This window comes from Akebia trifoliata, chromosome 1, assembly GCF_017979445.1.
Source record: "Akebia trifoliata isolate Shusen 1 chromosome 1, ASM1797944v1, whole genome shotgun sequence".
NCBI lineage: Eukaryota > Viridiplantae > Streptophyta > Magnoliopsida > Ranunculales > Lardizabalaceae > Akebia > Akebia trifoliata.
The window spans coordinates 288,359-355,302 of NC_141375.1; the positions used below are offsets into that span (position 1 = coordinate 288,359).

Here is a 66,944-nt window from a genome sequence, read left to right on the forward strand (position 1 = left end):
TTTGGCATAGGTGAGTGATTTCCTCGGTGGGACATTAACCCTCCAAATTTTATTTCAAAAGTCAAGAACAAAATAGGCTTAAGAAACACAAAAAAATACCATTTACATTTTTCTATGAAACTTTTACCAAATGAGCCGAATTGAATTCTCACCTAATAATGACCAAATCCGAACTTTTTCACTATGATTAGCATGATGAGGTACCATCAATGTTGGTGGACGGTAGAGGATTAGGTGTAAAATAAGGGTGTAGAAGCAGAGAATATCTAATAGATCGACTTGTAACATCAATATTGGTTGGCTGAATATATAGTTGAACTACTTCAAGGAGCCATTGAATTAAGAAGACATTTTTAGGTCCTGAAAGGGATTTCCGATTTTGGTTCTTGTTCTTGTTATATTTGTATATGACGATGGGAGTTTTGTCAATTTAAACCACCAATTAGAATTGTTTAACCATTTGCATACTTTCTAAGCCTAAGTATATCCATTTGCATATATTCCAAGAGAATCTCATGAATTATTTTTTCGGTTTGATTTTTGAGAATCGGAACTAATGATACCCTTGTGTATTGGTGGTTCCGAATCTAGTCCCAATTATTTTAAACCAGAATAAAAAATAAAATAAAATAATGGTTACGGTTCTGATTACCTTAGGAATTGGACCAAAACCTACCCATTGACACCCAACGTGAGACTCAACAATGGTCATGCTTCTTTTCGAGAATGAGATGAAATGGATGGTACATACTACGTTTAGAGTCATGATAATTCGACGCCCCCTCTAACATACGCCCCCATCACAAAACGTAGATCATTTGCCTCAAAATACATAAGAAAAAGATTTATGATTCCATGTATCCAAAGGAAAGTGAACTATGGCTCCATGATGGGGGCGTATCATTATTTGTACATTTATAGTGCCTACTTGTTAAGAAATTTCTATGCCACGCTGACAAACCAATGCCATGACCAGTAGTAAAAAAAAACAGTAAATGTGACTAGTTGGTGGAGAGAGATTTTTTGAAATGACAAGAGTTCCATTTGAAGTAAATTTTTTTTTTTTTTCAGTACAAGTAGCGGCATTTTATTGGTTCATCAGCTTAGCACACAAATTTCTTAATAGAAATTTCGTACTCCTACAATAATGGTTCACTTAACATCAATAATTAATTATTACTATAAAAATTCTAACATATATATATTGTGCCAAACATTTTTTTAATGTATGGGTTAGAAGTTTCAAGAATGAGCTAATATTTTGTGAAGATGATTTCTATGATGAGGAGATTATCCTCACCAAAAATCTGCCCATTCCAAAATTTCTAACCCCATCAAAAGTAATTTATAAAAATCGGACGATCAACGATTCTTCAACTTGTAAACTAGGGTTAGAAGTTTCGGAATGAGCTGAATTTTGGTGAGAAAAATCTCTTTTCCATAGAGATCATCCTCGCAAAAAATCAACTCATTCTGAAACTTCAAACCCCTATTTGAAAAATGGGTTTGGGTCTTTTTAGGACCTCCGAGATAGATGTATATATATGAATAAAGATTGTGCGCATACAGAGATCCCATCATCATGATGTTCTATTGTGGACGGGATAGTTCAGTTTCCACCATGGTTTTAAATCTCCCGGTTGGACCTTTTAAGATGACTTGGATTTTGCCCTCAAAAAGATCTGAAAAACTGCAGGGTCAAATATCGATCATCAATAGAAAAGATGATTTGCCTCTTTTTTTAAAAAAATTGTCTATGTTAAAATGACTATAACTATACACGTAGACAAGAATCTAGAAAGAAAATTTGGGTGCTCACATTTTAAACAAGTGTTGGGGAGAAAATTGGGTGATCATGAATTAAACGGCCGAGTATTTGGATTTTACTCTTTTCTTTGTACAGCTAACATCATGCCATTCATCCATCAACTCATCACAATATTTTGTTAAGAGCAAATTTGGACTAGTCACCTATATTGGAAATCACATTTAAATTTCGAACTAGAGAAACTTTTCAACTATGGACGAGATCTAAAGTACTCCAAATTATTGTGATTTTACACATTCTTAAAGAATGTCCAATTAATTATCTTTAGTCTATATATTATCATAGAACAAAGCTGAATTGACCTCACTTTCCTGACGTAGATAAGCATGGAAACATTAAATGCTTTTATTGAGATACGAGTGCAAAACATCTATCAGTCCTACGTGCTTACACATCAGGAAAGTGTGATCTGAGTGAGGAACAAGCCTAATATCACTCCAACACGACTCATCATTATATTAAATTTGACTTGTGAAAACTTCTTTGGCAGGTACTATGCTCCGAGATTGGATGGATGATACCATGAATCACAAGACCTTGATCAAGGAAAAATCCCTGAAAATAAGAATAGTACAATTAGAAATAGTGGAGCCAACCTAATAGCTCTCGCATTTACTTTATGAACCGTGATAATTTGACTTACCCACGTGGTATAGTCAATTGACACCCCTAACGTGACAAGCTCAAGAATCGTAGATATGCTCTCCTCGAAATATAAATCTATAGTTTCCCATAAAAAGATGCAATTTTATATCTTGAGGGGAGTAGATCTACGGTTTTTGAGCTTATCATGTCAGGGGTGTTGATTCAATATGCCGCATGGGTAAGTCAGATTGTCATGACTCTTACTTTATTACTATTTTTCTCTCTTTTCAGCTTTGGAGTAGTTCAATTCATTGTTTATTTGTAGTCGGCCATTTAAGAATACCGGTGGGATGTTAGGATTCCAAAGAAAAAGGTATTCTTAGGAAGAACAAAGTGTGTTAATGTGATGAAGTCGGTAGGTACAGATCACTAGTAAAATCTGCCTTTATTCACAAATCCTAATGTTAATGTTGATGGAGAACCTTAACCAAAGTTGATATGATGGCTCAAAGTGGATAAGATGATTCATGGCATTCATTTGGGCACCACTCCCTATAATTAATAATACCATGCCTCTATTCAAGCATATTTGTCACATTTTTTTTTTTTTTTTTGACCATGGATGTTTTCATGGTCACATGCATCAACTGTAAATCAAGCAAATCTAACGATAGTAGTGAACAACTTCTATATTTAACATTGATATTTAAATTGTTAGATATTAAAAATATGGGTCCCGTTCAGCACCAAACATTTTGGCTAACATTTTAGCCAATCATTTTTGTCCTACATGGGTTAGAAGTTTTGGAATGGGCTGATTTTTGGTGATGATGATCTCCTCACCGTAGAGATCATCCTCACCAAAAATCAGCCCATTCCAAAACTTCTAGCCCCATGTTTACAAGTTGAAAAATTGTGGACCTTCTATTTTTTGTAAACCATTTTTGATGGGGTTAGAGGTTTTGGAATGGGCTGATTTTTGGTGATGATGATGTCTTCACCGTAGAGATCATCCTCACCAAAAATCAGCCCATTCCAAAACTTCTAACCCATATTTTGCCAAAATGTTTGGTGCTGAACATTTCCCTAAAAATATATATTTGATAAAATGTGAGGTGGTGATCAATTGTGAAGATAGCCATCTTAATTAATTCTTACATATCGCTTTGATAACGACTAAAGACCTAAAATAGAGGTCTATCAAACATAAACATCGGGTGAATGTGTACATGATGATAATGAAACTTGAAATTGGTTATCCAGAAATATGTGAAATCGCTGATTGACTTTTCTCTCTCACAAAAATTAACAACTTACTTGAATAAAAGGAGAACTGAAAATGAGGATCATGCATCCTCCCTTTCAAATACAAGCTGTCCCAAAGTTGATCAATTTGAAATTCTTGAGACTTAATCAGATAAAATTAGGTCGAAAAAGAAACTAACAGTATTTGTGCACCTAGCTTTTAATAGGCATAACTTAGTAAGCAATTATCCATTCTTAGCATAATATACCTCTGAGAAGCTAATTATATAATTCATAAAAGTATAATTGATAAGATTCCTTTGATCCCAAGATTCATTGTGAATTGGTGGAATCTTGTCATTTTGAATGATGTATGCATCATAATTAGCTTCATGAAGGTATGAATAGAACCATAGATTCTTTCTTTGAGTTACGAGTGAAAACATCTATGGTGGAGTGTACACCTCCACATTAGCTCCGTGTCGAACGCAATGTCGTAGGAAGTTACTCCAGCATTACTCTTATAAACATGTGCCTATACCATGGTATGCACCAGGGTTATCCAATTGGTTAAAGTGGTACCGAACTGTGAATTCCATCCTACCTAAATCAATTCTTTGTACAATTCGCTCTGGCTATGTGAAACCTACCGAACCAAACGAATTAAGTTATTGTACTTAATTTCTTCATACCACCTCCACATGTTGATATATTGAGATATGCTCTAAAAATTTTAAATTGATAGAATACCCCTTTGACCTTCTTCTTTATTGATAAACTCAAGAAAAATTACCTAATACTTTCTTCTTTTTTATGTTATTCACCGTTTCAACATTCAAGCGCCCTCATCTTTTTTCTACCCATACGAACCGGGTTTGTTCTCAAATGACGAACCGGGTTTGTTCTTAAATGACAAACCACAAACCCAAATTCAAACTGAGCAATCTCAAGAATCAGGTAACATAAGTACGCACCATAGCACAACCGCTCAACACTTGCTCAAGGCATTTAGGTGGTCTGAAGAGTTTTGGAGCTACCCGAAATCAATTTTACAATTTTTTTTTCTTCTAAAATGAACATGTATGGAATGTTTAGAATATTTGGGAATAGTACTAGGGTATGTCCAACTAGTGGTATCTTGAACATTTTTCACAAAAGATTAATATTTTCAAAAAAAAGTTATTTTTTCCTAAACCAATGTTTTCTATTTCTATGTATTAATTATTTAATAAACTATATCCGTATTTAAGAAAACCCTATAGCGACATTTCGAGTACCTGACCATTGGTGTAATGTCTTAATTTTGCACGATGAAACAAAATCTAAGAATAAATAAAAATTTGATTATAGATCCCAATGATTTTATAGATCTGAATATTGTTCTGATTTATTTCCTAAATATTGTTCTGTATTTTTTAAAAAATCTACTTGTGTTGCTCTTAACCAATGTTTCAAAGTTTATTCTGTTACAAGGGGACACGAATATTCAATCAATGAGGGAAGGACAATCTTCATTGATTGAATATTCTTGTCCCTGATCCAATATACATCACTTTTCAAATCAATTTCAAGCCGAAACCCGAATTCATCATATAAAGCTTTGGACTTCTTTGATATTTCTTGAAGGAACACAACTATCAGGTTAGTAATTTTTTCTCCCATAAAAGAATCAATGGCATTAGACTTGATGGTCATTGTTTTGATTTATAGTTTTCAGCTTTGTATATGGATATCATTACGATTTGACATACCTCTAGCAACATAATTTACATAAGAGCATCCATTATTTTTGTGTGCATGAGCATTGGTATTGCATTTGCTTTCAGGTCTGCTTGTGGGCACAATGCTCATGTAGCAATGCTTGTTGGTGCTGCCAAGATATTGAAGAGTCGTGAAAACATCAAAAGGTTTCATTTTGATCAATTACTTGACTCATTTATCTTTTGTAGATTTTAATATGAAATGCCTTTTTAATCATTAGTTTGTTAATTCCCAATAAAAACACATAATTTCATTACGAGAAAGATCAATTGAGATTGTTTAGGCATGCACAACAAAGAGTTATGATGGAACCAATGAGAAGAAAGTGTGACGGTTATATTTGATTTCAGGTAAGATGAAAAATTTTAGAACATAAATCTTAAGAAAATATATAAAAATAGATACAATTAAATGGCGAAAACAAGGTTCTTTAAATAGTTGTGATAACTTTGCATTTTTTTTTCTTTCTATTTTGGGCATCTTATTATGCAGTGCTCAGTTTTCGTATCCATATTGACTATTGCAGCAATGATTTGTGCGATCAAGAGTAGTCCTATTACTGATTTCATCGGTCAAAAAGGAGTAAGAAGAGCACAACACTAACAATATCTAACATACTTAGTGTAACACCATAAAATTTATTACGTATATCGAAGAATTAAGTCAATTATATTGACCTATTTTCCTATAAAAATAAAATAAATAATTTATTAAAAATAAATTATGATATTATCGATCTAAAATAATAATTTCTAGAAATAGAATTTTTTAAATGAAATGTACAATTCGAAGAACCTTATAACGATTATTATCGAATAATTAGAACATTTAATCGAAGTAGATAAACCTCAAAATTTTATAGAAAATTCTTTTAGTCAAACGGACATTACCGTTGAATTCAAAAGCATCAAAAAACATAATTTAGACTACCAGCATGCTTAAATTCGATTTTAATATGATAAGTTATAAAAATATCAATTTTATTAAGAAAATTTAAGGTATAAGAGATATTTTGGTCAATAAAGAAAAATCGATGAAGAATTTTAAAAATCCAAGATACACAGTTCAAATTAGTCTAATGTATTAGACATTACAGAGAAAAGAAAAATATATAGAAAAAAAATTAATATTATTTAATTATTTTTATATTATTAAAATGTTAAAATAAATTATTTTATTAAAATTGAATTGAATTATAATTATTTTAAAAAAATCATAATTTGAAAATTTTGAAATGTAAAAAGGGTAAAATGTAATTAAAATAAATATAAATATTATTATATTATATTATATTATATAGTAAAATATTATAAGTTAAAAGGTGTTAGAATGTATGATAAAATAATTGAGTTAGTTTATATATTATAATATAAAATTTTATATAATTATAAAGTAAATAATAAGTCGATGTTCATTATCCTTGTGACATTGAAATCGAGACAGAAGTGAGTGAGTTTAAAAGTGGGTTCACATACGCTACGTTCAATCGAGATTTAAATGCATTTAGGATGTGAATTAAAATCCAACATTAAAGAAGAAAATATCCACAACTTTGAGATCTACTTAGTCGCTGGATTATTTTATTGAATCGTAGAAGGAATTAGTTAGAAAAATCATTTTTATGTCGTAGGGAGGTGAAAAACCCAGTTGCGAAGGTAGAAAACTTATAATTTTAAATTTGTGATATAGTTTGTAATGAAATCTATTTTATTTCAATTTTGATAGTTAGTTTCAAATTTATTATGATTTAAATTCAAATTCCATTCATTGAATTGTACAATAATTTATTTTATATACTTTCTCTGATATTTAAATATCGTGAAATAAAAATAAATGAATTTGGGTGAGTGTAATTAAAAAATCAATTTGTTTAACAAATTAATTTCTATAGTAATTTTCGTAAAGTGTTCGTTTTAAAAACTGTTAAAATACCCTATTTTGAAAATGTATTTTTATTGGGTCATTATTTATATATAAAAAAATATTTAAGTTTAAATTTGAAATTGATAATGAAAGTCTCGATTGTTTATAATCGATAATGAGATTCTCGTCTGTATGTGTTTGTGTTAAGGAATTTTTAAGTTTAGAGTGTTTTTAAACACTGTATAATAAAGCATGAGATGCAATTAGGACGACAACTGTGGGACGATATACTTATATGTTTACTATTTTCTGATTTTCTGATTTTGATATACTACTGCATGTTTGTAATTCTAGAATACCTGGGAATATCATCACACTTGTAAATTTATTTCAAATGGATTGAAAAATATAATTATTATTTTTATTATCCATTAAAGGGGTAATGAATACCCATAAGATTAATTAATAGCTCTTTCTAGAAGCAACTAATTAATTTAGAATAATATGAATTTAATATTCTCTCTGATAGTATGGGATACTACTTGAGAATATTTTTATATCTATTATTCGAGAAATTTTCATCTTATCTTTAATAGAAACTAACAAATTATACTGTAAATATGATTTGTAAATGACTAGATTGATTGAGGATAGATGCATGCTAAAAAGGTACGAAGAAGCTGATTTGTCAAATAATCATTTATAGTCTATAGTAGTCAAACAATTGATCTTCGTTAGGAATCAATGACCAACCTGAGCTAGAAAACACAGTTAACTAATTTTGATAAATTGCTAAACCGACTATAAAATCAAGAAATAACGGTGAATTCCACATTGATTAAGTACTGGAGCATTGATATTTATATCAATACTTTTATTGTTCGTGTACCTCGTCATTCTTATCACATACACTAAAATGATTGATATTCTTATGACATGTTTATGTTTTTTTTTTGTTTTATTATGAGATTGAGATATTTCATTATTGTTTTATTAAAGATTAGCATGTTTCGAATGTTATTTGTTTTGTTTATTTATTTAAAAACTTGCATTATTTATAATAGATTAGTTTATTTATCCATTCATATTAAGATTATTAATTTGAAATGTGAGTTTACTATTGAGTAACTTCCCTATTACTCAACTTATCAACAAAACATTAAAAATGTCCTAGCTATCGAGATACCTATTCTTGATGAAGAACATTATATAGAGGGATCGCAAGATCAGATCAGGATGATAAGCATTATTTATGCAATATGAGAGTTGAGATTTGAGTTTAGCGAAATTATTTTGTGTATTATTGGACTTTCTTGTATATTTTGGCATCATGTGTGTTGTGTATTTTGTATTTATATGTTCAGAGAGTAAGAATTAATGTTGATTGATATGAGATTAGTAGCTGATCTATGTAAACTTTTGGGTTGTAATTATAGTATGTGTTTTAAGTTATCTATATTCATTATGACATGGTGGTTGGAAGGTAGTGGATATATGGATTTTGAATATACATGTATATTTTTACAAGTGAAAATTTCTTATAAGTCCAATTTTTAGAGGAAATTCTTTTGAAATTATTTGAAAAAAATCTATATCGTATTTAAACTTTGAAGACCTTCATTTGAATTTTTTTAACTATTTTCGCTCCACCCTCGAGATTTGAAAAAATCTAGATCCTAAATCAGGGGTGTGACACTTAGTGTTATTTAGATCACAAAATTTTAATTTTGTTTCATGAAATGAAAACAGACCATGAGAACTATAGTAATTTTGACTTACCCCTCTTCACTTTTGCAAATGTTAAAGATGTCTATGGGATGCCAACTCACAAAGAAAGAAGAGAGATTTACTGGGCAAACCCAGGCAGACCCATCTATTGCAATCCCCTACTTTATGAGTGGTTTTTTGCTTACAGTGCTCACACTTGTCGGAGAGTGCCACATCAAGCTTTTAAGGGTATTTTTGTAATTAAGAAGGGTAGTATTGTAAATTAGGGATGCCACTCAACACACGTGGATTCATGTGATTGGTGGATCCTGATTTTATGTGAGCAAACAATTTTTCCTACTTTATCAAGTTTGTTACATGAAGAAACCTTACTTTGTGAATAAGGCTAGCATGACTAACTTATATAAATTTCAAATCTTTATAAGGGTCGTTGAGTCCACATGGATTGTCAAATTGTCAATTCAAACCCACAACCTTCTACATTTCATGGAAAAACTCATATTCAATATAAAAAAATTTCAAAAAAAAAAAAATTTATTTTTTAGCTTGATAGAAGGAGTTGAAAATGGATTGCTACCAAACTCCTAATTTGAAATTGAAATTCAATGGTAAATTATTATTATTATTAATTTTTTTTTCAATTTTCTTTCAAAGTCCTTAGAATTTGTCCTTTATAACTGTACAGCATCAGATCATATTTTGGATGCCACAAATTGATGTGGTTATGATCCACTCCAAAGTATGTTAAGTAAAAAGTTTATCCCATCAATTTGAATTTTACGACGTGGATCTCACCTATAAGGTTTGGATGGTAACAAACTTGATAAAGTAAGGTTTGGTGGGTAAGAAATATCATAAAATAAAAAAGTTCCCTTGGAGTCAAAATTCCAAAGGAGTCTAGTAGGTTTCCAGGTAAATCTCTCAAGAAAGAAACCATCATTGTATCTCAAGTTACTAAAATGACTTTCTATATGCAATTAACATGAACATTTTATTGGAAGTTACCAAAATAATCTTGTGTATGATGTTAACTTGAATTCCTTTCACTCAAGACTTGAGTATTAAAATAGTGCTTCTATTGGCACACCAACTTTTACTTATTACACCCCAAATTTTTTAAATTATTTCATACCACAACTAAATATTAAAACACACTCTTCAAACGTTACAAAGTTTTGGCTCTAATTATAATGTCCACATTATAAAATAATATAACACCTAATGTAACATTTTCAGTAGTTGTTTACAATTATGATTAGGTTCACATAACCTCCTAAATCCAAAAAATTAGAAATGTAGCAAACAAAAAGAAAAAAAAAAATTAAAATTAAAATAATGAGAGTTTCTATTGACACCCTGACTTTTACTTATTCTAAGTAAAATTGGGTGCCAAAAACAGTTCTCTAATAAAATACCTCTTCATATGTAGCCAACATTCATAACATGCTAGTTTTCGCATCAATGGAAGGAACTCAAATTTTGTTTAAAACTAAATGTTGATTTAATAAATATTTTTTATCTAACTAAATATAATCTAGTGACTAAACATTTTCTAATCCACTTTATTTAAAAAAATATATATAATAATTTGAATATGATATAAGTTAAAAATAATTATAAATTGAGTTAAATGATTTATATAATTCAAAATAGATCGGCAAGTCAACTCAGTATCAATGGAGGACAAGACGAGACAAATTTTGAGATTTTTAAAATCATGTTATAAGTGGATTACTAGATGCTCAATCACAAAATCTTTTTTATTTTATAGGAAGAAATATTAAAATCGGTGGACTCAGCTAAAAATTCTAAAAATTTGTCATAGATTTTCAAATTATCAATAAAATCATTGAATCTCATACATATTAACCGTCAAAAAGGATTATATTGAACTCTTACTATTTTTTTGGTGTTTATAAAAGGGGTCTTTGTTTAGACAAATTAATCAAATTATGGTCATGTTGGTGTCTGAACATCCTACAATTTTTGTTTGAAAATGAAAATCATCGTTTGCAATGATAACCCAACATTGGGATAGCATGAAGCAAAGATTATCGGTCAATCATTGTTATCACTTAGTCCCCACTGAACAAAAAAAAACTGAGTCCACCCTTGATTCCTACAAATTTTCACATTTGGATGTGTAACATGAGGTCCAATCTTGAGGTCACTCCAGCACGTGCGACTTATATTATTATATTGAATAATGCTGAAGTGACCTCAAGATTGGACTTTACATTGTGCATCTTAACGTGAAAGTGTATGAGAACCATAAATTTTCTCGGGATATGAGTGAAAAAGCATCTATGGTTTTTTTCCACTTTCAAGTCAAGATGTGGGATAATCTTAACGTCAGTTCAGCACGACTCTATTTATTTAATTTTACTTGTCGAAATTTCTTCTGATTTGATGGTACCATGAATTTCAACCTAAAAACTCTCACATTTACTTTATAACTATTTTTCTCTTTCCAGCTTTGGAGTAGCACAAATCGTTGGCTGGTTGCCAACTTTATCATCTCCCCAACTGGCGGACCATGTTATGTTGATGGAGATACTTGATCAAAGTCAATATGATTAGGGCGGAGTCAGGATTTTCTTGTAGTCAGAGCAAACTATGGTTAGTTGTATAATTGAAAAACTTGAAGATGAATGGTTTTAGAGAGAAATTCAGAGGTTTTTGATTAAAAATTGAAAAAAATGATATTTAGGTCATTTCCAAGTAGTATATGAGAAGGTGCAGTTGAGAGGCAATGTGGTGAGGGAGTGGGAACAAATGGGGCATGTAATTAATTGAAAAAATAGGGTGTCTCAAAGTTCTGTGGGGGGCAATTGCCCCCACCACCTCTTTACTAACTCCACCCCTAGATATGATGATTCATTGCATTCATTTGGGGCCCACTCCCTATAATTAATAACGCCACGCCTCCATTCAAGCATATATCACAATTTTTATTGACCATCAATGCAAATATACTGATAGCAGTGAACGACTTTTATATTTAACATTGATATTTAAATCATTAGATATTAAAAGAGGGATTCTATTGCCACACAAACTTCTACTAATATTACCCCAATTCAAATGTAAATCACCAAAGATTTAGCACACATCTTGGAGTGGCATTAACAACAGAAGTTTGTGTGGCAATAGAAACTAGCTCTCTATTAAAAATAGATAAGAATGTAAAAATGGTAGGTGGTGAATTGTGAAGATGGACATCTTAAATTTTACATGTCATTGATAACGACTAAGGACCAAAACTTAACCTGTGGTGAAACTGTTTATGACGACAACGAAACTTGAAATTGGCTATCTGGGATTATGTGAAATCTTATATTGACTTTTCTATGAGAAAAAAAATCTCACTAAAATTAACTATTATCCTCTCATTCAAATGCAAGTTGTCCCAAAGCTGATCGCTATGAAATTCTTTAGACTTGATCAGATAAAATTAAGTCAAAAAAGCAAATAACAATATCTGTGCACCTAACTTTCAATGTGCGAAACTTTGTACGTAATTATCATGATTCCTATCATAATATACCTTCGGAAAGCTAATTACATGTATACAACATTCCAATTGAGAAAATTCCTTTGACTCCCAAAAGCATTGGAATATTGATCAATTAGAATGTTGAATGCATCATAATAAGCCTCCCAAAGATGTGCATAGAACAATAGATGTGTTTCCTTGAGATACGAGTGAAAAACATCTGTGGTACTGGAGTGCACACCTCCATGTCAACTCAATGTCAAACGCAATATCATAAGAAGTCACTCAGCATTATTCTTATACTACAATACTTATTTAAAATAGTAATGGCACAACATGAGTATGGATGGAATGTTTAGGACATTTAGGGATGTACATTCGGGTAAACCTGAACTGGTATGGGATCGAATTTTCGGGTTCGGTCTGGGTATGGCTAAAGCCAAGACCCGAAAATCTCGGATTCGGATTCCATCCAAGTTCAAGTATCAAAGGTCAAAATTAACCTAGACCAAACCAAAATTTTTGTGTATTTTTAAGTTTCAGGTTTGGGTAGAACACCATTTAAAGGTTTGTATCGAATTATTTTTAAATAAAATGGGACTAATGGGATGCGAACCTTGGATGTGGCATTGTCACCACGTCTTACCAACTCATCAAGTGCTACTTTGTGCTAAAACTTGTAAAAATAAACGTAATATAATCAATCTGTTCTCGGTTCGGGTTTCGATCCTTAGAACGGGATTGGACCTGTTTTGGAGGGGCAAACCTAGACTTGAACCGATATTTATCAGTTTCAGTTCGGTCTTAACCTGAACAAATTTGATTTAGGTTTGGTCCGTTTTATCAATCCAATTTTTTATCTGGATTTTAGGTTCTGGGTAAAATGTACATCTTTAGGGATATTTGAAACATTATCATGTGTTAAACGGTGTTTTTGTATTTTACTAATTTCTTTACCAAATCTTCCATGATTAAGATTTTTGAAGATTAGAACAATGGAGACAAGTTATTTATTCAAAGTTTTATTTATTTTTTTCTTCTTGTACTGACAATCTTTATTAGAAAATCACATTCATACATCGGACATATTTTGATAGTACAAATTCCCAAATATTTACCATACAACATTTTCGTATGGGTGTGGTAATTTTTAATTTTTATTAATTTGTAAGATAAGATAAGGTAAAAAGTTTGGAATTAAATAAGATGATTTCATGCATAGTGTGATAACTTCCCTTCGCTGTCCAACAGCTAACCTAACCTAACCAAACGTACGTTAAGGCTCGGATATCTATATAAGACATATAAGACACTAAAAGATGCAAAGAGAGATAAAGTAAGAGTGAGAGTAAGTGAGATAGAGAGAGAATATGGCTTCAAAGCCGGGCATCCTCACGGAATGGCCATGGAAGAATCTGGGAAATTTCAAGGTTTTCTCCTTTTCACTTCTTCCTTCTCTGTGTTACACTTATACATAGCTTATGCTTCTATTCCTTTATTTTGTTTCTTTTTTTCCAAGAGATTGTTTTGGCTGATTTAGACGTACCCAGACCTCTCCACCTTTGGCTGGTGAGTAGTGCTAAAGTGACCTCAAGATTGCAACTAATATCTCACCTTTCTGATGTGGAAGTGCGTCGGAATTCATCGAAATACGTGTGAAAAAAAAAGGATTTCCAAAGTGTAATATTAGAGGTATAATCTCGAGATCACTTTAGAATTATAGATCGTTTTCCTTGGGATAAACAGGAAAAAGACCGTTTTCTCCTTTTCTCCCACTTGATGACGTCGGCCATGGTTTCAAAAATCTCGTTTGAGAGTCGAGTCCAAGATGATTCGTACCCACCCAGTATCATTCAATGACGTACGGATTATCAATGTCTTAAACTCTACAGCATCTTGTTTGAAAAACGAGATGACTCTTTATCGGATGATATTTTTAATGTCAGATGAGTAAATAAAAACTCATCCGAGTCAATCAGGATAATGTATTTTTTCATTAAAAATTAATTTTTTATAATTTAAATAATTACTATCAAAATAAACATACTACCTTGGGATTAAGCATCTTCTTCTCTACCTTATTTTATACTGCATCTACTTCATGCTCTTGACGAGCTAGTTCTAGGATAAATTATTTTTAATTTATTCAACTTCATTTTCAATCCATCATTTTCAACCTCTTATAGATAATAATTAATTTTTCTACACAAAAATCCTTCATCTTCTATTTTTTCAAAATTCTTATCTAGTTCTTGACATTTGAAATTTGAAAGTAGAGAATCTTTATCTTGAATAAGTTAAAAAAAATCCTAAAAGTGGAAGAGATCTGCTCTTGGGGGGGGGGAAATAAGAGTTTTTAGATAGACTAATGATAAGGGTATCAAGGTCATTTTGGGTGTGGCAATTATAGAAGAACTGAGATCAAGGAGCATATGACCAAGTTTGAAAACAAAAAGGGTCTCTTAAATATTCACCAAAACTCGGAGAACTTTAAAATTAACCCTTTGGCAAGTTTATTATTAGCTTTTTTTCAAAACAAAATATTAAAAGTAATGTGAGAATTTATTTATTTATCTATTTCTAAAGAAATGTACAATTAGATAGAAGTTCTAACTATACATAAGAGCTTAAAAGGTATTATAGATAAGACTTTCGATCTTCTTCTTTTTTTTTTCTAATAACAAAACATATATAATAAGAAGTTGAAAATATTAAGGGCTAGAGAGTAGTATATAATATAATAAATGCATAATGAAAATATGATCTCACTTATAATTTAGGGTCTAGCTAGATGGAGATTATATATTATGTTATCTGAAACTTGATTTAATATTACTGATAAGTTGTTTGTGGTTAAAGTACTTGGTTTTGGCACCTTGGGTGATGCTCAGCTTCTATAATTTGTTCACAACAAGTAACGAAGAAGAACGAAGGAGGGACGTGAGCAACTTTCCCATCATCTCATTTTTGTTGTGGAGGATCATTCACAACCAGATTTGGATAAGTTTAGCTCGTTATAAAACTGCTAAAGGAAACAGCAGGATACTTGACAAGAGCATTGAATTTGAACAAGTTGACAGAGAAAGCAACTGGTTAGTATTTATAATTTTACTAACTAGGAAAATTACCCAAATTAAATACGGGGTTTTCTCGCTAAATGCTGCCCAATTTTGGAGACTCCTGAAGATCTCACATTCCTAATGGTTCACGTGTGTTGAGGGACATCCCATATTTATTAAAATACCGACATTGGAATGCCTTCAATACACATGGATTGATGAGAATGTGAAGTCTTGTGAGATCTCCAAAGTTACAGTCAATTTTTGGATATTAATTTATAGTAAAAATGCCCCCTTATATACTACACTCTCCATTATGTCTTCCCATGATTTTCCCTTGTTTGAAACTCAAAGATTTAAAAATCTATGGTTCTTGCAGGGTACACGTCAGTTTAGTTTTTGAGTTACCTGTTAGGTTGAGTTACAAAATCGTTACACTTTGTAAAAGTCAATAATGGAAGGGTAGCAAATTAAAGAAGAGAACTGATTTTGTAACTCAGCGTGACAGGGTGACTCAAAAACTCACTGATATGACATGGGCAAAGAACTGTAGGTTAGATTCTGTCCCTTGGGATAAACAACCAACCTGCCATCTACAATTGTGTATTCCAAGGGTACAGTTGTCTATCCCGAGTCAAAGAATCAACAGTTTTTTGTGCATGACACGTTGGTGAGTTTTTTAGTCATGCTGTCAGGTAGAGTTACAAAATCATTAGTCATTAAAGAATAATGATTTTCTAACCAAGAAGCCCTCACTTGGTCAATACTCGGCTGACATGGCACAAAAACAGAATCATAGATCTTTTTTCTTGGGATACACAATTGCAAATCTTTTATGGGGATGTGCAGTTGTGTTTCCCAAAGAAAATGATCTATGATTCTATGTCCGTGCCACATCAGCTGAGTATTGACGGAGTGAAGCCTTTATAGTTAGAAAATCAGCACTCCTAACTAAATATTCTAATCTTTTAGAAGTACCTGTAATATATACGAGTGGGAATGGATAAATGGCTGCTGCAGGGATGATCAGATCATATTGACTGGGTTGATTATGTACCTGATTGCAATGCATAAAGTTGGAGCTAAACACTTACCCTTATGGAGGAACGATGGTGTAGTTTTGACCATTCTCCTTCATATGGGTCCAGTGGAGTTTCTCTACTATTGGCTTCACAGAGCATTGCACCACCACTTCCTTTATTCTCGCTATCATTCCCACCATCACTCTTCTATTGTTACTGAGCCCATAACATGTAAGAAAATTAAGAACCTCTCTCTCTCTCTCTCTCTCTTTGAGCTATATATAATAATAATATATGTTTGTTAATCTAGCTAACATACTCTTTTTTGTGTGTGTGCATGGGCAGCTGTTATTCATCCATTTGCAGAAATTGTAGCCTATTACGCACTCTTTGCTATCCCACTGTTAACAATGTTGTTTACAGAAACAGCATCAACAGTAGCCATTGCTGGGTACATAACATACATTGATCTTATGAACAACATGGGGCATTGCAACTTCGAATTTGTCCCAAAGAGACTCTTCCACCTCTTTCCCTTCCTCAAGTACCTCATGTACACTCCATCGTAAGTCATCTAGCTAACAATTTTAATTCTAAAATTATTCTCTTTGATTAGTGTACATATATACTCCATGGGTATAAGTACCTAGCTAGCAAATTTAATTGTAAAATTACATTATTTTTCTCTTTGATAAGTATGCATACTCCATGGGTATCCAATAATGAGGACCAAGGTGTAGACAAGGAAACACAAATTGCTCCAAAAACTGGTGAGATGGAAGGAGAAACACCAATTCCTAGGGATAAAGTACCAATTTCCGTATCAGCTGTTGTGTCCATTTCCTTAAACATTTGAGTATTGAATTTTTCAGAAGATAAGGCACACAGAAGATAAAGCACATACATTGGATTTTAGGGAATAAGATCAAGTCAGCCCTTGGAAATAGGGTTGACAATGAATTGGTTTTGATATCAGATCATTATCAAACTATTACCCATTCAAAATCTTTGCCCCATGATCCAAATCCAATCCTATCCAATGAATGAATCTTTGAATTAAATTCGATCCAATTAAAATTTCATTCAACCCAAAACCATTTCAATCTGATCCAATCCGACACCAGGAACTTTGTTATGTTATTTTGAAGAAATTGGGTTTTGGTAAAGAAATACCTAGGGTTTGGAAGGAATACCTAGGATGAGAGAGAGACAGAGAAAGATAGGGGTGGTAATACCATCTCTTTCTTCCCCAAGCACCATAAACACCATCTGTTTCATCTCTTTGGGCAGGTAGAAATATCTAGGATTTGGAGAGAGAGAGAGGTGGCGTCATTGAGAAAATTGAAAACGATGAGTCTTAAAGCATCAGGTTCATATAGGTCATGGGTTCAAATCTTTCCACCCTTATATATGGGTGAGGGGGAGTGTTGAGTGTATCTCATGCGATAATTTAAACTCACCAAAAACAGATTGGAAACTTGATCAAGTTATTTGTATGATATCTCAATTCTTTTAGGAAAATATTGAATAAACATATCTTGAAATATTGTTTCTAAATAATTATATATTAGTATTTTGATATTTATTCATTGACTCATTGAGTCAACAAAGTCCATCACTTAATAATATTCAATATACATCGTCGTCAATGGGGCCATGTTTTGGCCTAGCTGAGCATAGTCCATGGAGTAGTGGCGTTACTCGGCCAGTTGGAGATTAAATACATTGGACTGCGTGCAAAAAGTTGTTTGTTTAGGAGTCAGTGTGTTTTAAACTCCAATCAAAACGAGACACCTCGACTTATCTTGATTCATTTAGATATTGAGCCAAGCGGCACTAAGCCCTGTACGTGTGAATTGTAATATGTTATATATAACTGTCCGCTCTAAAATTCCTACATGCAACTGCTTGAGTTGAGGGTCTACTGGACTCTGGAGGGTTGCCCCAAGGAATTCATATATGGAATCCATGTATTGATGCAGGTTTCATTCTCTTCATCACACCCAATTTCGGACCAACTATTGCCTTTTCATGCCAATCTACGATTATATCTATGGCACCATTGACAAGTCTTCAGATGCACTGTATGAAACCTCACTCAAACGACAGAAGGAGACACCACACGTGGTTCATTTAACTCATCCAACTACATTGGACTCCATCTACCATCTACGTCTTGGCTTTGCTTCCTTAGCCTCAGGACCCTACACTTCTAAATGGTACCTGTGGATGCTGTGGCCAATGACTTGGTTATTCATGTTGCTCACTTGGGTCTCTAATCACACTTTTGTTGTGGAGAGGAACACGTTCAATCAACTCAAAATGCAAACATGGGCAGTACCAAGATTTCGCTTCCATGTAAGAAAATCCATTTTATAATCTAATTTAATTTGGTTGATTATCTCAATCATATATATGTGGTGTACGTATATTATTTTAGACTATAATGATCATTTATTAATTATTTTTTAGAACTGTATGTATGTATGTATGTGTTGTAGTATCTTCTACCATGGCAAAAGGAAGCAATCAACAAGTTGATTGAGGAAGCCATACTTGAGGCTGAGAAAGCAGGTGTTAAGGTGCTAAGTTTATGTCTTTTAAACCAGGCAAGTTCAGTTTATGCTTCCTCTTCTCCTAATAAATACATTAGAAATATTCAACCTTATTTGTTTTTGTTATTATTATATACACATTATTATCTTAAAATGTGCCACCCACTCCGGCGATGGTATAGTTTCAAGAATTTATAAAACTTTGGTTTCATTTTTGAGCCATTGATGGATTCAGGAAGAGGAGCTTAATGGAAGTGGTGAGGTTTACATAAAAAAACACCCAAAACTCAAGATTAGGGTGGTTGATGGGAGTAGCTTAGCTGTTGCTGTTGTGCTTAATAGCATCCCCAAAGGAACAAAGCAAGTACTTCTTAGAGGAAACCTTACCAAGGTGGCTTATTCCATTGCCTCAGCTTTATGCCAAAATGATGTCCAGGTACCTAATTAAATTCATTTACTATTCATTGAGAGGAAACTGTTCATTGTCTTGTAAGATGTCCTGCATTCTTGTTTGGGCTTGTGCTTTAATTAAAAGGCAAAATCAAAGGTGTCCATCCATGCCAGGGTTTAGGATGCCCCTGAAACGAATTTTTTTGGGTATATTTATGTCGTTTAGGGTTTTCTGTACTTTGGGAAAAGGGTACATGTTTTTCTTAGTTCTCATTTTGCTAGACATCTTTAGGACTGAACTTTTAAGAATGTGGTGTGATTAGATTTTGATCAGATATCCATGGACGTAGTCACACGAGTCCAACTTTGAATCGGGTAGCCCCCTTCAAAATTTGAAGGAACCCTCTTCCCATTATGGCATGTAGCTTTTCATATTCAATTCACATCCCTACATTTTCATCAATATTTGGGATACCTCCTTGAAGACACCACGTGTAATCCAAGGAAGATGGTTCCTTCAAAATTTTGAAGCTTTCCGTAGGCACACTGCCAAATTAACCACGTAAATCCCTAACAAAAAAAAAATGAAATGGGAACAGGTAGTTACAGTACGCAAGGACGAATGTGAGAAGCTAAGGTCAAGGCTTAGCTCCAACTCAAAAAGTAATTTGATCCTTTCAGCAAGTTATGCTCACCAGGTACGTAACTTTACTATTCTGATTTGATTATCTAGATTGAGAAAAATTTATAAATTGGACTTGGACCCTAGTTGGCTTCATAGCTAGGACTTATGGAATGGTGCAATGAGTTTTGTAGGTATGGTTGGTGGGAGATGGATTGAGCAGTGATGAACACAAAAGGGCACCAAAAGGAACACTCTTCATCCCCTTTTCCCAATTTTCTCTCACTAAAACACGCAAAGATTGTGTCTACCATCACACTCCAGCAATGATCACTCCAAGGGCTCTCGAGAACGTCCACTCTTGTGAGGTTAGTAAGAAGATTATATAATATAAATTAGAGACAGACCCTTAGATTTGGTGGTGTCAAATCAAGCCATTGAATTGTTTAAATTGATCATAACCCTCATAGAAAATTTTAAATATTAAGACAACTAGTAATAAATTTATGATATTTGGTTTTTATGGTAAAATTATAAAAATGTGCCACAGAACTGGTTACCAAGGAGGGTGATGAGTGCATGGCGGGTGGCAGGAGTGGTGCACGCCTTGGAAGAATGGGATGATACACACGAGTGCGGTGACACAATGTTTGACATTCAGAAAGTATGGCTCGCAAGTCTTAAACATGGGTTCCTTCCTTTGGTCGTGCCCACTTGATTAGAGCCTATGCATGTTTCACAATACTTTATATGTAAGAGTATTAATTAATTATGTTGTATCGTATTATGTATTATGGTGTACAATGATACACTTGATCATTATCTTATGTATTATGTTACCGAATGAATGTAACCTATGTGTATTTAATAAGATGGTCACCCCAGATCTAAACATCCGGGGATTTCATTATCTCAAACACATCAATAATATTTCAGTTATAATTGAGTGTCTGATAAATTTTCTATCTTATAAGTACAAGTTTTGAATCACCACACAATTGGTGAGAGGTGACTTGTTGTATACATGAAAGACACTTTTCTGTAGATTACAACGAATAAGAGAATCCTATTATGCTAGAGAGCTGCTATATGGCACTCCAACTTTTACTTATTATGCACCAATTTCTTTATCACACCCCAATTAAAGATTAAAACACACCATTCAAACATTGCAAAAGCTTGCCTCAAATAAATATCTCAACATTACAAAACATTATAACACTCGTTCAAACAATTTTCATAGTTCATTTTTTTTTTTTTCTGATAAGTAAGAAAATTTTATTAAAGAGGAAAAGGTTCAAGGGGGCAGACCCTTAATATACAGTGTGGAATTGGGAAAGATCATGCCTTTCACCCCTTAGATGCTTTTTAACAAACAAGGGGAGAGAATCGACATTGTAGAAAAACAGAGATGATCTGCTCCTAACAGCCATGTTAACCAAGGCATCAACAACTGAGTTACCCTCTCTGAAGGAGTGTTGAAATCTCCAACAGCCTCTTCAAGTGTAACTTCTGATGTAGCTAAGGTAATGATCCAATCTCCAAGGAAGGTTTGCACCATTCAGCCCATTAACCAATAGTGCTGAATCAAGCTCCACAATCACATTTCTCCCTGATAAGTTGAAAGACTCTTAAGGCTTTTGATAAGGCGAGGCACTCAGCCATGTTGTTAGTTGAAGACCCCCAGAACCAGCGGGCTGCAGGCCAACTCAAAAGATATATTTGTAGGTTTAGTGGGCACAATTGAGTGTGTTTCCAACTTTTCATATGGAGAACATGAAACTGTTTGTATTAGCCAATCAAGAAATTTTCACCAACAATGATGGGTTGCACTTCTTAGCTTATCCTGTTTTTAATTCACGTGTCCCGCTGCCTTGTCACAGAATATGGTAACATTTTTACCCTTAACCCACCAAATCTTATTTAGTTCAACATTCAAAACTCAAGAACAAGATGGACTTTTAAGGAAAGTCAAAGATGATGGGTTTTGATAAGAAGCACAAAGACATCATTTACATGTTCCACAAACAATTTCCTATGTTTTTTATGAAACTTTTCTAAATGAGCCGAATTGAATCCTCACCTAATAATTACCAAATCCTAACTTTGTCACTATGGTTAGCATAATGAGGTACCTGTTGTTTATATGTCTTGTATTCTGTTGCGCTACACAGAGTAGTGGGGGTGCAGCGCCCTGAATTTTTTGAAGGGCATGAAAAGAGCAATCGTGTAATAGTTTCTTTAGGGTTTTCTTTTTGGGGGTTTCTTATTTAGAGGAGATTTACATGTTTTAGTAACTCCCAGTTTTATAAGTAGAGATCTCTAGGGCTATAAAACGTATTAGAAAGTAGTGATTGTTCTTGTTCTGTTCCATTGGCATAGGCACATAGTTGAACCACGTAAATCATTGTGTGCAATTTTTTCTCTTTGCTATTTTGATTCTTTCACAATACCATCAATTTTGGTAGACGAAAGGCAAGGATTGAATGTAAAAGAAGGGCATAGAAACAGTGAGTATTTAATTGATTGACTCGTAGCATCAAAAAGTAAATCCTCAATAGACCTAGTGTGCGAGGGGTGAACGCTGTTGTCGACTGGCAGCAACAATCTGGATATTTGGTATAGACTACAGATTTGGAGAATGTTTTCTATAGTAAATTATATTATTTGGCTATGTGGTTGTCTCTCTTACGCTTTTACATTAATCAGTATGCTTCTAGGGATATACCATCCATTATGCTTTGGGATCTGGATAAAGTGCAGCTTGTCAGTTCCATCTCCTCATCATCAGACAGCAGCATATCAGCATTGGTGCGTTTCTCTCTTTCTTTTTTCTTTTTCTATACATAGACATGTTGCTTCCTGGAACTTGGATGCTCATGTTTGGGAAGCCTTTCTCCATGTAAACTAGTTCTTTTATATTTTGTGTATTTGCTGGTTTATTCTCATTCTGTTATGAAATAGGAGTGAAAGAACCATCCATGGGTTGTATAAACACCTTATATTTAATTTTTTTTAAATCTTCCATTTAAATAAACAAACATCAATATCCAGGCTGCCAAAATGATTGGTTTATGTGTTATACAACAGCTGCCCATGTCTTACATTAATGGGTATCTCAATCACCAAATATCAAATTATGTTTCTTGCCTTCCGACAGTTCATGACTAACGTTCAATTCCTTCCATTTCTAGCCTATTTCTAGCCCCTTAATTTGTTTGTTTATGGTGTTGTGGATGCAACTATCTGCTTAAGATTCCTTGCCCATCATTTTTCTTCCTGAAGTTGTATAACCTATGTATCAAAGTCATTCATTAAGGTGCAATGACATGGTCTAAGCACCATGCCATTTGTGGGCCACTCTATTCGTGAGAACCTTCGATATTATTATTCTAATCAAGCACCACTTTTCTTCTAAACATCCTTGCTTATGTTCTATGATCCATCAATTCCTCCTAAGATGGGACCCTATTGTGAATAAGCCATTATAAACTGTAAGCAAGGATTAAAATGTCGCCGTGGTGAGTTTGACTTGGTTGAGCGGTCTTATTCTCACCGAAGTGTTACCTCATTGTTTTGACTCTTATCTTGTTTACAATTTAGACTGTTATCAGAGCTTACAATTGTGGTTTGGGTGAGTTTGACAATGTTTTGTATCATGGGTTTTTTGGCAATCAAAATGTTTGTAAACGTAACTGTCCAACTTAGTTCATGTAAATGTGACTGACTTGTTTTATGTTTTGGTATTATTTGAGGTGCACTTGAGGTCAGCTCTTTAGTCTTTAACCTATTGGCTTGGTTGACACTTGAATTTGTAACCCCATATAGTCTTTATCCTATTGTGTATCCCTAGCAAAGTTATATTATAAAACTCCACTTTGTAAAACTAAAGAAGTTTAGTTGTTTGGACCCACAATTTAATTATATTTATCTATATATTGGCTTGAAGTAGTAAGTTTGTGGGGGACCCTTGTCATTAGCAAAAGAAATCTCTGTCAAATATTAATAAATGAGTAGATATGCAAGTGTGCCAATGTGGTAGATGTATGGGGTGTGTTAAATATTATATTTAAACCTAATGAATAAAGTTAAACACACCACTGTTCACTTTGATTAGCTTTGTTGGTCTTCTTTTAAGGGGTACTCTAAGAAGGATGTACTTGGAGATGGATTTTCTATTTCAAAGGCAATACACTTTGATGGGTTTTAATGCAGAAAAATTTTCTATCTACAAGTTGTTGTAGATTCAGTCTGAAGTAGCAACTACCTTGTCTTTTTATTCATGAAATTTGAGTAGTCCTTTAGTTTCTTGAGGTTTTGCTTCATATTTTAATGTGATTTTGGTAATAATGGAGATTTCTAACATGCAAACTAATTTTATGGTGGAAAACATCTATCATTGAATGGTCTTGTTAGTTATACTTACCAATCTTGATAAGTGGCATTGGCTTCACAGTTACTGTAATTTCATGGTGTTTTAGGTTTTCTTCTGATATTGTTGTCGTGCTTTCTTTTCTTAAGGTTTCCAATTCCAAACATTTCCCAATGAGTAGATTTGGTTATGGGTGTAAGGGACAAGCAATTCTATTGCTAACCAATGGTGAAGTACTTGGGAATGGCAGTCTTGGTGGCAGCGGATATCCAAATGAGGGACAATTGTGGTTTGTTTGTAGTATTACGCGACATTTTGTAATTTCGATAATGAAGTCACTACCTCATAATGTGCTAAAAACGACTGCCCTTACGGTCGCAAAAAGAGTCGTTTTAAAAGGAGTGGTTTTTTAAAAACAACATACCAAAATAGTCGGAAAAAACGACTGTCTTTGATAATCGGAAAAACAACAGCTACTACGATAAAATAGGGATATAGCGACAGTCGCTATAGGGTATGTTTTTTTTTTTTTTTTTTTTTTTGTTAATTATTTTACACCTGCCCCCCACACATGTTGCTAAATATTGGAGATACCCCTATATTTTGACATTGATGACGTAGACCCCAACTAACAACATGGAAAGACCCAAATGCCCCTCGTCTTCAAATTTCATAAATCTAACTATTTTCATAACCACGTGCTATAAATTATCTATTTTTAGAAGGTAAAATCAAACAATTATACAGATCCCTCTTCATTTGCGAAATTGTTGATTCCATGTACTCTTTGTACTTTGAGATTGAATCGACTAGAGAAAGGAGCTCATGCGCACACATCTGGGTTTTTTCATCCATTTGCTTGATCACATCTTACAACTTTGCATCAGAGATCTGCACAGAAACTTTTGGATTCATCAGTAAACCCATTCTATCATTCCCAGTAATGCTACATTCAAAATAGTAAATCGGGAAAAACAAACTTGAATATATCGATCCAAATAATGTAATTAAACATACTTAACAGTCATTAGAAACTATTAAGATAATGAAGGCATGTATAGAACCACTTCTACTCCGCCTTCTCTCATTATAGTATTAAAGATATTTCACTTCTGGATAAAATGGTTAGGATGATTTCATTTGACATAATTACCGTGTAATCCAATGCACGTGTTGGTCCATCAATTTGACAAACTAAATCAACAGTACCGCGTGTACGGCAAGGAGAGACCAGATTCTAATGGTCATAAACCCTATAATAGCCATCTGCCTCTATTGAACATTTTGGGAGGAAAAAAAAATCTCAAAAATAACAGTACTAACGGTCAAAAATTTTCAAAATGCTCCACCTGCTCATTCTGGGTTCCTGCATGTGCAATGCCTAGGCCTTTTATTGCTCCTATTCGGACAGTTGGCTCTTCTTTATTTATATAATCAGATAGAAGTGCCAATGCCTGTAGGAACAGAGACAAAAAACTGTTAAATACAATCATCCCTAGTTTTTTGTTGTGCATGTTGAATGGTTAGGAAACTCACAGGATCAGTCATTTTTTACATTGCAACTGACAATGCCAACTCCTAATAATGCACCTGCAGTGACAGGGTTGTCATTATAGTGCAAGTATTTGTCAATTAGTGCAAGTCCAGAGTCGATATCCCATAACGAAATCATGCCCTACAACAAGGAAAAATAACTATAAATAACATGTGGCCTGAACAAGCAGTTTAGTAAGAAAGTATGAAATTCTAGAGTGAGAAACTACCAAAAGAAAGGTTTAGGAAGATTCAATCATCTCCCTTTGTGGGAGAAGATAGAAGAATCTCCATACTTTCTGTGTGTAGGTTATTCTTTAGGAGATTATGGCGGCGTTCTCGGCTGGTTCTTGGCAAGATCTTCTAATAGATAGAAGTTTTAATTCGATTGATAAAAAACTAGCTTTTTTCCCTGAGTCTTTACACGGAGACACGGTTGTTCTTCCCGATGATGAAATTATTTCGGAGGGAATTCGATGGGAAAACTCTCTGGTTGGGTATCTTCTTGGCAAACGGCCTTATTTTCAAGGTTTGAAAATTGCGGTTCAAAGAATGTGAAAAATTAAAGGTCATATGGAGATGTTATCAATGGAAGACGGTTTTTTCTTTTTTAAATTTAGTAATTCGGAGGACTGCAATATGGTATTGAATTCTGCAGTATGGAGCATTGGAGGTAGGCCATTAATTTTGAGAAAATGGTCGGTAAACGTCAAACCTATGCGTGAATTGCTCTCTTCGATTCCAATTTGGATTAGACTTCCGCAATTACCCATTCAGTATTGGTCTCCGATTTGTTTGGGGAAAATTGGAAGTAGAATTGGAATCCCTTTACATTCAGATGAGGCAACAGCGAACAGGTCTAGACTTGGTTTTGCTCGTATTTGCATAGAGATTGATTGTTCCAGCAAATTCCCGGAGGTCATTATACTAGAGAGGGAGCATGGAGAGAAGTTTAATCAAAAAGTTATTTATGAATGGAGGCCTAAACCTTGCAAGGTGTGTGTCACGTTTGATCATTCTCATGATCAATGTCCAAAAGGAGAGAAAGTAAAGCCTACCAAATTCATCATGGCTTGGGCTGCAAAGCCAGCAGGTCAGAAGGACGATGTTATGGGGGGATAGGAATGGAGGAAGGGCAAAAACAAATAGTGGGTGAAAGTTTGGTTGAGGTTGCAGGAGCAGTCATGGATGAGAACAATGTGGAAGAAGAAGTTGACGTGGCAGTATTAGCAAACGAAAATAGAGGGGAGTTAAATCTAAATTCAAAAAATTGTTCAATTGAGGACGGAGAATCAGAGGGAGAATCGGTTGAGATGGTCAAGATACGATTTATATGCCTGATTTCACTCCAACGAAAGATGGATGGAACGTTGTTGTTAATAGACGTGGATTAAACTCTAGGAAAGCGGATTTGGTTAAGGGCAGCCCAATTGGAGCGGAGCATGTTGATGATAATCCGAACATTGATTCAAATCTCGAGGTAGTTTTGACTGTACAACCAATGAGGCTTGCTAATGCGTTTCAAGCATTAGGAGATGCTGCTGCAGATCATCAGGCTGATCTAGGTCAGATGGCCGAAGAGAACAGCAATGGTTCAGATTGTCAAGCTGTTGAAGATGAATTTCACCATGCTGGTCCAGTTCAGATGGCGGGAGTGAGTAGCAATGGTTCGAAAGAATTATAGAAGGAAATTCATGTGGAGGGCAGCATGAGCAACATGATATCTGGGAAAAAACAGGGTATTAAAAATATGAAGAAGAAGCTAGTGATTGAAGTGGTTAATAGATCCACACGATCAAGGTCTATCTCTACCAAAGGGAATACGACTAAACTGTTTTAATGTCTCTTATAATGTGGAATGTTAGGAGGTTGAATTATCCATGGAAGAGAAAAGCGATTAGTGATTTTATTAGAGATGAAAAGGTCGAGCTGATGGGTATATGTGAAACTAAAGTTCAGAAAGAAGATGCAATGAAAGTTCAGAAACAGTTGAGTAGATCATGGAAATTTATTGATAATTATGCATCTCCTTATTATGGTCGAATTTGGGTGGGATGGAACCCATTGAGTTTCTTTGTTCAAAAATTATTTGAATCAGATCAAGTCATCCATTGTAGAGTAACTCGATTGACGGATGGTTTTGCGAGTTGTATGTCATTTGTTTATGCTGGTAATTATGAGATTGATAGAAGAATGTTGTGGGCAGATCTTAGTCGTCTGTATTCGCAGGAACCATGGATTGTTTTGGGGGATTTCAATACAGTCAGATTCCAAGAAGAGAAGGTGGGGGAGGAAGACCTGCATCGTGTCGAGCAATGTGAGATTTTAATAATCTTATTAGTTTGATTGGTATGCAAGATTTGAGGACAAATGATGATTGGTTTTCATGGACTAATAAATCAGTCGACGAGAGATGTTTTATGCAGATTGGACAGGGCGTTAATCAATCTATCATGGTTAACTAAATTCCCTCAGATGAGATTGAACTATTTGCCTTGTGGTGTTTCAGATCATTCTCCATTAAAATTGGTGTTTCCATCTAACTCGATGGGGGGTCCCAAAGTATTCAAATTTTTTTACTTTGTGGATTGGGAAACCTGGATTTAGGGGGATGATTATTGATTCTTGGAATCAAGAAATTAGTGGAATTCCTATGTTTAAACTCACCAAAAAGCTTAGGTTGGTACAAAATTCAATTAGAGAATGGAATAAGAATTTTTTTGGTGTCATTCATGGACGGAAAGAGCGAGCTAAGGAAAAGTTGTATCAAGTTCAACAAATGATTCAGAAGCAGCCTATGGAAAGTTCACTGCAGAATCAGGAGGTGGAAGCATTAAGGGATTATAATGCGGAATTAGACATTGAAGAACAATTGTACAGGCAGAAGTCGAGGATTCAGTAGTTTTGTGAGGGGGACAGAAATACCAGATTTTTTTATTCTTTAGTGGTGACCAATATTGCAAGGAATGGAATAATGGAATTGGAAACAGATCAAGGAATCATGCTTAAAGATGAAGATAGTATTGGAACTTGGGCAACACAGTATTACTCTTCAATGTTCCGAAATCCAAATCAGTTGGTAAGTTTTCCAGTGCCCTTTAATTCCAAATTTTCTGTGGAACATGTGAATATTTTATCAAGACCTGTCAGTAAGGAAGAGATAAAATTTGTCATCTTTGATTCCTCGAAAAATAAATCTCCAGGTCCGGATGGATTTGGGGTAGAATTCTTCATTAACTTCTGGGATGTTGTTGGTGAGGATGTGTGTGAGGCGGTGATTGATTTTTTTAAAAAATGGAGGTTATTAAAGGAAATTAATGCAACGTTAATTTGTTTGATCCCTAAGGAAGAGAATGCCAATCGTCTTGAGAAATTTAGGCCCATTGCCCTTTGCAATTTCTTATATAAAACCATATCCAAGTTATTAGCAAATAGATTAGCCATCTGCATGTCTCATATAATTTCCCCTAACCAGTCGGCTTTTGTTAAGGGTAGAAAAATCTAGGATAACATTCTGCTTGCCCATGAAATGGTTCACAATTATCATAGTCCAAATTCTTTGCAGTCCTTTTGTGCAAAAATAGATATTAGGAAAGCCTATGATTGTGTCAATTGGGATTTTTTGAGGTCAATTCTTTGTCAACTAGGGTGTCCTTCTGTTTGGATAGAGAGAGTTATGGAATGTGTATCTACGCCAAGCTTCTCAATTCTTATCAATGGATTTTCCCATGGGTTTTTTAGGAGTGAAAGAGGGTTGCGTCAAGGAGATCCACTCTCTCCTTATTTGTTTACTATGGTTATGGAAGCTTTTTCTTGCATTCTAACTCAAAAAATTTCTTCAAATCAACTGCATGTTCCTAATATTGCAGGAATTTTGGGAGTTTTCCATTTGATTTTTGCGGATGATGTTCTAATCTTTGTAAATAATGATATATCTTCAGCTTCATCTATTCGAGATGTCCTGAATCTTTTCTACAGTGTTTCTAGTCTTCAAGTAAATGAAGCAAAGAGTCAAGTTTTTTTCAGTGAATCATGCAATAACCAAAATCAGATTCTGTCAATTCTTAGACTTTCAAAGGGAAATCTTCCCATTAAATATTTAGGTCTCCCTTTATTTTCATCTAGATTAACTCATTCACTTTGTCAACCTTTGATTGATAAAGTTTCCAAAAGAGTCGAGGGTTGGAAATCAAATTTGTTATCTTATGCAGGTAGATCACTACGTGAAATTACACAAAATTCGACAACCCAAAACCGTTGGATTATGTAACTATTCGTCGGCCCTGACCGTTGAATTTTGCCTTGTCGAAAAAAAATTCGACGGTTGAGAACCATAGAATTTTTTAAAATTCGATGGCCCCAAACCTTCGAATTTTATAAATTAGATAGCCCAAAACCGTCGAATTTTATAAATTAGACAGCTAAAAACCGTCGAATTTAGTAATTCGATGGCCCAAAACTGTCGAATTTGAAATTTTTTTAACTGAATTTTGACGGCATTAGACCGTCGAATACTATATTTACGATTGTCTACTTAATTTAAAGACTAATGAAAACTCTTCTTTATGCATTTGTCTTCAATCCATACCTGCGAAAAAAGTCACACTCATATCCATATCGACATTCACATCCCATCCACACCAATTTGCATTCAAACATTCAATTCATAGTATCAAAGAATAATAAGATTTTAAAAAAAAATTTACTTATATAAGTCAAAATTTGAATCTCACATATTGTAAGAATTCTTGAGATCATGTTCACATACATAATGTAATAAAGTCTAAAACCAAAAACAGGGTTTTACCATCCACTCTTAATGTCATGGACCTAAAACAACCAAGTTCAATCATGTACAATGAGTGTTTTCTCCGTTGAATTTAGATTCCATAGTAACTTGAAAGACCTCTCGCCATCGAAATGAAAGAATGGAACCCCTTGTACCACAAATGAAAGAATTTTAGATCTTCACCTTCAACTTTTGAAGATCGAAAAACACCCAAAGTTCATTGGTTCTAGTTGGCCAACTCAAAGTTTTATGTTGTTTGACTCCATGAAGATGATCCCATAGAACTGAAAAGGCTACTCCAGTTTGGGAGACGGACACGCTTACTATGCCTTGGTACCATCCAGTCACTGCTGTCTGTTTCTAGCCCCAAAGGCACGTCCCGCCTCACCACGGGCTGAAGGACTTTAGACTTCTTCCTTGCCTTAGCAGCAACCTTGGAGACTTCTTCTGCATTCAAGTGTGCCAGTGCTCTTCACTGTTCTATACATCTGCATGAACACCACACACACAAAACTGTAAATGACTCAAACTGTAAGTTGTTTTGCACCTATCCCCTTAATACTCTTATCAATTAACAATGTCAATAACATACACCAAGGAGCATTTTAGACAACCTTGTTTTACGTACCAGACTGTCAAGGCTCCCATCAATGTGAAATAAAATTACCCCCATTCCCCTTCTTCTATCTATCTCTGCCTACTCATTCAATGATGTTAATGTACATTAGGCAAAGAGGGTTTCATTTAAAAAAACTCTGCAAGAATTTCGAACGTCACTCACCATACAAGAACAAATTGTGATCTCCTCTGCTGTCAATGCTGATGTAACATCTGCCAACGTGCCTGAAATGGAAAGCCAGTTAAGATGGTTACCGAAAAGAGAGGAAATATATGAAGTTTAATGTTCACGACAAAAGAGACATTGGTCCTCAGGATTTTAATTGCTCGTGTTACTTATCCACCTAAGCATTATTAAGTGATTTGTTTGACTATTTGTACAAACTATATTGTATTCAAGCTAGTCCAGATAAGACACGTACCGATGAGAAACTCAAACTGACTTGACTGCAGTAACCATGCAATCCGTCTGGAGAAAGGGCATGATTCCTAAAGTCTCTCTCATACCCCACATCTCACAATATGAACGTATATTGCATATGATATTAAATGGATGTATGATTTATTAATTAGTTTCTAATTGGTTTATGTTACCATGTTAGTTATTTGCTTAAAGTTAAAAGACCATCTCAACAAAATGGAACATAGCTGGAATTGATATTATTTATATATAATATAAAGGCATGTTGGTTGGCAGCACTCCAAAGCCAATTACTTGTTTTTTCCTTCAGAGAATCAAGATACATGCTTTCCCTTTGGCTAGACTGTTTAGTGGGTTGGTCTGTGTTCCATTACTTTTGCCCACATTTTCTTTAAGACAGTAGCAGGCAACTTCATTTGAACACAATCAATTTTCTAGGTTTTTAATGTTGGAGGGATGTGGTATTGTTCTTGCCTCTTGTAGAACATGCAAGAAATTACTTTGGGCATCAAGTTCACACTTAAACAATGATCTGGTCTACTACTCTTCCAATGTTGTATCTCCAAATCGTATTTTGTTCATCAAGGCAGTGCAATATTCTTATAAAATTATGTGAAAATATCCAATAAATTCACCTACCTCTCGTTGTGGTGTAAACACAAAAACACGACTCCCCAACAGCTCTCTTGTGATAGTGTCAACGAATTCTCTCGAGCTTATGTTCCCAAGAAACTCCTCTTGCCATTCTCTAATAGCATTGAGCCAGCCAATCTATAGAAAACAAGATTTTATCCATAAAATAGAAGTCAGGTCAGGAACTTTATTGGGTACTAAGAAACCCCTCCAATAAAGATAATCCACTATCACAACTTGATAAGTATGGTTTAACCAAATACCCTGAGAGAAATGTTTGCATTGTTCAGGCAGACTATTTTCCATCTTGAATTCCTCCCTTTAGGCATGACATGGCCAACTAAATCAGTAACACACTCTCCCACTGTAGTGAGCAGCAATGCCTCTCTGGGCTATTAGATCCATCTTTTCAGTTCTTACATAGATCACAAGCACACAATTAATTTTATTTATTTTTAACTACTTTTTGATAAGAAACTATGCCTAACACTTAATTACTTCTTGAAATAAGCATGCAATATTAATCTTATTTCTGTAGAGTGCTCTTATAATCATTTCAATTAGATACTCTGCTGCACACCCAAGTGCGGCCACATTGTTGACTGTTATCTCAAAGTTGGCATGCTGCACGATGAAGTGCTGCCACATTGTATCAGGATTACTTGAAAGCAGTAACAAACTCTTCTTCCAATGCCGTTCGTCTCAAGTCCAATGCTCGCAGCAATTCATTTCTGTTAAGCAATTCATTGATTGTCATTCTTTTCTTTATCCAAAGATTCACTATCGGGCCACACTATTGGTGCACGGACTATTGTACATGCTACAAAATAAATTATGTGTCACTCGACTTCTACAAAACAATCAACTTCCATTTTTAAATAATTCTGATAGGTCAAGCAAATTATTGCATCTAAAGTATTATCTTTGCCATAATTAGCAATAGTGACCCCCCACAAGCATTTTCTTAGTCTTGCAATGCTATTAAGTTAGTTGATATGGTGAATTGAAAATCATCTGTAGAAAGTTGGTTTCATTGCGACAGCACCTCTTGAGTGAATAAATAGGGCTACTATATTTAGCAAAAATTTTCGTTGTGGAATACAAACTTACCAAGAGCCCACCAGTCAACTGCACTAGTATGGCCAGCTCCAGTGATGATTTCCTGCAAAAATAATTGAAAATTAAAAGTTATTTTTTATTTAGTAATGTATAAATTAGAAATTAAAACATAATCGGGGGATGTGGATCACAAAATTCTGAGAACTCTACAAAATGATAAGGTGCCACGTGGATGTAAAAGCATAAAATTCTTAAAAAAGGAAACATTTTTCATCGTTGATGAACACATTTTAACAATTGTTAGTACAGTGGTTGAAACCTTTTTATCAGGATTCAGGAGAAGAATAGTTTCCTTAAATCTAATATATGTCGTGAATCGTATAGGAAAGATTAAAGTCATCTATTTGTGTAACTACAATATTAGAAAAAGGAAAATGCTGGAATGACACAAACGGAGACACAAAGGTGACAAAAATGATGTGGTGGCACACACATAACCGTAGCTGCAGATTCAAGCCAGAGCACTCTAGATTTCTACTTTGGAAACAAACAATATTTGCAACAAAATTAAATGCTACCTAAAGTGCAAGGTCTTTGGTTCATAATCATTTTCTTGCGCTTCTCATGCCTGCCTTCTGTGCTAAGTCAATTAAAGCATGAGATTGTGCATTTAATGCTAATCTAAGAATGCATTTGATAGGTAAAAGGTTGGTGGTTAGTAAGGTGAAGTTGGGTTCAAGAGGGTTTGAACCTAAGACATGGGAACAACACTCCACATATCTCTACCAATTTGGCCAAGTTGGCACTTCAATGAACATAAATTTTAACGGAAAAAATATAATCTGTTCTGTGACAGATATGCCATTGTAGATTAATCCAAAAGAGAGAGTATTAAATCGGTTAAGAGGACACTAAAGGAAATTGTAAAACAGTTCAAAGTAATTTCCATTTCAAGAGGATAATGAACAATAATGGTATTCAATTTTATGATAAAATCATATAATCTGACATCCACATCAAGGGTTTCAGTATTCTTCACGAACCTAACTTTGACCTTGGCTTTTAAGGACCAGTTACAGCAGTTCACCCAAACATGCAGAGTACATATTGATTGCATGTAAAAAAGAATACATATGTGAATGCTTACATGCTTTGCCATCCCAAGGATTGATCGTTATAGTTCCGGTGTTCTTTTTCCTAATCGGTTCCTCTCCCACAATCCTCTTTATAGTCCCGCCTCACCACGAACTTACAAACAAATACATGCCTGCAATACAAGATTAAAAACAAATAGGTATCACCTTAAGCTTTAAATCCGAACTTCTAAGTTGAGAATAGCAAGAACACACCACTTTCTTAGAACAAGTGCATCACAAGTCTCCCAATAATAAAAAAAATATACACCATACAGCTTTAACAATTAAAAGAACTTTTATTGCCATCTTGTAATAGAAACATTTCTATGTCTTAACTATCAAATATTTGGGGACCATCTTGTAATAAATCTCATACTCCATTATGAGATCGATTGGTCGATTATCAGCTCCCCATAATTGATTGTGAGTGATGTAAATGGTATTTAGTAATTTACATAAATAGAAGCAATTTGTCATTGAAGCCTCTTCTCTGCAATATATATATAATCCTGAAAGATTAGTTGGCCTAAAAGTTGTTAGGATGTAGAAGAATAATTTATCTTTAATTCTTCAAAACTACTCAACTGAAATATTTGGAAACATTATGAGAATCCAAAAGAAATATAATTTGTTGATTTGTGTTTTTCTTCTTCTGCTGCTGCTGTCGAAGAGTGAAGACACAAGGTAATTTACAACTGTGAAATTTAGACTTCTCTGGGCATCCATTCCTGAATCCCCAATCCACTCTCCACTTCCACTTGTGTGAGAAACTCTGTTGACTTCTAATAGAGTCATTGTGCTTAATCTAATGAGTGGTGATCAACATTTAGATAGAAAACTTTGAATGTACTTAATCTAATGGTGTTGGACTTCTAATACCCAACTTAGTTACTAAAATGCAAGTTGTTGGAACAGAGTACCCATGCAGCAGAACAATAACAGAGTACCATAGGTATATCCACATTATTAATAACAATGGCAGCAATAAAGGAGAAAAGGGGAAGATAATCAACCACACAAGAACTTCAATTGTGCACTGCTAAGGATGGTCCTTGTGCTTCATGGACAGCATAAAATGCAAGTTTACGGCAGAATATTTTGATAAATAGTAGCAATCAGCCTAAATATTTTTTTAGAAATATGTTAAAAACATGAATAAAATTTACGAAACAAAAATTTTAATTTTTTGTCGAAAGTACTTGTAAATTAAACATAATAATTCATTGCTAGATGTGAAGTTTTAAAGTGAACCGCTTTCAATACATAGATACCTAGTTTCCATTATCTCGATCTAGATCCAATCGAGCTCATGGCTTCATGATATTTTGACCTCCCAAACTATTGATGATTTTCAAGTTAAAAAAGAAAAGAAACACCTTAAACAAATTGTAATGTTTCTGCAGCAATAATTAAAAGAATTAAACATAAACTCACTTAAACAAAGAATAGAAATGAATTGAATCAGATATTAAAAATCTCAAAAATTGTTTCTTAAACATTAAAACCTAACCTCAGCAATATTGTTCATTCATCTTAAACATTAAAACCTAACCTCAGCAATATTTTTTATTCATCGAAGATCAAGAAGAGAAGATTTTTTCTCAATTTCAAAGAAGCTAACCTTAGCAATATTGTTCATCTATAGAAGATTAAGAAACACCTTCACGATTCCCTTGAGTAAAATAAGTTTAACATGCCCAAATTACACAGTCGAACAAAATAGGGATGGAATTACATCATTTGGAAACAAACTAATAAAAAAATTTAGGGCTTTTTAGGGTTCTTGAGAGAGATGGACATACATATGAGATCTTGAGTGGTTTTGATCGGTGGCACTGATGAGTGAGCTTCAATTCGTAGGGCTTTGTTCCTTGAGCTCGTTCTATGCTCTCGATCGATCCAAAATGGGAGATTGAGGGACGTGAGTGAGAGTGTGAGATCGTTCGGCACTTACGATCGCTCGGTGTTCTTGAAATTATCTGTGAGTGAGTTTGATCGAACCAAATCAAGAGGGAAAGTTAGCTGTGAGTGAGAGTAAGTTTCTTCTCCAACTGTTTTTGATCTGATTTTCCTCTAAAACGGCAGAGAAGGAAGCATGTTAAAGCCGTTAAGAGTTTTTCGTTATAAGAAATTTTCGTTGGTTCGTTGGGCCAAGGCTGTTGACATTTGTTCATGGGCTTAAATGGGCCGGTGAAAATAGACGTTGGTCTTGGGCCGCCGAGTTTAACGCTTTAATAGTAGCGAATTTTAACTTTTTGAGGCAGTGCCACTCCTCACCTCTTTAATTTTTTGTTGATGACATTGCCTCCTGACCAAGACTTCTCAAATATTTATTGGAAATGACCTAAATATCATTTTCTTCAACTATTAACTAAAAACCTTTTATTTTCTCCCTAAAACCATTCATCTTCACTATACAACTAACTATAATTTGCCCCCGCTACAGGAAAATCCTGGCTACGCCCCTGCTTGCCTTGATCGATTCTCTCACTCTCGAAGGGATCTCATAAACATACACAATTATGCTTCATGATTCCGTAATTCAGGATTATTTGTTTTTAATCACTTGTATTAACAATTGAGAGCATCCCTTATATATGTTGTAAGGTTGGCAATTAATCTAGAATTTGAGGACTCAAAAATAACAAATTCCTACCTTTGTAGGATTTTGGTATGGGACTGAAATTAGATATTAGATTTCAAGGAATTCAATTTTCTAGTTTTATCTTTTTCTTATGATTCGATCTCCTATCTATGTTACTATGTTATTTGTGCCTTAATTATCCTTATACAGACACATCACACTCTCAACTTTAATGGTTTAATTTTCATAATTTTTTTTTATCTTTGCTAATCAAGAAAGTGGAATTTATATTTTTTTTAAATTATAAATACGGTAAAAATGATAAGGGGGCATACTGGTCTAGAAGACGCCGCAAGTCTCCATCATAGGGACTTGTTAACTGATGATGGCATCTTGTCCATAGAGTAGAAAACCTTTGATTCTTGAGATTGAGAGGTGATATTGGCTAGGGCATCCGCAATCATGTTCCCTGAAAACATGATGAATAGTCCAGGTTGCATCTTTCAAGCAATCTAGACTTCATTTGATCCATTAATGGTCCATTATCCAAGGGAAAAGATAAATTCCATCAAGAAATCTGAATGGTTTCTGTTTGGCATATATAAAAAAGTAGAGGAAAAAAAATAAGAGAGTTTTTCTTCATTGAAGATTGGAAGTTGCATGTCACTTTATGATGAAGACATCTAATCTAAAACATGTCCACCTAGTCGCCTACACATAAATGAAGACATCTAATCTAAAACATGTCCCAAGAAATAAGAACCACAAGTACTCACATTTAATTCAAATGAAAAGCATCTTGAGGGCACTGCATACACGTAATTTCACACATACATGACTGCAACTTGAGCAAGCTGGCCTAAACCCGATCAGGACTTAAACCGATTGATAGACGACCTTGGACTGAGTTAAGTAGAACATAAGTTGAGTCTAGGTTAAAATAACTCATACCCAACCTTAGGGCAACCCCAGGGGTGGAGCCAGGATTTTATTGTAGTGGGGGCAAATTAAAGTTAATGGTATAGATGAAAAGCTTGAAAATGAATAGTTTTGAAGCGAAATTTAGAGGTTTATTAATTGCAAGTTAAAGAAAATGTTATTTAGGTCTTTTCCAATTAATCCATGAGAGAAGGCTCAATCTAGAGGCAATGTCATCTTCAAAAACTTAAGAGGCACTAGGGGCAACAATCGGAGAAGGTGAGGGGGTGGGGGCAAATAAGGAGGGAGGTGAGGGGGTGGGAGTGTAGTTAGTTGAAAATACAAGGTTGTCTTAAAGTTCTGTGGAGGCAAATGCCCCTACAAACTCCTTACTAGCTCCACCTCTGGGCAACCCAGCTCAACCCAAACCCTAGACTATACAATAACATATATACAAGTAAGCTATGAATTAGACTATACAATAACATATATGATTAGACTAATAATGTTGTTATATAAGTAAGTTATGAATTTGAACAAATCTACTTGTTGGAACCTCTCGAGTGCCCAATGGAGACCCAATTCTTACAGGGTCGTTAAGATGACTACCCACAGTCGAATCCAAAAGGGCAAGCCTTCTGGTTGGACTAGCAGACATGCAAATGGATTGATCAGGATTGGATAATTACCCAGACCCCACCAAACCTTTTCAAGCTTATTGGGCCGAATCTAGCCTGATTTCGGGTTGGGCTATGGGTTTGATAGCTAATTTTGTATCTTAATTAGTCCGGATGAAGATGTAGCAAAAGAGGGTGGTGGAAAAATATTTGATGGTGTGACAAAAGTAAAATATTGTAGGGAATATATTTGAGTGATTTTTTTGCTTACTCTCTAGGGCATGGCACATCAAGCAGAGACAAATTTACCTTCACAAGAATTTTCTAAGTCTATAATTTAATAAATTATTACAACAAATAGTGGTGGATAAAAAAAATTCATAATTATTATCCTCACAAAAAAAATTATACCCTTAATTATCTTATAAAATATCCCTTCCACTCTTAGTTGTTCCCCATTACAAAATATCTTTTGCACGAAGAAGTTGTCTCCCATAAATTCTTTCCAAATCTTAATTGTCCCCACCGCACAATTGGCTCCGGGGCTACCGTCAAGCATGACTCCGCCCCTGACGTCAAACAAAGTAAGGGTAGTTTAGTAAGTAAGAAGGGTGGTTGTGTAATGCAGAGTTGTTAGTGAATGCAGAGTTGCTTTCAACCTAATCGACTTTAGCACCAATGGAATTGAGTTAAGCGTGGGACTCGTGTTTAGCATGGCAGAATATTTGAACTTCTACCTATGAAAACGAAAATTCAGTTTTTCTTTTATTTTTATTTTATTTTATGTTATTTTGTAAATAATTTAACTTACACGTGTCTGTACCACGTCAACCACCACTTCCCACATTTTTTCTCATTTAAAGTAAGATAATTGAATTTGACTAAAACAACCTCATCTCTCACACGATTTCTCATCTAAAATGAGATAATTCAAAGAGCTCTCTAATACCATAAGAGCTCATTGAAATTTGGGATTCACCAATCACATGTACTCACGTGTACGTGTATCGAATGGTATTCCTAATTTATAAAAATCCCTTTGTTAACTAACTTTGGAGTTCAAACGCATTGACCCAAAGTATTTTAAACACTATCAAAAGATAAGATTCCATAAATTACCCTTTTCTTCAATTACACCTTAACTAAGATTTAAATTACAAAAAGTCTTTATGATACATGTGCGTACGCACATGCCCCCTATTAGTATCTATATCAGGGGGTCCTTAGCTACTGTCTTTAACTCAGTCTCATCCCCCTCCTTGTTCCTCTCTCTCTCTCTCTCTCTCTCTGCGCGTGCGTAAGAGTTTCCTCTTGTCCCATGGCTTCTTCCTCTGACTATATGATCTGTCATCCTGAAAATTTGGGAATATCAGACATATTTAGCATCTTCATGTTTCAAAGAAGGCTTTTAGATTCTAAATTAATAGAGAGTAATTGTGAGGAAACCAAACTCCACAGTAATTTTCTTGCTAACTTGATAATCCTTGTCATATCTATCCTTCAGGGGATCTAATTATGGTTTAATGAACTTTTTGCTTCACTTGGCATCAAAGTTGAGTTCTTCTCGAATTTGGTTGCACTTAATGGCGGAATCTTACAACTCATTCTTCACATTATCAAAGTTGGTACTGGTACGGTTCTTTTCCTTACATATGTTACACATTCACATATGTACCAATTATCACAATTTGTAAAAATAAAAATAAAAAAAATTCACTCTCATACTTTATATTTTAATTTGGTCGGAATTTTTAAAGTGTAAATTACCATTTCGTGAGCCAAATTTGGCGAAATTACAGTCCTGGCCAACTGTTCATCTTAATTCCCAAAACTTGAACGGACGAAATGACAATCTAGCTAGTTTGTCTGGTAGCAATCTCACTAAAAGTAGCGAAATCTGTGAGATTGTCACTTTAAGATCTTTGATATCATTATCATTGACGTTTTGGTATTAAAATGAAGTGAGCCGGAATCATAAATTCGTCCAAAATTGGTCATGTTTTTATAAATATCTCATTTTAAATGTGAGATGCTCCTCATTTTTTGAATTCAGATCATATACGCTCAGGTAGGTGGGTCGAGTCCCCCCACTTTCATTCCTTAAAAAAGGAGCTCCCTCTTTTCACATAAGGTATTATGTGCTAAGATCTCAGGTGTGAGTGGTTTTTTTCTGTTTTTCTTCAGAAAGATGAGTGGGGTTTCAACCCTCCTCCTGGGGGTTTTATTCTTGGATCTTGTTTGTGATATTGTAAAAAAAAAAAAAATGTAGTTATATTATAATATTAAACGAAAATTTTTCATACGGGGCAAGGTGCATTATTCAAATAAATTACAAAAAATATTAATTATTATTTTTGAACATAATTTTTTTACCAAATCGGAAAAAAAAAATTAAATGAGAAGTGTTTTAGTAATTTTTCACACCAAAAATACCCTTCTCTCTCTCTCTCTCTCTCTCTCTCTCTCTCTCTCTCTCTCTCTTTACACTTACCTTACTACCATTGTAAGATTTTAAGCCTTACTAATAGTCGTTTTGCTCAAACGGATTATCACATCAACAATCCAACACCACAGCCCTCTAACTTTCATACATAAAAAAAAATTCAGATTCATAAAATTTTTATAAAAAAAATGTCTTTTGAGCTTGATCCAAGGTTTTGAAAATGGATAGCTAGCAAAAACCCAAACTTAAAATTAAAATTCAAAAGTGAAAATTAACTTTTTCAAAATTCATAGAATTTTTTCCTCTACAACCCTGAATCATCGATCATGTTTTTGAATGCCAAAATGTAAGCCCAAGGCCCTTGGTCTAGTTCTTTTACGGTGGCCACAACAAGTGGAGAAGAAGAACACAAAAAAGATTATAACATCAAAAATCCTACACCACAACCCTCTATAAGTTCGGCAGCCAACGTTAAGGAGACAACATATATGGGTTAGAAGTTTCGGATTTGGCTAATTTTTTGTGAGGATGATCTCCATGGTGAGGAGATCATCCTTACAAAAAAATCAGCTCAATCAAAAAAATTTAACCCATATAGAACAAGTTTTTGTTACCAATGTTGGCTCCCTAACATTGGCTGCCGAACGCCACCCATATATATTCTTTTGACTTTGATCCAAGCTTTTGAAAATGATGGCTAGCGAACTCCCAAACTTAAAATTAAAATTCAACAGTGAAAATAACTTTTTTGAAAGAAAAAAAAATTTAGCTCATAGAATTTGGTCCTCTACGACCCTAAATCATCAGATCATGTTTTTGGATGGTAAAAGGTAAGCCCAAGGAACTTTATCTAGTTCTTTAATGGTGGCCACAACATATGGAGAAGAAGAAAGCAAAGAAGGTTCTTTTTCGGACCACCTCGTGGCATTCAAAAACATGATCCGATGCCTCAGGGTTGTAGAGGATAAAATTCTATGAAATTTGAAAAAAAAAATCTAAAAAAGCATTATTTTTCACCGTTAGAATTTAAATTGTGTTCGCTAGATATCCATTTTCAAAAGCTTGGATCAAGCTCAAAAGAAATTGTATTTTGAAAAAAAAAAAAAAAAATCAATGAAATTTAGAGGGCCGTGGTGTCGGACTGCTGATGTGATTATCTATTTGAGCAAAATGTCCCTTAGTAAGGCTTACAATCTTACAATGTTAATAAGGAAAGTGTTTTTAAAAAAAAAGGTATTTTGGGCATAAAAAAATAATCAAAATACTGTTCATTTTAATTTTTACTGATATGGTAAAAAAAACTTATTTCCGAAAATGGTAATTTCTCATTTTCAAAATTAATTTGAATAGTGCACCGTTTTGGGAATTAATCAATTTTCAATGCATATTTTGATAAATTAGCCTAATATTAATATAACCATTGATTGACTTTTTCAAAAATGAAACTATACATTTGAACATTTGATTATTTTTAAAGTTTCTTTTACTAACTAGGAATTTTCTTGATTTCTATTGAGATAAGAAATTTCAATGCAAAACAATCAAATTTTCATCAAAATCTAATCAAAGGATCCGTGAGCACTCTAAGATTTATAAACAGAATATCTCATCTTCATCCATCAAATATTTTGTTTTTTCCTATAGACTCAGGTTTAAATATCCATGGATTCGTTGTTTATTTATTGGCTTCATATAATTCAGAGAACATTAATTTTCTCAAAGCCCCTTCTCCCAAATTTTTGAAAACTCTTTTCTATCGTGCCTAGTCCTTAAGAATATTGACCCAATAATGAGGACATTTCGATCACCACATGCCTTAAAGCAATTATCTAAGCCGCTCTTTCTTCTTATGAATCCTTTTAACACATCTTCCTTAAATGTCTTTCTATATACATGTCACACACTCATCTTATATATAGTCAAGATCGAGGGATGACTAATTCATAATGGATGGTGTCCATACACGTCACGCAACCGATGTTGTTAAAGACATTGTAACAAATAGTTTTCTCCCGATCCTAACATGCATACATATATGTTAGACTAATGTTGGAGTGATCTCAATGAGGGACACACGGGGGATGTCCTGACGTGGTGGAGCGCGCATGCCTATAAATATGTTTTCTCTAGGATACGAGAAAAGCACATCTACAAACATGCGTGTGCCACCACGTCAAGGTGTCCCTGGTATATCCCCCGCTAAGGTCACTCCAGCATGACTCTATATGTTAAGATTAGGCGACAACCTTAACTATATATGTTGAGTATCTCCCTTGACAACCATTGTTCAATAAGGACTACAAGTTCAGCTGATTTTTTTTTTTTTTTTTTTTTTTTTGTGAGAATGATATCTATGGTGAGGAGATCATCCTCACAAACAAACAAAAAATTAACTCATTTTAAAACTATTAACCCAATCAAAAGTTGTTTACAAGTTAATAGTAATATTTGACATATGATCCATGTTTCTTCAAGCTTTAAACCAATTTTGATGGGGTTAGAAGTTTCATAATGGGATGTTTTTTTGTGAGGCTGATCTTCTCATCATAGAGATCATCCCCACAAAATATCAACCCATTCTGGAACTTCTAACCAATATAGGAAAAATGAAAAATATTAAATCAGATAAAACTTTTAGTCAAATTTTATAAATGGATACTCTTTAAAAATATTTACCTTTATATCCTTCTAATTTTATAATATTTGGTTAAAAACTTTTGATAAATCAAGTAGTATAAAGGAAAGTTCACTACAAAAGTTTTTACAATAGGATTAAATTTATCTGGTAAGTTAATATTTTAAAATATTCTTCTATTATGGAATTTTTTGGGAAAAATATAATTTCTTACTTGACTTGTTTGTGATGTTTGCAAAGGATCACTAGTGTGACCGGGAATCTGTATATTTCAGGTCCTTAATAGGGCAATTAGATGGGCGGATCGATTTATACAAAACCAGCTTCAAAGTTCCAAATATTGAGAATATTAATGGCATAAATGCATTCGATCTGTGCATGATGGCTCCGAAGATAGCCTACGAGAACTCAGCATATGTCAACAATGTTGTCACCATCCATTGGCAGGTATTATTAATTTAAATCTTCTTAATTTAATTTTCCACATCATTTGCAAATGCAAATAAATTTTTGAAATCAATTTTATTGGTGCTTAATTAGTTACAAAATGCTAATGATTTGTATTGAAAAAAATTTGCATAGATCACAGAAATTCTTAAGAAATTTTAGTAAATAATTTATAGCATAAAAAGTACCACATATCATTTGCAAAATTATTGGACTCCAACCTATACAATTCAAAATTACTAAAATATCCATTTTTAATTTCAAAGAAATGAATAAAATAACAAACATACACTCAATATTTGTTACAGTAATATGCACTCAAATTTATGAAATTGCCTCTAATCAATGATATGTTGAATTACATACTGAAATTACAAAATAGCTCTCATCAAAGAAAATTTTAAATTACAAAAATAGCCCTCTAGTACCTATTATAATATGAATTTCACAAAAATACATCTCATCATAGTTACATCTACTTGCATATGAAAATTATAAAAATACCCCTCATCAATATTGTTACAAAATATCCTTTATCATGAGGGTATTTTTATAAATTCGTATGCATGTTATTGTAACAAGCATTGATCGTATTTTTGTAATTTGAATAGTTGCTTTGATGGTGGATGTACTTTGTAATTTTAATATGTAGGTTATTATATATTTGATAAGGATTTTTTTTTTAAATCATGTGTATGTTAATGCAACAAGTATTGAGGGTATTTTATACTTTGAATGAATTCTATTGATGAGATCAAGTAAGTTAAAAAAAAAAAAAAAAAACTAAGATACACAAGTCATGTTTAAATTGACTTTTTAATACTATAACACTGTTTTGTTTTCGGGTCAAAGGGGTCAGTGGAATTCTTTATCAAGTTAGAATGAAATTCAACAAAATTTTGATTGTGGGTTTTTGGTACGCTACGCAGATGCATTTGGTGGGGTTCTATAACTTCTGGAATGGTACAAATGTTCATCATTTACTAATGAGTCGTGCTAGGGTGACACAGGATTTACTGTGATTCTCACAATTCTAACGAGGAGATGCATACATAACCGTAGAGAGGGGCGGAGCCAAGATTTTCTTGTAGTGGGGGCAAACTATGGTTAGTTGTATAGTGAAGATGAATGGTTTTAGGGAGAAATTAAAAGGTTTTTAGTTAGAAGTTGAAGAAATTGATACCTAAGTCATTTCCAATTAATATTTGAGAAGACCTAATCAAGAGGCAATATTATCAACAAAAAATTGAAGAGGTGAGGGAGTGGGGACAAATGGGGCATGTAATTAGTTGAAAATATAGGGGTGTCTCAAAATTCTGCGGGGACAAATGGGACATGTTATTCATATTTTCAAATAAAAGTTTAGTCTCACGTTAAGGCTCTCCATCAAACAGACGGTTGAGATGATATAAGTTTTCAAGAAAAATATACCCCTAGAAAAAAAAATTGTATTAGTTCCTAGGCAATCAGTATTGATTTTTAGGAAATATTCATTATTCCTCTTATCTCAATTGTTTGTTTGATGAAGGAGTTGGAATTTCGCGTTTTCAAAATTAATAAAATGAAAAATGAAAGTGATGTAATTGTCCATAGGTGGATTTGTGGCTTATAATCCAAGACATTCAATGCATTTTTGGATGTGTGGTTCGATTCGAATTATCCAACTAATTAAAAAAGTATTATAGTGAAGCTTATAAAACATTAATAAGATAGAGACAGGGGTGGAGACCAGATTTTCTTGTAGTGGGGGCAAACTATAGTTAGTTGTTTAGTGAAGATGAATGGTTTTAGGGAGAAATTAAGAGATTTTTAGTTAGAAGTTGAAGAAAACGATATTTAGGTCATTTCCAATCAATATTTGAAAAGTCCCGATCAAGAGCCAATGTCATCAACAAAAAATTAAAGAGGTGAGGGAGTGGGGACAAATGGGGCATGTAATTAGTTGAAAATATAAGGGTGTCTCAAAGTTTTGTGGGGACAAATGGGGCATGTTATTCATATTTTCAAATAAAAGTTTGGCCTCATGTTGAGACTCTCCATCAATCAAACAGTTGAGATGATATAAGTTTTTAAGAAAAATGTACCTCTAAAAAAAAAAAATATTGTATTAGTTCCTAAGCATTCAGTATTTATTTTTAGGAAATATTCGTTATTCCTCTTATCTCAATTGTTTACTTGATGGAGGAGTTGGAATCTAGCGTTTTCAAAAATAATAAAATGAAAAATGAAAGTGATCTAATTGTCCATAGGCGGATTTGTGGCTTATAATCCAAGACATTCAATGCATTTTTGAATGTGTGGTTCGATTCAAAGTATCCAACTAATTAAAAAAGTATTATGGTGAAGCTTATAAAACATTAATAAGATAGAGACAAGGACGGAGCCAAGATTTTCCTGTAGTGGGGGTAAACTATTGTTAGTTGTCTAGTGAAGATGAATGGTTTTAGGGAGAAATTAAGAGGTTTTTAGTTAGAAGTTGAAGAAATAGATATTTAGGTCATTTCTAATTAATATTTGAAAAGTCCCAGTCAAGAAGCAATGTTATCAACTAAAAATTGAAGAGGTGAGGGAGTGGGGACAAATGGAGCATGTAATTAGCTGAAAATATAGGGGTGTGAGAATTCTGTGGGGGGGGGGGGGGAAATTAGAGGGAAGTGAGGGTGTAAGGGCAAATGGGGAGAGAGGTGAGGGAATGAGGACAAATGAGACATGTAATTAATTGAAAATATAGGGGTGTCTCAAAAGTCTGTGGGGGTAAAAATTGGAGAGAGGTGAGGGTGTTGGGGCAAATGGGGAGAGAGGTAAGGGAGTGGGGACAAATGGGGCATGTAATTAGTTGAAAATATAAGTTGAAAATATAAGGGTGTCTAAAAGTTTTGTGGGGGCAATTACCCCCACCAAATCCTTACTAGCTCCGCCCTTGACCGTAGATGGTTTTTACTCGTACCACTAGGAAACACATCTACGGTTATGTGCACATCCCACATCAGACTTGTGAGAATCGCAGTAAATACCATGTGTCGTTTCAGCATTTTCCTTTACTAATATGAGAATGAGACCACAAATTGAGTTTTGAAACTATGGCTGGTGGCAGACGACATGCACCCCAAAATGAGTCATTTGGTTTGAGTGCTACTTTTCTTGGGCTTTAGGAATGATGGACACCGAAATAAATAAAACAAAAGCCGTATTGATGATGCATGATATGATAGGGTAGCGATCAATGGCCAACAGTTTGGCAAACATTTTGGCAAACACATTTTTCAAAACATGGGTTAGAGGTCTTGGAATGGGCTGATTTTTGGTGAGGATGATCTCTATGGTGAGGAGATCATCATCACCAAAAATCAGCCCATTCCAAAACTTCTAACCTCATCAAAAATGGTTTACAAAAAATGGACGGTTCACAATTTTTCAACTTGTAAAATGGGGCTAGAAGTTTTGGAATGAGCTGATTTTTGGTGAGGATGATCTCCTCACCGTAGAGATCATCCTCACCAAAAATCAGCCCATTCCAACACCTCTAACCCATGTTTTGAAAAAGTGTTTGCCAAAATGTTTGCCAAACTGTTGGCCACGGATAGGGACCCGATATGATATCTATCTTTCATTTGCTTGAATTATTAAGGGATCCGATCCGATCGGACACTCAACTACTTGACTTGACTCAGCCAACTCAGTCTAACTAGCTCCTTGGTCCACTATTAGCCAGTTAACGTAATTTAGGTCAGCCAAGTTTAGGGCTGTCAATGGAGTCGGGTCGGGTGGGACTGGGCGGTGTTTTAAATGGACCGGCCCTTTTAAAAGTCTTTAATAAAATACAGCCGAAACCCGACCCAACTAAACATGATGCAGTGCAAAGTCCAGCCTGACCCGATAATATCAAGAAAATATGTACTTTCCCCCTTAATGTGCCTATCTGAACCATGAAACAACTATAGAGCAGAGCTTGGGAGTAATGGTCAAAGCAATAAAGATATTAACATCTTTCATAATCATGTTTCTTTTATAATTATTCTTAAAAAAGATTTTTTTATTTTTTATTTAGAAAAGAACAATCAGAAATTTATTGTCAAAAGCCCTGCCAACTAATTTTGAGTCATTTGGCTAATAAGAAATTTATTTTTTATTCTCGTATTCTACAGGAGATCTTGGTCTATGTATTCATCATATATAAACTTGATGGTTGAATTGCACGATAAGAACGTCGAGTTTATGTTGTGTTGCAGAGTATTTGGAAGAAAAGGCAACCCAAGCCTTCATTTTCTCTGACAGACCAAAAGATGCCTGATTCATCGTCGTGGCACCCAAGTCTTCAATGCAAAAGATTGGTCCAGCGACATCGACCTCTCCTGCCTCTCTATGGGAGAAATGGGAAAAGTCCATATTGGATTTATGAAAGCTTTGGGACTTCAAAATGGAAAGGATTATAAAATGGGTTGGCCAAAGGACTACACAGGAAATAAAAAAGCTAGCCTATTATACCATAAGAAGCATCCTCAACACATTGCTCCAAAGAAAACAAAAGGGCTAAGATATTAATAACAGGACATAGCTTGGGTGGTGCACTTGCAGTTCTGTTTCATTCCATACTTGCGTTACACAATGAGGACACCCTGTTGAGAAGCTTGGCGGGTGTTTTCACCTTTGGGCAGCCTAGGGTTGGAGATAAAAAGTTTGGGAATGTGATGAAGGCAGAGTTGGGGTGCCATATATCAAAGGGTGGTTTTCAGGTATGATATTGTTACTAGACTTCCCTTTGAAGAACCAATCAGCGACTTCTCCCACTTTGGTGACTGCCTCTACTACTGCTCCTGGTACAAGGGAAAGGTACATACATATATATATATATATATATATATAGGGTAGCGATCAAGGGCAAACTTTTTGGCAAAACATTTTTCAAAACATAGGTTAGAGGTTTTGGAATGGGCTGATTTTTGGTGAGGATGATCTCTACGGTGAGGAGATCATCCTCACCAAAAATCAGCCCATTCCAAAACTTCTAACCCCATCAAAAACAGTTTACAAAAAATGGACGGTCCACGATTTTTCAGCTTGTAAACATGGGTTAGAAGTTGGAATGGGCTGATTTTTGGTGAGGATGATCTCCTCACCGTAGAGATCATCCTCACCAAAAATCAGCCCATTCCAAAACCTCTAACTCATGTTTTGAAAATGTTTTGCCAAAAAGTTGGCCATTGAACGCCCCCCATATATATATATATGTATATATAGGGAAATGTTCAGCAACAAACATTTTGGCAAAACATTTTTCAAAACATAGGTTAGAGGTTTTGAAATGGGCTGATTTTTGGTGAGGATGATCTCTATGGTGAGGAGATCATCATCACCAAAAATCAGCCCATTCCAAAACTTCTAACCCCATCAAAAATGATTTACAAAAAATGGATGGTCCAAAAGTTTTCAACTTGTAAACTGGAGCTAGAAGTTTTGGAATGACCTGATTTTTGGTGGGGATGATCTCCTCACCATAGAGATCATCTTCACCAAAAATCAGCCCATTCCAAAACCTCTAACCCATGTTTTGAAAAATGTTTTGCCAAAATGTTTGTTGCTGAACGGGACCCATATATATATATATATATATGGGTCCCGTTCGGCACCCTAAGTTTTACCACACACTTTAATAAACGCGTTTTGTCCTACATGGGTTAGAAGCTTTGGAATATGCTGATTTTTGGTGAGGATGATCTCTATGGTGAGGAGATCATCCTCACCAAAAATCAGCCCATTCCAAAACTTCTAACCCCATCAAAAATGGTTTACAAAAAATGGACGGTCCACGATTTTTCAACTTCTAAACATGGGACTAAACATTTTGGAATGGGCTGATTTTTGGGGAGGATGATCTTCTAATCATAGAGATCATCCTCACCAAAAATCAGCCCATTCCAAAACTTCTAACCCATGTAGGACAAAACACGTTTGTTAAAGTGTGTGGTAAAACTTATATATATAGGGAAATGTTCAGCACCCTAAGTTTTACCACACACTTTAACAAACGTGTTTTGTCCTACATGGGTTAGAAGTTTTGGAATGGGCTGATTTTTGGTGAGGATGATCTCTATGATTAGAAGATCATCCTCCCCAAAAATCAGCCCATTCCAAATGTTTAGTCCCATGTTTAGAAGTTGAAAAATCGTGGACCGTCCATTTTTTGTAAACCATTTTTGATGGGGTTAGAAGTTTTGGAATGGGCTGATTTTTGGTGAGGATGATCTCCTCACCAAAAATCAGCATATTCCAAAGCTTCTAACCCATGTAGGACAAAACACGTTTGTTAAGGTGTAGTGTAAAGCTTAGGGTGGGGAACGGGACCCATATATACATATATATTTATATTGCATACATGGACAATTTTGAATAAAATAAATAAAAAATCCAACCTAACTCTTTTCTAAATGTATATCAAGGCAATCAACTTAGGGTACCTATCAAACATGTCAATGTTAACTACCAATTTGATTAATCACGTTAGTGTATTAATTCTTTTTTTCTTTTTTTTTCCACTCAACTACAATGTTTGATTAAAAAATATTAATTTAAATTTACATCGGCGGTAACATGTAAATTTTTTAAACAAATTTACGTTGAGCATTTTTTAAATAAATTAATGTATACATTAGAGGTGTTGAATTTATTAAAAAGTGTCTAACTTATGATAAACGTGCCTAAATAGTTTAATGTGTAAATTTTAACATCTCCTTTACCTAGTTACCCAATACATGGGACAACCAGCTATAACCAATTTTCATGTCATACCACATACCTAGCTTGACCATAACATATTCAGATTAGGGTTTTTCTAACTTATATTGCCATGTTAATACATCAGTTAATAAAATTAAATATCACGCCAAATAAAAATAAGTGAACAAAAAATATCATTTTCTCTTAATATTGTTCTTCTGCTTTTTTTTTCTAAGAAGAAATTCAAGAAAAACAAATTTCCTTTTCCTTCTCTCAACCAAATCATTAGGAATAATTTCCTTCTTCATTGAGAGTTTCTCTCTCTCTCTCTCTCTCTCTCTCCACAACTTCTCTTCTTCTCTCGCCCTTCATTGATTTTGAATTTGAAGAAGACAAAGAGGGATGATGAAAAAAAAAGATAGAACCATTATGGTATACATCCCAATATTTTCCTCAATAATTTAATTATATGATCGGCATGTGATAGTGAAAAGTTGGTGTGGAAATAAAAGTCTTCTAAGAAAATCAAAAAAAGAAACCTAAAATATAAGAGTCAGACCCCAAAGCTTATTTACTAATATATTTAGAGAGTTTCTATTGCCACAACAACTTTTACTAATAACACCCTAAGATGATAGAAAAAGTTGGTGTGGCAACAGAATCTCTCTATATTTATAAAAATTAGACTTTTCCAATGGGTTTTCTTGATTTATAGCTCTTTTTATACGCAATTAACAGGTGTTGAAGAAAGAACCGAACCCCAACTACTTCAATCCCTTATACATTCTTTCTAAGCATATTAATGCTTGGTTGGACGGACCTCTTCAGAGCACTCTTCATAGGCATAACACAAGGGAAAGATTTCAAAGAGAGTTTGACATCTATTTTCTTCAGGATTGTGGGGCTTTTTATTCCTGGGCTCGCTTCTCATAGCCCTAGGGACTATGTCAACAGTGTAAGGGACAATTACAATCAAAGAAGACTATGATGAAATTGTCTGATTTGCTAGAGGCATGCCTATATATTTATGTCATTTATAAGGAAGCCAAGAAGTACTATGTTTAGAATATTAGTTATGTTGTGTTGTATTAATGTCCATTGGGATGTACGAAATCATCTTACATATTTTTATTAGATTAAGTGATATGTTTGGTTATTTATGTAACTTGTAGTTGCCTTCTCTATTCTAAGATTGAAAGGTTTTAAAATTGGAATAAAGTAGGTTGAGTTATTTGGAATTATGCATGTTTGTACTTTGAAAAACATGAAATATTATTTGCGCAAGGCAAGGTCCTACTATCAAATTAGACAGTAAGTGATAGATAAAAGGAATAGGATCTGGTCGAAAATCCCACAATGCATAGGGGGCTGTGTTTTCAATATCACATATATGTATAACCATTTCTTTGGGGCCAGTCCAAGGCATGCATTGTTTGATTAATCCAGGTGGTTAGAATCTATTATGAGCTCTCCAAGATTGTCAAAGATTCATGTACTTCCAATATAAACATAAACATAGGTTTTGCTTTTTTCATTTATTTATTTTTAGGAGATGGATCAAAACTGGTAATCATAAGAAAATAACAGCAAAAACAAACCTAGAATCAATTGGAATATTAAAAAATGCCCTAGATTTAAAATCTGTATACTTCTTAGAGGTACAAACCTATAGCTCACGCTTGTAATTCATTCTAGGCTTCGATCAATCTCCTCTTCCTCCATTAAAAACAAACTAGGAATCAGAATTTCTTCAAAGAACAAAGAAAAATAAAAGAAGAAAAATTGATGAAAAAACGATGACTTGAAAAGATCATCTTTGGAGGGCTCATAGAAAAAGATTGAGATTTTTCTTAATTAATTCTTCAAAATAATGAGGGTTATTTATATAAATTGCACACACATACATAAATATACACATACACACCACACACACACACACAAGAGAAAACCATTCAAATCATTGTATTTTGCTATTAAAAAAAATTCAGGCAAAAACTCAAATCTGAGTTATGAAATTCAAGAAGATCCACAAATCTAAGGATTCAGACTTAGATATGGAATTAAAGAGAAAAAAAAACTTTGAAATCAAGGGTGTGTTAACAAAAATTAATCGAAATGAAGTGAAAATGCACATAGCACAACATAATATGTTGAAAATTACCTAATATTTACATTGGAGATCTGGAGCACTAGGGACCAGATCTAGATCTATTTCTACACTCTCAGATCTAGATATGTTTCTCTACTCTAAGTTTCTAATCCAAATGAAAAGTTGTTCCTTGATTTATACAATACTCCTCTTCCCCATCGTCTTCATCACCTTCTTCCATATAAAGTTAGTGTTTGAGAGAGAGTGAGAGAGTTGGAAAAAAACGCAGAGAAATTTCTCACAATCGGGAGAGCTTCTCACGGACTAGAGAGAGACTGTGAGAGAGGGGGAAAAACACAGAGAAAGCAGAGAGAGAGAGAGAGAGAGGGAGGGGGAAACGCAGATGAAAGAGGGGAGAAATTTTGCGTAAATTTTCTACAAATTTCGTGGCCCCGTGACCGTCAAATTCGTGTTTCAAAAATTCGTCAGGCCAAACCCAATAATTTTATTCTTCAATTTTCATGATTTTCACATAGTGATACAATGACAATATAATTTATAACTTATATATATATATATATGATTCTTGCAAATGCAATGTTACTGATAATAGGTTTTAAATGATTTTCATGTCTTTTGGGGATGGGGGTTCACATTTGAGAAGGATGGAGGCCCATCATATATACCAATTCTAGTTATGAGTCAGGTAGACTCAAGATTTTTAGTAAACTAGTTTTGATGGAGTTAGAAGTTTTGGAATGGGCTGATTTTTTGTGACGATGATCTCCTTATCATAGAGATCATCCTCATAAAAAATCAATTCATTCCGAAACTTTTAGCCTATATAAGACAAAATAATTCGGCTATAATTTGGATTGCCCTTATTAATTCGTGGGGGTGCTTTTATAATTACTCAATAAAAAATATTTTGCTCACAAAGCTGACAGAAATCTGGGATCCACCAAACACATCTACCCACTTGTGTTGAATGCATTCTTAATTTAAAAAATTACCTTAGTTAGTTACAAAACTACCTTTTATCCTTGACACTAACAGACTATGAGCGAAAAATGACTCACCCCAACTCTATATAAAAAAATATATTTGAAAAGTTCAATGTTAGCTATAGCCCCCACTCGGCCCAACAAAGATCTACCCCTGTGGGTCGCAACATATGCATTTGTGTGACATTAAGTTTTCCTTGTTCATGTTGTCATTAATTATATTCCATTGTCATCCTTATTATCATTCTTTTTCTCGTACCATTGTAGTTTGGGTAGTGTTAAAGGCAACCCAATTATTACCAGGGGCACCCCCACACATAGCCAAATGTTGTCTTATATGGGTTAAAATTTTCGGAATGAGCTGATTTTTAGTGAGGATGATTTCTATCGCCAAAAATCAACTCATTTAAAAACTTGTAATCCCATCAAAACTAGTTTACAACAAAAAAATAATAATAATAATAGATGATTTATAATTCTTCAACTTATTTTGATGGGGTTAAAAATTTTGGAATGAGCTGATTTTTTTGTGAGAATGATCTCCTCACTATAGAAATCATCCTCACCAAAAATCAGTTCATGCCGAAACTTTTAACCCTTATAAGATAAAACAATTTGGCTTTGGTGCGAAGTGCCCTTGGTAATAATTGGGGTGTCTTTAACACTACCCTCGTAATTAAACCCCTTCAATATTTTTATGAGGTGTAAAACTCAGTGGTTGTATCATATGGGGGATGACTTGCCAAGATACCCATAAGTTCCAAAGTCTCGTCTAGAGTACATGTTTTACACTTGAAGTACAATGTACAGAACACGTCTCATCTAATACATGGATAAATTTCTTGACACTTGTTTATTTTAGTGAAACTACTTTCAATTTAAGAAAAATTACTTAAAAGACCCTGGTTGAGGGATTTCTTTATCAATAGTCCCTAAGTTTTAGGTGGTTTCTAAAAAATTCATTTAGTAAAAAAATATTATTAATGGTCCCTCATTATTGGCGAGCTCAACACTTTTTATTTATTATCAAGATTAATATTTTTATTACCGAACTCATTACTTTTTATCATTGAATTGGACAATTTTTAAAAATTGTCAAACATGACGATAAAAAGTGGTGAAATTGATGCTGGTAAAATCTATCTATCTTCGTTTTTCGACTTTTTCTAAGTAAAATACATGAAAAAATTGACTAAAAACTTGAGACAATGACTTGTCTAGATGATTTTAAACCAAAAGAACCATCTTTGATCAATTTTCATTCAAAAACTGAGAAATTTTTTTGAACCCTAATTTTTTACACTCTTCAAAAAAATTAAAAAACCCCTTGAAAATGACTTATTCTTCTTTCTTAAATGTTTTCAACAAAATGGAATCCCTAAAATTTGATTGGGATGCTGAAAATCTAAATTTTTTAGGACGAAAATGAAGAGATTGAATGGTTAAGGTATTCAATTGTGAGAAATGTGATTCAAAGACTAATTAGAAAAGAAAATTTTACTAAACGGGCTATTAAGAGAAGTCTTAAAACTTAGGGTCTAAGTAGAAAGAAATCCCTCCACCCAGATCCTTTAAGTAATTTTCCCTTCAATTTATTGCTTTAAGTTAGGAGTAACATGCATAAATTTTTTTGTTCCTTCCATTACATATGATCATTATTTATTCAATTGAAGTGTACTTGGATTAAAAACAAAAAGCTTGTAGATAAGAACCGTGATAATCTGACTACCCCATGCGTGGCACACTCAATCAACTCTCATGACGGGACAAGTTGGGGAACCGTAGATCTATACACCTCAAGATACAAAACTGCACTTCCCCATAAAAATGTCTTTCATGAGGGAATCGTATATCCCAAGAAGTACATATCTACGATTCTCGACTTGTCACGTCAGTAGAATCGATTGAGTGTACCACGTGGGGTAGTTAGATTAACACGACTCAGTAGATAATTATTTCTTCTTGACTATTTGCTCATATTTTCCAACAATTACCACATACATTGTCACTATGCCTCTAGGAGTAGTTTTTCCATCAAACTTCAACCTTAAGGCCCCTTTAAAAAAGCCTGATGAATATTTTTCCAAACTTGTAAAACAGCTCTAGTCAGGAGTTGGTGAATTTTTACACCCACTGCCAACCTAGGATTGAAAGCATCTTGCTTTCAGTGGAAGGACTTCATTTTGAATTAACATGCGGGTCACTATTAGGATTGGACATGACTAAGAAAAACAAGAGACTTAGCCTTCTATGTAAATGACTTCAGATTACTCCCAATTGTAGGAAGAGACTGCTATATATATATATATATCAACATCTCAAGTTGTTGTCCCTCCAAAGTCCAAACAGATAACACCTAATGGTGGTGCTATGGTATCAGCCAACACAAAAAGACAAGTCCATTCAGAGGAGGACAACTAGAGAAGATTAATTAAAAAGGGTTGGAAAATACAAGGATCAAGTCAAATGGCTCAGATGAGAGGATACTCCTCTTGATTCTCAAGAAGAATGGATCCAAAGAAAATCTATACTATTACTAATATAATTAAATAAATACAAATCTCTAGGAGAATAATGTTTCGCTAGAGATAAGAAAATGTTATTGCCTAATAATCAATCTTATGCTTGAAGGAGAAGAGGTTAGAAAACGTCATAATTCATAGTTTTGGCCCGTAATCTAGATTCTAGACAGAGGTGGCACTAATTAACGTGTCTCCAATTGTTCTTTACTACTTTAGTTAATGATGATGGGTAGGCAACCAGTTTACCTAACATTTAGTAAAAAAATATTATTAATGGTCCCTAATTAATTATTGGCTAGCTCACCACTTTTTATTTATTGTCAATATTAATATTTTTATTGCCGAAGTCATCACTTTTTATTGTTAAATTTGACATAAACCTAGAACCGGAATCCAATAAAGCATTGGCTCTTATTCTTATCATTGTTTTGGGTGTAAGGCCCTTAGAATTAGATCCAACCCTAAAAATACCTGATACCCATAAAGTAGACAATGGAGACCCATTTATAAAATAGAAAAGTTTTATAATGAGGAAGAATTTGAAGTACCCAATAAATTGGACAATTATTTTTTAATGAGAAAAAAAAAAATCAATTTCTGATTCCTCACTTGTTGATACAACCAATGAGATTTTCAAGCATATCAAACTTTTTGAGAAGAAATGAGGAATAAGATTGGATGACTATGTGAAAAAATAAAAATAAAAAAGACTCTACATTATTTCTATACTTTAAATTTTAGTTAAAGTACATTTACTTCAAAATTTCTCTTGATTAATATTTGATTAGACTAATAATGTTGTTGTGGACATGTGATTTATTTATTTTTAAATATATCAACCACTTTGGGGGATTTTGGAGTCGCCACCATTCATATTTGTAAAAGGGTGTAAATGGTCACCCAATATCACATTTTTCAAAAACTATGTTATTTTAGTATTTGATGACTCTCATACGGATAGGGCTTATGGTCCAACCTTAGATCTAGGTAAAGGAATCCATTTTATGGAGTAGGGAAGGTGTTAGGCACTCTACTTCATCCACTGTTGGTGGTAATCTCGAATTTGGTCATTTTTTTGAAATATAAAAATAAAATAAAAATTATCAGAAAATCCGATAAGTGCCCTCAAGTATGAGAGATTTTGATGTTGGTTCAAGCCATTAAGGGCACCCTTATTGAAAAAGGGGCCCTTTGATGACTCAAATCATTATGGTGTGTGCAAAGTATAAAGAGGAGGGTAAGCAGAAAAGGGAGAGAGAGAGTTTTTCTCTTCTTTTAATCCATATCCTACCTTATTCTTAAGTTGACCTTCAAAAGATGAGTCATTGACTTGATCTTAACTTACTTGAGAGTGTAGAGAATTGAGTTGAGTTAGAAATTTAAGAGAATTGAGAGTGGAGTGTTGAGTATAAGTATTGAGAGTTGAGTGTAAAGGGTTGAGGTTAATATAGTATTTTTCTTAAATTTTCACTAGGTAGTAAGAGTTGAGAATGAGAGAGATTTTATAGAATTTGAAAGTTATTTTTAAGGGTAGAGTTGGGTGAAATGATGAGAAATGGTATAATAGTGTGGGGTTTAAGAGAGGGGTGTGTGTAAATTAAAGAGTATGGAAAAGTATTTAGGGAAGGAGGGTTAAATGGGTTATTTGTAATCCAAATGGGTTTGATCTCTCAACCTATTTGGGTTGAGTGTTAATTGAAAGGGAATTAATGGTATTTGGTTGAAAAAATGAGATTTTAAGAGGATAATTGATTGATGAGGTGAAAGGGGAGTGATGTTTAATTTAAGAGAATGAGGGGTGTAAGAGAGTGGTTGAGAGGATAAGGGAGATAGTGACATGTGTCAAAATGTGTGGAGATTAGAGGTTTAGATGAGTTGATAGGAGAGAGAGAGAGAGAGAGAGAGAGTGTGTGTGTGTGTGTGTGTGTGTGTGTGTGTGTGTGTGTGTGTGTGTGTGTGCTTATTTTAAAAGGAAAGATATGGGTTTGGAGTGTAAATATGGATTTATAGGAAATGATGATAATAAGTTAAAGGGAGGTATGATGATGGTAGATTAAGGGGAGGTATGAGTTTGTAGAGAATTATGATGGCAGGTTAGGGGAGGTATAGGTTGGAGGTATTGGTAAATAGATTTTTTTAGAGAAAATGTGATGGGTTGATGTGGGTAGTGATGCTTAGAGAAAAGGTGATAGGATAGGTAGGGGATGAGGGAGGTGAGTTGAGGTGGTGACATGTGTCCCACCTTGATAATCATGTTGATTGGTTGTGATGTTGGGTTGGGTAGAGAATTGGGCTTGGGTAGAGTGTTGGGTTGGGCTTAAGTTGTGGGTATAATAAGAATGAGTTTGAGTAGGATAGTGTTGGGTTGAGTTGATTTGGACTTGGGTAATGGATTTGGTAGGTATGGATTTGGGCTTATGTTGGGTTGGGTTGAGGAGTGTAAAAGGGTAGTGAGGAATTTAGGTTCATGGGCACGTGAGTAAGATCTTGGGTCATTTATTGAAAGAAAATAACAAAATACATTGGATTTTTTAAGGTTTGAGTCTTGGGGACCATTCCAATTTTTACAATTTTTAGAGCATTTTACATCGAAGGTTCGATCAAATTTGGGTGTCTACAGTTGTTATATATGTAAGTTATGTATTTAAACAAATCTACTTGTTAGAACCCCTCAAATGCCCAATGGAGACCCAATTCTTATAGGGTTTTTAAAATGGCTACCCACAGTCGAATCCAAAAGGGCAAGCCTTCTGATTGGACTAGCGGACATGCAAATAGGTTGATCTGGACTGGGTAATTACCTAGATCCAATCAAGCATTTTTAGACTTATTGGGCTGAATCTAACATGATTTCGGGTTGGACTAGGAGTTCGTTGGCTAATTTTGTATCCTAATTAGTCCAAACGAAGATGTAGCAAAAGAGGCTAGTGGAAAGATATTTGAGGGTGTGACAAAAGTAAAATATTGTAGGGAATATATTTGAATGATTTTTTCTCATGGAATTTTTTGCTTACAGACCCTCCAACACGTGCCACATCAGATAGAGACAGATTTATCCCCACAATAATTTTCAAAGTCTATAATTTAACGAGTTATTGTAACAAATAATAGAAGGGGTGGATAAAAAAAATTGTAATTATTATCCTCACAAAAAAAAAAGAAAATTCTACCCTCAATTGCCTTACAAAATATCTTTTTCACCCTTAGTTGTCCTCGTAAAAGTTTTCCAATCTTACTTGATCCCCATTACAAAATATCTTTTCCACTTTTAGTTGTCCCCCCACATGGCCAAAATCTTGGCTCCGCCGCTGACGTCAAACAAAGTAAGGGTACTTTTGTAAATAAGAAGGGTAGTCGTGTAAGTAGGTGATGTCATTCAATATTGAGAGAGAGTTTCGTGAAGTCTTGAAGACTGTGGGACCTGTGTTTAGCATGACAGAATATTCGAACTTCTATCTATGGACACGAAAATTCAATTTTTATTTTTATTTTTTATGTTGTTTTATAAGTAACTTAAGATTGAGAATATTAGTGGCATAAATGCTTTCGATCAGTGCATGATGGCTTGGCAAAATAGCCTACAAGAATCCAACTTATGTCAACAACGTTTTCACCAACCATTGGCAGGTATTATTATTTGATTCCAGCCTTTGCAACTGCAAATTACTAAAATATCTATTTTTAATTTCAAAGAAATGAGTAAAATTACAAACAAACACTCAATATTTGTTAAAGTAATGTGCACTCAAATTTATGAAAATGCCTCTAATCAAAGATATGTTGAATTAAATACTGAAATTACAAAATAATCCTCATCAAAGAAATTTTTAAATTACATAAGTAACCCTCTCGTACCTATTACAATATGAATTTCACAAAAATACATCTCATCCTAATTACATCTACTTGCATATGAATATTATAAAAATACCCCTCATCAATATTATTACAAAATATCTTTCATCATGACGGTATTTTTATAAATTCATATGCATGTTATTGTAACAAGCATTGATCGTATTTCTATAATTTGAATGGTTTCTTTGACGGTGGGTATACTTTGTAATTTTAATATGTAGGTTATTATATATTTGATAAGAATTTTTTTTTGTTTTTTTTTTAAAATTCTTGTGTATGTTAATGCAAAAAAGTATTGATGGTACTTTTGTAATTTGAATGAATTCTATGGATGAGATCAAGTAATTTAAAAAAAAAAAATTAACATACAGAAACCATGTTTAAATTGACTTTTTGATACTATAATAACACTGTTTGTAGTGGAATTCTTTATAATTTGGGTTAGAATGAAATTCAACACAATTTTAATTGTGGGTTTTTGGTACACTACGCAAATGCATTTGGTTACAATCTTCATCATTTACTAATATGAGAATGAGACTACAAATTGAGTTTTGAAACCATGGCTGGTGGCAGACGACATTCACACCAAAATGGGTCATTTGGTTTGAGTACTACTTTTCTTGGGTTTTAGTATAAAAAAAATTATTAATGGTCCCTAATTATTAGCGGGCTCACCCCTTTTTATTTATTGTCAAGATTAATATTTTTATTGTCAAACTCATCACTTTTTATCATTAAATTTGACATAGACCTAGAATCAGAATCCAATAAAACATTGGTTCTTATTTTTATCATGGTTTTGGGTGTGAGGCCCTCAAATACCCGATACCCATAGAGTAGACAATGGGAACCCATTTATAAGATAGAAAAGTTTTTTGAATGAGAAAGAACGCGAAGTACCCAATAAATTGGACAATTCTCTTTTAATGAAAAAAAATCAATTTCTGACTCCTTACTTGTTGATACAACTAATAAAATTTTCAAGCATATCAATCTCTTTTAAAAGAAATGAGGAATAAGATTGGATGACTAAGTAAAAAAAATAAAAAGATTCCTCATTATTTCTATATTTTAAATTTTAGTTAAAGTACATTTACTTCAATATTCCTCTTGATTAATATTTGATTAGGTTAATAATGTTGCTATATAAGTAAACTATGAATTTAAACAAATCTACTTGTTGGAACCTCTCAAATGCCCAATGAAGACCCAATTCTTATAAGGTCTTTAGGATGACTACCCACAATCGAATCCAAAAGGACAAGCCTTCTGATTGGAGTAGAAGACATGCAAATAAATTGATCCAGATTAAGTAATTACCCAGACCTAATCAAGCCTTTTCAGACTTATTAGGTTGAATCTAGTTTGATTTCGGGTTGGGCTATGGGTTTTATGGCTCATTTTGTATCCTAATTAGTCCGAATGAAAATGTAGCAAAAGAGAATGGAAAGATATTTGATAGTGTGATAAAAGTAAAATATTTTAGGGAATATATTTGGGTGAATTTTTCTCATAGATTCAATGGGTATCACATAGAACAAAAATAAATTTATCAATTCACAAGAATTTTCAAAATCTATAAATTAATAATTCATAGGTGGATAAAAAAATTCATCATTATCCCTCACCAACTTACAAAATATCTTTTTCACTCTTAGCTGTCCTCATAAAGTTGTCTCCCAACATCACTATACCACTGACGAAAAAAAAAAAAAAAGTTAATTTTGTAATTAAGAAAGGAAGTTGTGTAAGTAGGGAATGTCATTCAATATTGGAGCGAAGTCTTGAAAACGCTGGGACACGTTAGCAGTTAATGCAGAGTTGCAATCAACCTAAAAAATCTTGCATTATTGGAGCGAAGTCTTGAAAACGCTGGGACTCGTGTTTAGCATGGCAGAATATTTGTACTTCTATCTATCTATCTATGGACACGAAAATTCAATTTTTAAATTTTAATTTTATATGTTACATAATTTACACGTGTCTACACCACATCAACCACCGTTTCTCATTTAAAGTGAGATAATTGAATTGACTAAAATAACCTCATCTTTCACACGATTTCTCATTAAAAATGAGATAATTGCATTGGCTCCAATAATTGAAAATTTTGGGATCCACCAATCACATATGTACTCGCTTGCATTGAATGGTATTTTTATTTTAAGTAATTTTGTATGATTGACGTGGTAAGTACTGACAAATCAGTGAGCACTATGAGCAACATTAAGTGTTTACGTGGCACATTTTTATTGTAGCTAAAAACACATTGACACTGATTATTTCAAACTCCGACAAAAGACAAGATTCTCTTAAATGATTAAAAAACCCTTTTATTCAACAGGGGTGACGCAAGATTTACTGTGATTCTCATGAACATGCACGTATATGATTTTTACTTGTATCGCAAAGAAACACATCTATGGTTATGTGCCCATCCCACGTCAGACTTGTAAGAATGGCGGTAAATACATTTTGTCATTATTTCAGTATTTTCCTTTATTCGATTATATCTTAACTAAGATTTAAATTATAAAAAAAAAAATCCTAATCATACATATGCGTACGCACATACCCCCTATTAGTATCTATATAAGTGGGTCGTTAGCTACTATCTTCAACTCAGTCTCAACCAACTTCTTCTCTCTCACTCTCTCTCTCTTTCTTTCTTTCTTTCTTTCTTTGTCCGTGTGTGTGCGCACGCTTGAGAGTTTCCTTTTGTCCCATGGCTTCTTCCTCTAAATATATGATCTATCATCCTGAAAAATTAGGAATATCAAACATATTCAATATCTTAGTGTTTCAAAGAAGGCTTTTAAGTTCGGAATTAGTAGAGAGTAATTGTGAGGAAACCAAACTCCAAAGTAATTTTCTTACTAACTTAATAATCCTTATCATATATATCATTCAGAGGATCTTATTATGGCTGTATGAACCTTTTGCTTCACTTGGTATCAAAGTTGAGTTCTTCTTGAATTTGGTTGCACTTAACGGCGGAATCTTACAACTCATTCTTCACATTATCAAAGGTGGTACTGGTATGGTTCTTTTCCTTACATATGTTACACATTCACATACGTGACAATTATCACAATTTGTAAAAATAAAAAAAATTCACTATCATACTTCGGATTTTTATTTGTTAGGAATTTTTAAAGTGTAAATTACTATTTCGTGAGTCAAATTTGATGAAGTTACAATTCTGGCCAATTGTTCATTTTAATTCCCAAAACATTAACGTGCAAAATGACAATCTAGTTGGTTTGTATGGTGACGATCTTGCTAAAAGTAGCGAAATCTGTGAGATTGTCATCTTAAGACCTTCGATATCATTATCATTCATGTTTTGATAATTAAAATGAAGTGAGCCGGAATCATAAATTCGTAAAAAAAATTGGTCACGTTTTCATAAATATCTCATTTCAAATGTGAGATGCTCCCCATTTTTTAAGTTCAGATCATATATGCTCAGGTAGGTGGGTTTAGTCCCCCCCCACTTTCATTCCTTAAATCTTACAATATAGATCTCTCAATTTATATATGAAGAGAAAAAAAAAAAATGAGCTCCCTCTTCTAATATAAGGTATTATGTACCAAGATTTGAGGTGTGGGTGTTTTTTTTTTCAAAGATGATTGCGTTATCAACCCTCCTCTTGCGGGTTTTATTCTTGGATCTTGTTTGTGATATTGGAAAAAGATTTTAAAAAAAAAAAAAAAAATCTCCATATATGGATTCTCCCAAGTCCTATGTATATATGTATACTTTATCAAACTACCACACTACCTTAGATATATTGAAATCTTTTTAATCAAGTACCCTAGTTCAAGAAAATATAATTAGTTATATCATAATATTAAAAGAAACTTTTCCTGTGGAGCATGAAAATTGATTAATTTCCAAAATGGTGCACTGTTCAAATTAATTACGAAAATGATAAATTATTATTTTTGAAAATAATTATTTTTAATAAATCAGAAAAAATTAAAATGAGCAGTGTTTTAGTAATTTTTCACACCCAAAATACTCTTCTCTCTCTCTCTCTCTCTCTCTCTCTCTCTCTCTCAACACTTGCCTTACTAACAGTGTAAGATTTTAAGCCTTATTAACGGTTGTTTTGCTCAAACGGATTACCACATTAACTATCCAACACCACAGTCCTCTAACTTTCATTAAAAAAAAAAAACTCAGATTCGAAAAGAAAAAAAAATAATAATAATAATGTCTTTTGAGCTTGATCCAAGCTTCTGAAAATGAATAGCTAGTGAACTCCTAAACTTAAAATTAAAATTTAACAGTTAAAAATAACTTTTCAGAAATTATTTTTTTCAAAGTTCATAGAATTTTGTCCTCTACAACCATGAATCATCGGATCATGTTTTTGGATGCCAAAATGTAAACCCAAGGCCCTTGGTCTAGTTCATTAATGGTGGCCACAACAAGTGGAGAAGAACACGAAGAATATTATAACATCAAAAATCCTACATCACAGCCCTCTAAATTTCATCGAAAACTCAGATTCAAATACATATATTGGGTCAAGTTCAGTAGCCAATGTTAGAGAGGCAACATTTATGAGTTAGAAGTTTCAGATTTGGCTGATTTTTTGTGAGAATGATCTCTATTGTGAGGATATCATCCTAAAAAAAAATCAGCTCAATTCAAAAAAATTTAATCCATATATGACAAATTTTGATTACCAATGTTGGCTCCCTAACATTGGCTGCCGAAGGCCACCCAGATATATTCTTTTGATCTTGATCCAGGCTTTTGAAAATGATGGCTAGCAACGCCAAACTTAAAATTAAAATTCAATAGTGAAAATCACTTTTTTGGAAGAAAAAAAAATTTTAATTCATAGAATTTTGTCCTCTACGACCCTAAATCATTGGATCATGTTTTTGGATGCTAAAAGTAAGTCCAAGTAAGTTTTTCTAGTTCTTTAATGGTGGCCACAACAGATGGAGATGAAGAAGAAAACAAAGAAGGATCTTTTTCAGAACACCTTGTGCCATCTAAAAATGTGATCCGATGCTTTAGGGTTGTAGAGGATACAATTCTATGAAATTAAAAAAAAAAAAATTCAAAAAAAAAAAAATTTTCACCACTAGAATTTAAATTTTGTTTGCTAGCCGTCCATTTTCAAAAGCTTGGATGAAGCTCAAAAGACATTGTATTTAAAAAAAAAAAAAAATTGAAGAAATTTAGAGGGTTGTGGTGTCGGATTGCTGATGTGATAATCTATTTGAGCAAAACGTCCCTTAGTAAGGCTTACAATCTTACAATGTTAGTAAGGAAAGTGTTTAAAAAAAGGTATTTTTGGTATGAAAAATAACCAAAACACTGGTCATTTTAATTTTTAGTGATATGGTAAAAAAAACCTTATTTCCAAAAAATTGTAATTTCTGGTTTTCAAAATTAATTTGAATAGAGCATGGTTATGAGAATTAATCAATTTTCAATGCTTGTTTTGATCAATTAGTTTAAATATCCTTGGATTCGTTTTTTATTTACCAGCTTCATATAATTCAGAGAACAATAATTTTCTCAAAGCCTCTTCTCCCAAAATTTTTAAACCTCTTTTCTTTCATGCCAGTCCTTAAGAATATTGACTCAATAATGAGGCCATTTAGATCACTACATTCCTTAAAGCAATTATCAAAGTCCCTCTTTCTTCTTATAATGATCCTTTTAACACATCTTCTTTAAATGTCCTTCTATATACACGTCACACACTCATCGTATATATAGTCAGGATCGAGGGACAACTAATTCGTTATGGATGGTGTCCATACACGTCATGCATCCAACGTTGTTGTTAAAGACATTGTAACAAATAATTATCTATCGATCCTGACATGCATACATATATGTTAAACCAATTTTGATGGGATTAGAAGTTTCAGAATGAGATGCTTTTTTGTGAGGTTGATCTTCTCAGCATAGAGATCATCCTCTCAAAAAATCAACCCACTCTGGAACTTCTAACTAATATAGGAAAAATGAAAAATATAAAATCAAATAAAACTTTTTTTCAAATTTTATAAATGGATACTATTTAAAAATATTTATGTAATTATCCCTATGTGTAAAAATATTTATGATGAATTTACCATTATATCCTTTGAGTTGTATAATATTCGGTTAAAAACTTTTGATAAATCAAGTAGTATAGAGGAAAATTCACTACAAAAGTTTTTACGATAGGATTAAATTTATCTGGTACGTAAATATTTTAAAATCTTCTTCTATTATGAAATTTTTTTGGGAAAAAAATTATTTATTACTAGACTTGTTTGTGATGTTTGCGAAGGATCACTAGTGTACCCAGACCGAGAATCTGCAGATTTCAGATCCATCATAGGGCACTTAGACGGGCGGACCGATTTGTACAGAA

At 33.7% G+C, this 66,944-nt stretch overlaps 2 protein-coding genes and 2 long non-coding RNA genes across 13 annotated transcripts; 1 reads left to right on the forward strand and 3 right to left on the reverse strand.

Moving 5' to 3' along the window:
- Positions 1–2,151: 2,151 nt before the first annotated feature.
- On the reverse strand, positions 2,152–2,905 carry LOC147410215 (uncharacterized). Its single transcript, XR_015177373.1, has 2 exons — positions 2,472–2,905; positions 2,152–2,383 (listed from the first exon to the last, which is right to left on the reverse strand). It is a non-coding gene; the product is annotated as an uncharacterized LOC147410215 (long non-coding RNA).
- A 10,884-nt stretch (positions 2,906–13,789) lies between these two features.
- LOC147410216 (very-long-chain aldehyde decarbonylase CER1-like) lies at positions 13,790–21,064 on the forward strand. 2 transcript variants are annotated; one of them, XM_086432768.1, is made up of 11 exons: positions 13,847–13,936; positions 14,026–14,198; positions 15,366–15,598; positions 16,586–16,818; positions 16,933–17,152; positions 18,570–18,945; positions 19,089–19,200; positions 19,382–19,578; positions 20,132–20,230; positions 20,349–20,522; positions 20,705–21,064. In XM_086432768.1, exons 3-11 carry the CDS (start codon positions 15,390–15,392, stop codon positions 20,870–20,872), a joined length of 1,788 nt encoding a protein of 595 aa, XP_086288894.1. In that variant the 5' UTR covers positions 13,847–13,936; positions 14,026–14,198; positions 15,366–15,389; the 3' UTR covers positions 20,873–21,064. The 2 variants fall into 2 exon arrangements, with proteins under 2 accessions (XP_086288890.1, XP_086288894.1); XM_086432764.1 differs by lacking the exon at positions 14,026–14,198 and having other exon boundaries at positions 13,790–13,936.
- A 4,494-nt stretch (positions 21,065–25,558) lies between these two features.
- Positions 25,559–29,937, reverse strand: LOC147410217 (uncharacterized). Its single transcript, XR_015175789.1, has 3 exons — positions 26,290–29,937; positions 26,063–26,201; positions 25,559–25,980 (listed from the first exon to the last, which is right to left on the reverse strand). It is a non-coding gene; the product is annotated as an uncharacterized LOC147410217 (long non-coding RNA).
- An 800-nt stretch (positions 29,938–30,737) lies between these two features.
- Positions 30,738–36,856, reverse strand: LOC147410218 (putative GTP diphosphokinase RSH1, chloroplastic). 9 transcript variants are annotated; one of them, XR_015175806.1, is made up of 7 exons: positions 36,518–36,856; positions 34,727–34,846; positions 32,784–33,682; positions 32,527–32,658; positions 31,630–31,691; positions 31,477–31,545; positions 30,738–31,336 (listed from the first exon to the last, which is right to left on the reverse strand). XR_015175806.1 is itself a non-coding variant. In XM_086432801.1 (6 exons), exons 2-6 carry the CDS (start codon positions 34,736–34,738, stop codon positions 31,271–31,273), a joined length of 261 nt encoding a protein of 86 aa, XP_086288927.1. In that variant the 5' UTR covers positions 34,739–34,846; positions 36,518–36,849; the 3' UTR covers positions 30,738–31,270. The 9 variants fall into 9 exon arrangements, 6 of the variants coding, with proteins under 6 accessions (XP_086288927.1, XP_086288922.1, XP_086288918.1 ...); XR_015175807.1 differs by lacking the exon at positions 31,477–31,545; XM_086432801.1 differs by lacking the exon at positions 32,527–32,658 and having other exon boundaries at positions 33,631–33,682; positions 36,518–36,849.
- Between the last annotated feature and the right edge of the window lie 30,088 nt (positions 36,857–66,944).

What these genes read in the sequence shown, in the direction of transcription:
- LOC147410216 (XM_086432764.1), top strand. Translation starts at nt 13,877, where the DNA reads ATGGCTTCAAAGCCGGGCATCCTCACGGAATGGCCATGGAAGAATCTG. An exon ending in TACCTCATGTACACTCCATC is followed by an intron (nt 17,153 to 18,569) that starts GTAAGTCATCTA and finishes GTATTGATGCAG; the next exon opens with GTTTCATTCTCTTCATCACA. An exon ending in TACCAAGATTTCGCTTCCAT is followed by an intron (nt 18,946 to 19,088) that starts GTAAGAAAATCC and finishes TATGTGTTGTAG; the next exon opens with TATCTTCTACCATGGCAAAA.
- LOC147410218 (XM_086432796.1), bottom strand. Translation starts at nt 32,849, where the DNA reads ATGCCTAAAGGGAGGAATTCAAGATGGAAAATAGTCTGCCTGAACAAT. An exon ending in ATGCAAACATTTCTCTCAGG is followed by an intron (nt 32,659 to 32,783) that starts GTATTTGGTTAA and finishes TGTTTTCTATAG; the next exon opens with ATTGGCTGGCTCAATGCTAT. An exon ending in TGTTTACACCACAACGAGAG is followed by an intron (nt 31,337 to 32,526) that starts GTAGGTGAATTT and finishes GTGTTCATGCAG; the next exon opens with ATGTATAGAACAGTGAAGAG.